The following is a 72,089-nucleotide window of genomic DNA, read 5'->3' on the forward strand; positions in this document are numbered from 1 at the left end:
AGGCTCAACAGAAGGTTACTTATAAAAAATATTTAAGAGTAGATTTCTTTTGTACCAGAAAAAAATGTAGAGGGAAGTGATACCATTTGTAAGAGCAAGAAAAACTTTAAAAGACTAAGAATAATATTAACAAGAATAATTGTGCAGGCCTTATATCTGAATAAAAGTTTTAAATAAACATTTATTTAAGTAAATAAAACTTTACCGAGGAGCATAAAAGAAGCCTTGAATAAATGGAAATAAAACAATATACAGGTTTCTGGAAGGCAGCTATGCTCACCACTATACGACCAAAGCAATATACAGGTTTCTGGATGGAAATATTTCGTAGGGAATGGTGCCAACTGTTTCTAATTTAATATGCAAATTTAAATCGTTCAAATAAATATGTAAAGAAAGTTTTCCCTTTGAAACATTATTAGGCTATTTTACAATTCATCTGGAAGAATATATACTAGGAAACTTTTGAAAAATATGAACAACAGTGGTGAACTTTCCTTCCAGCCTGCTACAGACTGAATGTATCTCCCCCAAATTCATATGTTGAAATCCTAATCCCCAAAGTGATGTATTTTAGGAGGTGGGACATCTGGGAGGTGATTAGATCAGGAGGGCAGAACCCTCATGAATGAGACTAGTGCCCTTATGAAAGAGATCCCAGAGGGCTCCCTTGCCCCTTCTGCCACGCGAAGACAGCAAAAAGATGGCTGCCTATAAACCCGGAAGCAGCTCTCATCCATTGGCACCTTGCTTTTGGACTTTCCAGCTTCCAGAACAGTGAGAAATAACTTTTACCCAGTCTATGGTATTCTGTTTTAGCAGTCTGAATGGACAAAGACACAGGCATTAATAAGCAGAATAATGTCATAATAATTTCAACTGTTTGATTCTTATGCAGTAATAAATGGATCGATCAAGCAGAATCCCAGAAACATACCTGAATATACAGAATAACTTGATATGATAAAGATAACTTTTCAGACCACAGGGTGACAATTGTATTTCTCAATAAATAATGTAGGGTTAAATGTCGGGACAACTGGCAGTTATTTTTGAGACAAAAGACAGTGCCCCATTGGATATAATTTTTTTCCCAGCTTATACCATATCTTGATCTGCATGTCTAACAAGATCTGAAGCTGCTTATTTGCTTTGATGAGGACCAAAATATCTAAGGAAAATGTTTTTATATAGCCTCTGGTGGTCATAGCAGAGGGGAGCCACTGTGAAAACCAGTTATCCTTTCTGGATGAGCTACCATTTTTATCCTAGCTTCATGAGTGACACCATTGAATGGCCATAGTGTCCTGACCGATGTTGTCTGTAGCATTGGTTTTCAAATGCTGGTGTTGGCTCCAAAAGAATTTTTACACCTTTGTGGCAAAATTTAAAAGGTAGGGAAAATACAGTGGACTTCATAATGCAAAGCTTATTCATGAATTTGCGTGTTATCCTTGGCCATGGTAATGGCCATCGTAATCTTCTCTGTGTTGACCTAATTTTAGTATATGTGCTGTCGAAGTGCGGATGCAAAGCCTAATCGATGTAAAAAATTATTATTTTTCTGAGAGTTTCTTTATCTTAGATTTTGGTGTTTCAAATGATTTTCTATAAAATGATGGATGTGGTATTTGGATGTTTATTTTATTTTTTTTCTGTTTAATGTTTATTTAGTTTTTGAGAAAGAGAAAAGAGTGCAAGTGGGGAAAGTGCAGAGAGAGAGGGAGACACAGAGTCGGAAGCACACTCCAGGCTCTGAGTTCTCAGCACAGAGCCCAATGCGGGGCTTGAACCCACAAGCCGTGAGATCATGGCGTGAGCCGAAGTTGGACGCTTAACCGACTGAGCCACCCAGGTGCACCTTTATTTTTATTATTAAATATTAATCTACAAAGTTGAAAAAATTAAAATTGATAACTTGCCTCCAAGTTAATTATTTATTTTAATGATACAGAAACATACAACTTCCAAGTGTATATGGCACTAGTCTCTCTTGAGCATCTTGAAATGGTCAGAGAATCAAGTAATCTCAGAATTTTAGGAATATTGGCAACGAAGTACAACCTCTCTGCTAGGTCGTCTTCTCAATAACTCTAGCAAAGGACATCAGGCTCCAAACAAGGGAGAGGCTCATGACGCCTCGCAAAGCATCCTATTCCATTTCTCAACATTTCCACTGGGAACATTTCTCCTATGGGACAGCAAAAAATATGGTTTTTTTCTTTTTCAAAAGACAACCCGAAAAACAAATAACCCAGTGAAGAAATGGGCAGAAAACATGAATAGACACTTCTCTAAAGAAGACATCCAGATGGCCAACAGGCACATGAAAAGATGTTCAGCGTCGCTCCTTATCAGGGAAATACAAATCAAAACCACACTCAGGTATCACCTCACGCCAGTCAGAGTGGCCAAAATGAACAAATCAGGAGACTATAGATGCTGGAGAGGATGTGGAGAAACGGGAACCCTCTTGCATTGTTGGTGGGAATGCAAATTGGTGCAGCCGCTCTGGAAAGCAGTGTGGAGGTTCCTCAGAAAATTAAAAATAGACCTACCCTATGACCCAGCAATAGCACTGCTAGGAATTTATCCAAGGGATACAGGAGTACTGATGCATAGGGGCACTTGTACCCCAATGTTCATAGCAGCACTCTCAACAATAGCCAAATTATGGAAAGAGCCTAAATGTCCATCAACTGATGAATGGATAAAGAAATTGTGGTTTATATATACAATGGAATACTACGTGGCAATGAGAAAAAATGAAATATGGCCTTTTGTAGCAACGTGGATGGAACTGGAGAGTGTGATGCTAAGTGAAATAAGCCATACAGAGAAAGACAGATACCATATGGTTTCACTCTTATGTGGACCCTGAGAAACTTGGCAGGAACCCATGGGGGAGGGGGAGGAAAAAAGAAAAAAAAGAGGTTAGAGTGGGAGAGAGCCAAAGCATAAGAGACTGTTAAAAACTGAGAACAAACTGAGGGTTGATGGGGGTGGGAGGGAGGAGAGGGTGGGTGATGGGTATTGAGGAGGGCACCTTTTGGGATGAGCACTGGGTGTTGTATGGAAACCAATTTGACAATAAATTTCATAAAAAAAAAAAAAAAGACAACCCTTCAGATACTTAAAAACAGCAGCCATATCCTGCCAAAGGCTTGTCTTCTCCATGCTCTATCACATCCCTTCTCTTTGTCTTCAAACTGTGGTTTGACTACAGTGGTAGTCTCTGTTGATACAAACACCAACAACCTTGGATTATTTGGCAATCACATCATAGAGCTTATGCATATCAAGCTTGTAACTAGTTAAAACAGCTTAAGCTTATGTTTGTTCCCACAATGGCTGCTCTTTAGCTAGATGGTCTCTATCTATGAGAAGTTGACTTTTTGAACCTGTTGAAAACATACTTATCCTTGTCAAGTTGATACTTGCATATATTTCATTCAGTTATCAAACTACTCTACCCACTTTTTATCATCTGCAGGTTTGGGTGGATATTCTGTCTCCATCTGATATAAGATTCTGGGTGAAATATTAAACAGATTAGGGCCAAGGGCAGACCCCTATTACTAAGGATGGCCATAAATGCCAGAATTTCTTACAGTGGTCCCAGTCACAAATACTCTTTCCTAGTATCTTCAGTGATTGGCACAACGAATAGCCAATGGACCTACAGCATTCCACTAGAGATTTTTATCTAGGTATTATTGATCACTTTCAATACATCTGTTCAACCAGTTATTCGGCAAATTCCCACCTTCCCCTGATTGCAGGCATATCATGTACACTTTGTCAAACACTTAACTGAAAATGAGGTACAACTGGCCTGACAACTCAGTGAAATACATTCTCATCAGACTTATTTGGGAAGATTTGTCCTTATGGGACCTGGTCATTATTGCTTATTTTCTAAGCTTTCAAAACCACTGATTTAGCAATTATTGTTTTGCTAGTGGTTGAAGTACCTAGCCTTTAGCGTTTAGATCTACCTCTATCTTTTCTGAAAACCAACACAAACTCATTCGTTCATTCATTTATTCAACAAATATTTGTTGAGTTTCCATTGTGAGACACTATTCTTCATGCTGGCAATACAAGAATTATCTTTATATGCATTCATCTTGTCTTTAAGCACCTTTCCTTTGGTTACCTTTTTTTTTTCATGGCTTCTTAAAAACAAATTGGTAAAAAGTGCTATTTCAGTTGATTTTTCTGTAGTTGGCAAGTGAACTCTGGGGATTGCACACTTGTTGGAAGTTGAGGGAATATGGCTGGGAAGGAATATTGGAAATCCTAGGTGCTACTTATTTATTTATTCTTCAGTTGGTCAGTACAGAAAGAAAGGAATAAGAGAGAGGGAACAGAAACAGTCTTATGAAGGGATAGGGCCAAAGCTGAGGAAGCCAGAAATCCTCTCCACATTAATTCTTAGTGTGGTCTGTCATCTCCCCTGGTTCTCTACACCCCCAGATTTTTCACTATCACTTAACAGGATAAATAACCACTTTCCTCCCTGCACTAGTGTGTGCCAAGGAATAATGGTAATTTACAGCACTTGAATCCAAGCAGTGAACTCTATGGCATTTTACGAAAACGTCATTATTCTGTAATAGGAACTCCCAAGCCACTGGTAGAAGTGATGGGCTTTGCATATTCACACATGCTTCTGTCAGCTGGGATGGAGGGCTTTTTCTGTTTGTTCCATACCCTTAGCACACTGAATGGGTTGGGTTAGAGATGATTCTGGTTTTAGCTTTAACTGCTTTGTGATGAGATGGATGGTTCATCACGGGCGGATTTCAACAACATTTGCAACTTTTTGAAAAGGAAAAACAAGCTGCTTGTCTAGTGCCATTTTTGTTTTGTTTTACTCCCAAATCTTCAACCTTCTTGCTGGATAAAATCATGTGTGTGTGTGTGTGTGTGTGTGTGGACAAACACACACACACACACACACACACACACACACACACCAGAGCTATTGGGCTTGGAGAACACCATCAATAATGTAACCAAGTCTGGTGCTTTTTAAAAGTCTATTTCTTGCTTATAAATAAATGGTAATTTGTTTAAAAGCATCATTACACACAGTGTTCAGCCAGATCCCATGCATTCGATTATTTTAAATAAATGGACCATAAATGGAACAAGTTCTTTCTAATTTACAAATGATAGGAAACATTTTTCAAGAAAAAAAAAAGGAAAAAGTGTAAAATTTGTTCTTAACTACATCTCATTAATGTGGAACTGTTCAATGACCTGTAAAGATTAAAGAATTAGTGAATTGGTGGAATTATCAGAATGAAAAATCTGTATAATTTTGGTTTCAATTTAAAAATCTACTAAACAGTCTAGCGACTTTAGTCTCGGATATTACTTTTTAATATCAGTTTCTACAAATGCAGTGGCAGCGGAGTTACAAATGAACTGAACGGAAAGCAACAAATATTATGTTTAAATTCACAGCACAACAGAAGAGCTAAGTGGGAAGGAGGGATGCCTTGGGGGAGAGGGATGGATTATTATTTTTTTCAATAAAACAACTGAAGACATCTAATTAAGTGACCACTCTGTTAAGTGGAGCAAAAATTAATATACATAAATGCATTTATGTCCAGGCAATGGTGTCTTAATTAAGAAGTCAGTTTCAAATGGAAAACCAGAGACAGCTATTTAACCAACATTGCCAGAACATCTTCTCCTTCTGAAAATCTTTCCAGCGATCACAAATAGGAAAACGATGGCAGGAAGGGGGTGGGAAGGTCTTACACACTGTGTATGACTCAAAAGATGTGGCCATCTCAGCTGATGAGAGTCTGCTCATCGGCGAGGTGTGGCTTATATACCCTTTCTCCACCCAAACCCACACCTGCCCACGTCCGTCTCTGACACCTCATTATGACTCATACCTATCCCATGTCTCTCTTCTGAACTTCCCCCCACTGGTTCCTTTCTGCTGGGAATCAATTTAAACATTTAAAAAAAAAATCTTTCCTGCTGGACTATAATCCTTTGAGGCAACACATTATTTCTGAGGTCTCTCAATGACCCACATCATACCAAGCTCAGGGCAGAAGCACAATAAATGTCTTTAATTTGGGATTCCAGGCACACCCAAAGACGTTGTAGAGGCCATTTGTGCCTTTTCCTGCCCAGGGAAAGAAGTCCTGGAGAGGGGATTCCTGAAACAGTGGTATTTGGACAAGTGGCTCATGCCCCAAGCAGCTGGCACGGTCGGTGACCAGTCTTGTTGCAGGAGTTGGGGCCAAGGGAAGCTTGTCATTCTCGGGAAGTTGGATGTCCTGGTGCCACAGAGGTGGACATGCATCTAAAGAACAAGGTGCTGCTATTTTAGAGAAGTACAGCTCTGTCTACCCTCCTACCAGCTGGAGTCAGCCAAGATTATAATGTCCACTTTTGGAAGGGCGGCTGGGTGGCCTTCCCTAACTATGGGCTTTGAACTCTTCTTATACATGGCGGACTGTATGGGGAAAATGATGGAGTCCCAGAGCCTCTAGCTTCAGGTTCGCATTCAAAACCTCAACAGACAATTGTGTTGTTGTTGTTGTTGTTGTTGTTGTTTGCCAGGCACTGTCAGGCACTGGAGAATACACACAGACAAATTGAACAAGATTTCTACCCTCCAGAGGTGTATAATCTAAAGAAAATCCCATTTTGGCCACATCGTTACAAAATATGACCAAGAAACTCTGAGCCAACAGCCCAAGAGTTTGGGTTGGAAACATCCTCTTCCACTCTAGCCTCCTTCCAACAAACCTGCCCCTGCAGAAGTGAGCTTTGCAGCTAGCACAGAGCCACCCCTGCTGTTACCAGGCATTCTGAATTCGACCTGGTCACTTTTCACCACTCACTTTTGGCTGGTTCTTTAGCCCTTTGTGTGTCCAGCTTCTGCCTCTAATTGTTCTCCAAATTTCCCTGACTATGCCCTGGCCATAGCAGCAGCCCAGAAATCATCTGTGGGACACCTTTTACCTCTTCTTTTCACCTGTACTCGATGTTTTCTGTTGCCCTGGATCCCTCACTCTCCCCCCCTCGCCCCTGCACTCTGCCCTACTCTACTCTGTTCCCTGGGTGTCTGATCCATTCAGAATCGCTTCTGTGGCTCCCTTGCTTCTGGAAGAATGAAAGAGGTTGGGAGGCTAGGGGGTCAGGAATTGCTTCTCTGCTCCTCCCCTTCTGGATCACTGTGGGTTGGCTGTTTCCCACAGCTCCTCACAGAAGAGCTTTCTCATACAGCCTTTTGCTTAATCACTTTCTTCCCATCCCCTTCCGGCTTAGGTGACAGTGACTCCCAACTGTTCGTAACCCTAGACTGCTGTACTATTTCCTTCCCTTAAACTCTGCTCACACCTTTATATATAGTTCTTTTGTGAAACTCTCCTTAAATTACCAGCATTATCTCTTTGCTTCCAGGTCCCTGACTGATGCCACTCTTTCTAGTTCATGCCTTTTGGTAATTTTTCTCAGGCCTTCCAGATGATGATTATGGTTAAGAGGGATATTGCCTGGAGCCTGGATCTTCACATTGGGTCTCGTGGGAAGAGCCAAATAGGCCTGCAATTCACTCAGTGTTAGGGACGCTGCTGAACATCCTACAGTGCACAGGACAGCTCTTTCCCCCAAGAATAAAGACTTATTTGGCCCAAAATGGCAATAGAAGAAAGGTTGAGAAACCCCGCTCTGCCATATTGTTTCTGTTTGAGGGGCCAGAAGAAACCCACAGAGGTTCTTTTTGGGATTGATTGGTAAGGTTCAGGGACACAGAGTATCCTGGATGAAAATTTTTCTAAAAGAGACCAAAATCAGAAGTCCAGGGAATCGAGTATTAGACCTGAGAGATGAAACCCGCGGGCGCTGAATGTCAGTGCTACTCAAAGCCCCATTGGCATGGGTGCCAAAGTTTAGAGCTCAGCCTGGAATTTGCTAGCCTGCTCCTCCCACACTCCTCGGCTTTGTGCTCTACCTCCCTCAGATTTCCATTTGAGGTTGAGACGTGGGTCCACCTCACTGCCAAGTCCACACTCCTTCTGCTAAGGTAGCATGTCTATTCCAAAAGGCAAAGAGGAGAGAATTTTGATGTGTGTGAAGACTTTGGGTTGTTGTTAACAAGGGAGTAGAAGTTCCAGAAGGAAGAAAAAAGGGTGCACGTGACATTGAAAGATCTAAAAAGAAAAGAGGAAGAAAAGACACCTTGGACTGACCATGGCAGAAGGCTCAGTAATGGAAGGGGCTGGGCAGGAGGAGCGTAATTTAGACCCACAGAGATGTAAAGAATGGATGGAATTGGTTTGCCTCAGTATCCCAAATTTGCAAAAGTTGCCTTGATGTTACAGAAACGCTGCTCTTTTGGTAACTTCCTCAGTGGATCCCTAGCTTCTGCCTGTCCCTGTGGGGAGAATTGTCAGTAATCATGACCAGGTGGTCAAGGAAGAGGAGCAATCATGTGCTTGGGACCGGTTGACCTAGAAGTGGGCATGGAGGATGGCTGCAGTGGAGATGTCCACAGATGCATGGCTTCCCTCGAGCACGCAAAGGTGTCCAGCATCCTTTGAAATCAGTCAGTGGTCTCTGTAATAATTGATGTGCGTGGTCCCCTCATGAGGGACCAGAGTCCAATGCCAATTGTTTCTTTTACTTTTTAATGGATTCGAACTCCATACCCAAGCTTAGAAAATCAAAGCACTTCTGGAAGATATTTATTAGCGGCCAAATTATAAAAACACATAGCAAACCTTTAGTTTGCATTACAAGTGTTAATATATGCAGAGCCCCGTGAATAGCTCATCTTTCTGCCTCTCTTGTATCTTAAATTTTTCATTACAAATTTCCAGGGCTTCAAAGTAGACTCTCACAGCCAGTGCCTTTTTTCTCCCTTGCATGACAAAGAGCTGTCAAAAACGGTTCCTGGGCTGGCTAGTTTCTTCTCCTTTTTTCTCTCATCTAAATGTCAAACAACTTAGCTTAAATAAAGCCCAGCATTCTTCGTCTGGTGCTTCTCAAAAGAAAAACACCACCACAGAAGGCATCTACAAAGGCCCTAATTAATGTTTCTCATTGATTTGGTTTTAGTGTGATGTATTTTATGAAAAAAATATGAATCCAGAAGGCACTCTCATTAAAATCATTAGCGGCTCAACATTGGCTGCAAACAGCCTGGTGCGTGGTAGGGCTTAGGAATCCAGACACACAAACACACAGAACTTACATGTGCACTCATACACGCACATGACATGCCTTCCAGGTCACACACACACCACACCTGGGTGTGCACACACAAAAAATTGTGTGCAAAGTATGCACAGAATACCTGCACGGATGCACACATGAATCACTGATGCACATGTAGGTTACAGAGGCCTGACTATTCCTGGGATATTCACGTAAGCACACAATTGGCATGTGATTATGTATGCATGCTCGGAACACAGAACGCAGTAGGTATATGCTCACGTGCTGCGTGTGCACATACCTGCCCAACAGATACTGATGAATTAGAAGGAGAAAGGAAGAGAACTACCTCTTATGTTCCTTGGGATTACATTCTTGGGAGAGGTTGAGAAATACCAGTGCCAGACGTTTCTCACATTCTGTATCGTCTCTCTGAAGATGTTTTTTGCGTTTCTTTTTCCGTTGGTCTGATACCAAGGGCCAAAGCTATCAGGACCTATCAGGGACATGGAGGTGTTTACCTCTTTTGCGGAGACTGAGTTTTCTTTGGATGGCTGGAATGTCTTCTGAAGCTCTCTCTTCTGACTGGTCTCAGACCCCTCGTGATGGGGACAGGAAGGAGAAGCAGAGGGATTCTCGATCTCGACAGGGCAGGAAGGAGAACTCCATGCTCCCAAACTACTGAAGCTGACGTTCTGACTCCTTTGATGGCAGCTATTGCCAGTGGCGGACGTTGGCAAAATCTCACAGCTTGTTTCCTTTCTAGAAGGCAGTTCTTGGCTAAACAAACTCTGTCTCGGTCTCACGTGCTGTTTTTAAAATGCCCTTTGTCGTTCCAGGAGCGGAAATTTTCAAAGAGGCCTCCACAACTTAGAGAGAGACCTGGAGGGAGCCCTCCCCTCAACCTCACCTCTATAGGACGCATGCACTCTCTACTCACCTTGTGCCACGCTTGGGTCTATGCATTTCTCTTGAGGCCAGCGGGGTCGGAGGTGGACCCAAGTAGTCCTCCTTCCTGGACAACCTCGTTGGCTAGCGTTCGCACTAGAATTTGGGGCCGTGGCTATTGCTCTTATCAGAGAGCAGGTCTACTCTCGAGTTAAGATGCTTTGCCACTGTTTCACACACATAGATTTCTTTCGAGGATTTTGTAGGGAGGAAGTTTCTTGAGCCAAGCCATGGTTTATATATATTTTAGAGCCCACATGTTAAGATGTTATCTCGCCCTAAATGATACATGAAACTTGGACTACATGGTGGTAAGTTGACTGCAAATCCTTGGAAATGAGACTCCATGGTTTTCCAAGGTTTTCTTCCCCAAGCTCCCCGGGGGGCACAGGCTCGCTTTCAAGGACCCTTTTCTCCCCTCCCCCAGGATGCCGGCAGGACCACGGTTAGCCCTGTGTACCTTGCACACCCACATTTCCCCCAGAGAATTTGCTAAGCCCAGGGTAGAGAGCCTTACATTTGAGGGCCATGCTACCCCAGGGCAAGAGCCTCTGTGTTCAAGGTCAGCGTTCACTCAAATGCCCTCCTAACATCTGGTCCTCTCTTGAGCTTCCTGCCCCCTCCTCGCCCACGTGGCACAATCAGTAGGCTGGCAGATGGGTGATTTTTGTCTTTTACTTTAAGGCATGAATGGCCGAGAAGTCCCCAAGCTTTACATTTGGAAGGAAGGAGGAAGACTGTTCAGCCTCAGTCCTAAACCCTGTTCAACAATCCATTTTTACCAAACTTTGGGTTCTTGGGTGCTTGCTGGCCATTCACAATGTGATTGATACTTTGCTTCCTATTTGACTGGTGACCAATGTGTACCATCATTCAGAAGCCCAGAAAGGTGAAGGGATAAAGGCAACTTCAATCCATAGCACATATGAAAACAAACACCATTCAATAGCGAGACATGGAGATAAAATAAATAATGGCTACTTTAAACATGAGAGAGTGGGGGTGGGGAGGGGGAGTAATGTGCCAAAGCCTCTCCGAGTAATTAAAGTACAGCTTTGGTGTTTTGCCATTTGTCAGAACAAAGTAAATACTGCAATCTTAATACTTGCATCCTCTTGGCTAAATATCCTTCTGTGGCTATTGCTCAAATATTGAAAATACTTGTGTAAGTTCTAGTGCAAAACTACCATCGGAGTGATTTATGGAGAGACATAACCTGCTGCCTCCCTGAATTCATGCATCCACCATTACAGTTCATATCAATTTTGCTCTGGTCCCCATTAGCAATATTGTCAAAAAAAAAATCACAGAAAAATAATGACCCTGCAAGCCAAGAAATTTAGATCCGGATATGAGCCATAAATCTGTATTAATTTAATAGTTAAAGTGCGTTAATGCTTTGTAATATTTTTTCTTTATAGAGAACACAATAGTGAGGTCATCTGTAATAAAGATGTTAATCCTGAGCCACCTGCTAGTTTGTTTTGCCTCGTGGGGCAAGAGGACGTTAATGGATGAAATATGGTTTCAAGCTCCTTAAAATAGTGTTTTATGGCAACCTCTATGCAGGGCTATAAAACACTCACTCTGAGTGATAAAGAGTCTCAAGAAGGGATATACACTCTCCATCATGCCTGATATGACATTAGCTTTGCTTAACTTATCACTGAGCCACAGACACCCACCGGGCCGGACAGCAAAGGGAGACCAAGAACAGCCCTAGGGCTCAGAGAGGGATGGAGTGAGTTGTCTGGCCTTTGAACCAGTGTTTCCAGGGCTCAGCCATGGAACGTTTCCATTCTGGAATCTATTGGCTATTGTTCTCCCTGGCTCGTTGGCTCAGGAAAAGGATCTATTGTTCCATCATTGGATTTCTGGGCAAGTTTTCTCACATGTACAAGGAAAAAAAAAGTCATACTTACCCACCTATCTCTGCAAGTATTTCCCTTTTCTCATTGTGAAGAACACCCTTTGTTTCAGTTTCAGTTGTTTCTTTCCAGAATAAACAAATAAGTCCATGCAGGGCCTTCTCATTCCCTTTTTGAATACTTACATTTCTTTTTTCCTTTGGCTTGGAACCAGCGAAGTTCCCCTTCACCGACACACCCAACGTCCTATTCGGATAGTGCCAGTCCCGAGGTGGTCAACCTTTATCATCTCCCTGAGAATCACAGAATTAGGGATAAACGCTTCACCTTGACATTCAAGTTTCTTGGACCAGTGAGGCTACGGGACACTGGCAGCTTGTCGAAGAGTGGGCATCTAAGGGAGTGGCTTACGTACTGCCCTAGACACACACACGGAGTCTATTCTTGGTGTCTGCTCTAAGAGAAGACAGACTCCGGGTGGTACAGGGGACAGACAGGCAAAGTTACCTAGAAGGTCAGTGTCACTGACCTCTGGGAGGGTTTGTTACACAGACTCGCTCATCAGTAATTGGAGGTAGCAGGGCAGGGGGTACAGCCCTTAGGTGGAAGGCTGAAGGACACAAATGAAGTACCAGGAGCAGGGACAAGGAATTCATAGGCAAGTGACAGGTGGATCCAGGAGGAGGTTCTGCCCCCTCCCTCACAACTCCCTCCCTGCTGAGAGCAGAGCTCAAGAAACCCAAACCAGCCGATAGGTTGTCAGATGGCTTTCAATGTCCGTGGTCTAGGAAAATGAGAACAAAACTAAGATTTGCAGAGGGTACCAGTGGCTTCAGAGCCACAGAGGGACACAAGGCACTAGAACTGCTTCTTACTATGCCTGTTTTCTGATTGGGACCAAGACCTTCTAGCCACCTGTTAAGGTGATTGTGGGAGAGGAAAGGTGCAACCCACAACTCCCGTGTGCACCTTTGGAACACCGAGGCTGGACTAGAGCGGATGCAGCGGTACATCTGTGGTCATAGCACCTCTGAATGGCTGAGAAATCCTATCGTAGTCACAGAAGCAACTCACCGGCTGTGTACAGGTGAGAAACTATAACGGTGGAGATTTCTCCTTACCTCAGATTTTAAAGTCCTGTCTCTGGCTTTGTTGGTAAATACTCCTAAATGTGGGTAAACACAGACCAGTGTGGAACACATTTTCCCTCTCCACCTTCATTTATGTTAGCTATCATTCATTGCTCTTCTACTTCCCAAGCCCATCGAAAATATTATCTCACGAATCCTGCAAACACTTTAAGTAAGTTGCTATTAATCTCTTTTCCCAGGAGGGATGTTGAGGCTGAGGAGGTGACTGAACTCACCCAAGATCACAGAGCTGATATAGGACAGAATTAGAGTTCCATCCCTTGTCTGCCTGCTTACCACCTCCCCCAGCGTCCCGATGCTTTGGTCCTCTAGTGCATGATCAGTGCATTTGTTGAATGAAGTGGCACGCATGACTATTTACAATAAGCACTGCCAGAATTGACAGGTTAACGCATCGAATGGACTTCCATCCTCTTGTGTATTTCTCCTCCCCAAGTCTGAACCCCTTGTGTTTTGGCTCTGGGGACTTGGAGGGCTTCGAGGAGGAATGTGGGTCCCCCTTACGCCTCTTTCTTTTCTTGCTTTCCAAGGATGGAAGCCGCTGGTAGCATCTGATTGTGTCTTCCCTTTGAAATTTCAACTCAGCTCTGGGCTGAGGAGCACGCTTATTGTGTTATGATGGTTCTGTGTCATTTTGCAAAGGGTCAGAGAGAGATGGGGACCCTGGGGTGTCTAGTGTCCACTTTATTAACTCAGCCATCAAGTGGAGATTGATTTCTGGGGTCTCTGGGCTGCTGGGGAAAGGACAAAGGCTATGGGAAGGAACACTCTGGACACTACTTTGTGTCTGATACTACGTTAAGCTGTTGGTTATTAACTTGATCCTCATATGAAGCCTATAATGTGGTCATTTTACCTCTGTTTTATGATGAGGAAACTGAGGTTCAGGGAGCTTTAATCAGTCAAAGGTCACCTGTAGAAATTGAGCAGTAGAGTTAATTTCAACCTAGATTTGACCCTAAAACACCTGTTTTCCATTGTATAGTGAGGGAATTTGAAACAAGCAAGAAAGATACTGGATGTAACCAACAGAAAGTTATGCATTGTTTCCAGGATACTTGCTGTGGGTTTATCTGATTTTAGCCTCCCACTGTCCTTGAGCTATTTTACAATGTAACTTGCGGATCAGTGGTAGCAATGCGAAATCATTCTTGTCAATAGATATGCAAATGAATTCTGTCCAGCGGAGGTTTAATTAACTCTCCCCCTTCACACCCTCAAAAAGAAAACAAAACAAAACAAACCAATTTAACAGCAATTTGTAAATTTATTTCAACATTCCTTCACTCTGTCAATTTATGGTTCTTTGATTTCTCCTTTGAAAAGATTGTGGCATCTTTTCCAATTCTTTCTTTCACACATGTTCATCACACATTTTATATTCACGTATATATGAAAGTCATGACTTTGCCTTTTTAGAAAATTATCTTTTAACAGCCATGTGGCCAAAAGGCAGAGTTCAAGATAACATGGCTACCCAATAAGCCCAGTCTCTGCCCAGTTGGATTTTGCATGTTTAGAGCAGACAAGGAGAATTAAGACATACGAAGGCCCAACGTCTGCATCGTCCAAACCAGGCTAGATAGCCTAGTTATTGATTAAAGGAATCACATACCACTGCTATTTATAAATCCAGGGCTCCAAAGAGAATGTTTGTTTTTCCTGCTTTTAATTATTGAACATGAGATGCCAGTGTTGTTTTGCCAACAGCGGTACAATAGGTCTCTAATGAAACTCACTGAGCAACTAATAATGAAACCATCAGGCAGAAAGAAGTAACCAGTGCCATGTGAGATATAAATTAACATTCTTCAATAATCACTCTTTTGTTTTGATTGTTTTAAGGAAAGCTGTTTTTGATGTTATTTCTTTAAATTTATCACACAGAACCTCAACCTCTGATGAAACTATGACGGAGCCTGAGCTCCTGAAGTCAGATGTTCCCCCAGGTCAAGCTGTCTTTCTTCCACTAACTGTAGGACGACTCAGTTCACTTTCCTGAGTCCAAGTCCTTTAATATGGAAAGAGGAACTGACGATAGTTACCTGGACGAGTTACCATGAGGCTAAAATAGGAGCCTGACTTGTGCTTAGTACATAATGGAGGTTCAACACATTTTAGTCTTATTTTCTTCCTTCCTCCCCTCCCCCTTCCTTTCCTCCTTCCTTCCTCCACTCTCCCCTTTCTCCTCTCTCCACTTCCTCCCCTCTCCCTTTTCCTTCCCCTCCCCCTTCCTCTCCTTCCCCTTCTCCCTTCCCTCTTCTCTTCTCCCCCTTCTCCCAAACCCCTTCCTCCCCTCCCTCCTCCCTCCCCCTTTCCTCCTCTTCCCCCTTCCTCCCCTTCCTCTTTCCATGCCTCCTCCCCTCACTTCTTCATCCTCTTCCTCCTTTCTCCCTTCTTCCCTTTTTCCCTTTCTTCTTTCACCTTCAAGTCTGTTTTTCAGAAGCCTAGTAGTCTCATCAGAGATCCCTACAAGTATCTCAGACTGTGTACCCATACCCTCATCTCTAAAACTATAGTTCAGACAGAGCTCCCACCAAAGGGATGAGTCTAGACATCCCCGCTTGGACCACAGGACCTTGAGGACAGATGACTGGCCCAGCGGTAATCGATTCAGGAGTTGGGTCAAGCCAATGGGATTCTCTATTTTGAGACTTTGTACTATGAGAAAGACACAAATCAGAGGTGGGGTCTGAAGCTAAAAGGTCATGTAGGGTCAGGTCAGGTGGCAAGGCACCAAGGCATCATTCTCTATCACTGGGATGGGAGGGTGGGAATTGGCATATGAGAGGAAGCTATGTTATATGAGAAGCAGCCTCAAGCCAGGATGAGAAGCCATGTGGAGAGAAAAAGAAATTGAGACACAAAAATCTGCCAAATGAATTTCTGGCTTTCATGAAGCCTAGTTGTGCTTTCTTTAAGTGTCCTCTTGCTAAAGCAAATACAAAAAGTCCCTGACTAAGCAAACTAGTCCCTCTGCGAATGGGGCTAAGAGAGAGTGAAGGTAATAGGAAGGGGGCATTTTCTTCAAGGATATGAAGATTATAAAACGACAGCAGGAAGAGTCATACTTTATGACTTTACGAGTCATAAAGTATGACCCATACTTTATAAGTGGGTCAGCAAACTTGAGGGTGGAAGGAGCATGACTGACCCCTGACTTGGGATGCCTGAGGCCAGCACCCAGGACCGCTATCCTCACTTACAAGAGTGAGGGTGCCCACCATTGGGAGGAGACATGATAGGTGTCATTAGCTCAGCTCTCTACATGTAAGGGTGAGGAATCAGCGTCTCTTTGTTAGGGGCTGGGAGCCTCCAATGGCACCTCCCTTGGGAGGCTGGAGGAAGGCTCTTCCCGGTTTCAAGCTTTTAGTTATCCCCAAACTTCTGTTTTATTTTCAGGAATCGGTCAATGGCCAACTAAGGGGACAAAGGGTCTCTAAGAGAGAGAAGCATTGGGGAGGGAAAGAACACATGATGGGATGGAGGGATGTCAAACTTTGCCTAGTTTACAATTTAGGAGAGAGCGCTTTCCTGACCTGCCACTAAATTAAACTAAATACTGTCAACTCTGTTCAGTTCAACAAATCCTTACTGAATTCCTTAAATATGCAAGGCATGCCAGGTGCAGTGGGAAACACAGGCCTGATTCTCAGCTCTCAAGCAAGAATATGAAATGCCACAAATAACTGTAATAGGAGTCAGAATATCATGAAAAGTAAGCTAAGACCTGAAACATAGGAGAACACCCAGCTGGGGTGCTTCATGGAGAAAGTGAATCACAACGACTCTTGAAGGATGGATGGTGGCCTGACAGGTGCCCATGGGAGTGTGCAGAAAAGTGTTCCAGGAGGAGGACCCATCATATGGAAGAATATTAGGTCAGAAAATATGGGAATGTATGGAATGCAGTAGTTCTTCTTCCAGCGGAGCACAAACGTGTACACCATGATAAGACTAGCCTGTTCTGGGCCATCGATGCCAGTAAGAGGAATTTGTTTTCAATCTGGAGGCAAAGGGAAGCCTTCTTTGAGCAGGGAGCAATGCGATTAGAGGTGACACTCAGGGACGTTAACTGGGCAGCTGAGTAGAGCATGGGCCGAGAGATTCGCTATGAGGAAGCCGGATAGGTGTCAGTTTAGTGGACAGAAGCAAGTGGCTCCAAAGTGGTTATAGAAACCATTGCGGCGGTGCTGGTGGGGAGATGAGACGGTAAAGTTTAAAGGGTCCATCCTTGATCCAACCAGAGCTATCCGAACAGCTGAGCTTTTATTCATTTTATAAAATGGGGTCAGAGTAAGATTGTCCTTGCATAGCAGTTTGGACTTCCAGTTACTACAACAATAGAAAACAAAGAAAAGCGAGAACACCTTCAGAATTCTGGGGTAGGAAGGAGAAACGATACCGGCTTGCTTGGGAGTTCAAGGTCTAAATCGTTCTCAGGCAACACAGCGTTTGCCAGGCTCCTTGATCTTTCTTGGCCTCAGTTTTCCCATTCTTTTTTCTTTAATTTTTAACGTTTATTTATTATTGAGATATGGAGAGACACAGAGCGTGAGCCGGGGAGGGGTAGAGAGAGGGGGAGACACAGAATCCGAAGCAGGCTCCAGGCTCTGAGTTGTCAGAGCCCGACGTGGGGCTCGAAGTCACAAACTGCGAGATCATGACCTGAGCCGCAGTTGGTCGCTTAACCAACTGAGCCACAAGGCGCCCCTTTTCTCATTCTTAAATATAGTAAAATTTGGGTTTGCGAGCATAATTTGTTCCGGAAACGTGGTTATAATCCAAAGCACTTGTATATCAAAGTGAATTTCAAGAACCATTGGCTCAGTTGTGATCATGTGATGTTTGGCCTTATGTACCACTCATATGGCAAGACATTGCTAGTTTATCAAGTTGAAATTTATTGGAAATGTTTGCTTGTTTTGCGGAACACTCGCAGAACAAGTTACTTGCAGTCCAAGGTTTTACTGTATTTGGATTCTATAGCCTAACTCTTTTTTTATTTTTTATTTTTGAGACAGAGAGAGACAGAGCATGAGCAGGGGAGGGGCAGAGAGAGAGGGAGACACAGAATCCAAAGCAGGCTCCAGGCTCTGAGCTGTCAGCACAGCGCCCGACGCGGGGCTCGAACTCACGGACCGCGAGATCATGACCTGAGCTGAAGTCGGACGCTTAACCGACTGAGCCACCCAGGCACCCCAAACTCTTTTTTTTAAGTTTATTTATTTATTTATTTATTTATTTGTTGAGAGCATGAGCAGGGGAGGGACAGAGAGAGGGAGAGAGAGCATGTTGATATCTCTATAAGAACTAAACACAATAATATGATGAAAGCAGAAATTGCTACAGTGTCTGGCATAAAACAGATACTAAATGTCCATTCCGTGTCTCCCTTTCATTAGGGAGGTGGGCTGGGCAGTTATAATCTTTGATGGATGTCATAGGTGCCTGTATATACTTAAATGAAGATAAATACAAATATTATATTGTGGATAATCCATATCCCAGGCAACATGTATATCAGTCATGGCCTAATCAGGAAAAAAAGAAAGAATTTCAAGTGTCTAAGGTAGATTTTTTTTTTTAAGTTTTAACATTTATTCATTTTTGAAAGACAGAAAGAGACGGAGCGTGAGCAGGGTAGGGGCAGAGAGAGAGAGGGAGACACAGAATCTGAAGCAGGCTCCAGGCTCTGAGCTGTCAGCACAGAGCCCAACACAGGTCTTGAACTCATAGACTGCGAGATCATGACCTGAGCTGATGTCAGATGCTTAACCTACTGAAGCCACCCAGGTACCCCATGGTAGATGGGTTTTAATGCAGGAAGTTTTGGAGGAGCTGAGGAACCAAACAGAAGACAGTGTAGTGTCCAGAGATTAGGAAATTAGGAAGGCACTACTGTTCTAGGCCTAGAGGGACAGAGGGAAGAGGCAGCATTTTGGGTCTCCTAGTGAAATGTGGAACCAAGACAGGCCTATCCAGTATGATCTGGAGCCAAAGAGGAAATGCAGCTACTCCAAGAGAAGACACCTGAGGCAGAGAAACACTGGACCCCTCCTTCCTTCTGCCCTCTAGTCTCCCTGTGGTGCCTCCCACTGGCTGAATTCATCTGGAAACTAGATGATAAGGGAGCCTGGAGAGATAGCTTGCAGGGTCGGGACCCATGTGATACAAGACCGGAGCACCCCCCTAGCCCCCCACTCCCCCCACACAAAAGGCAAGGAATAGATCTGAGGGTACGCCGCCCCAGGACAATAGGGTGTTGACAGTGGGAAAGGAGTAAGCCGCAGGCCGCTAGCCCCTGGGTTAGAGCAAGAAGCAAATGGAGCCTGAGTTATATTAGTCCTTCTTTAGAGAGCCCTACAGATCCCTTAGCAGCATTTGGGCCAAAGCTGGTAATTTATCTGTAGAGTTCAATACATGCCCCCATCAGGCCTGGGCTTTCGCAGATACAACCATAAATTTATGCAAGAATGAAACTGGACCGGCGGTCTTGGGACAGTGTGAGGCCTCTCTCGGCTATGGAGCTGGGTTTTGTGGGAAAAGACTTACATGGTTGGGGGTTCCATGGACTGGTTCACCAGCAGCACTGTCTGTCCCAGCAGAGTCTGTCCCTTAGAAATGACCATTTGGGAATTCTTCTCCAGATGCATTCTCCATTTTGTCCTTGGTCTTTGCTATTGGGTCCATGGGAGCTCTATAGAGACAGAGCTTCAGACTTGGGGGTGTCCTTAGAGAGTATGGACTCCAGCCCCAGTTGAAGCAGATCACAATCCAGCATCCAAGTTGGTGCTGCCTCAGTTTCCCTCATCAGTTGACTTCCACAGCTCCCAGTCTGGAGAAGTGAACATTCCAGACTGGCTGTCCCAGTGAACATTCCAGACTGGCTGAAGCAATGTAGATTTGTGCCTTGTCTTTGTCTCACTCTCACTATGCAACCTCAAGCCAGCAGATAGGCTCTGGACCTCCATCTCCTCAGTATGATGAAGTTGCCTTAGGTCCCAGCTATGGATTCTTCCAGCTCTGTGTCAATCCAATGCAGAAATGGTAGGAAGATCTTGGTCAACACCAATGGTGTCAGTAGCTATCAAGCATCGATGGGCTAAGAATTTGTCCTGCATTGTTGAATTGAGTCTTGATCCAGGAGACTCTCCTAAGTTGTGGGATCTTATCTGCAGCTGCCTGTCATAGACAGTCCCTCTCCTGCAGGCCACTCTCAGCTTCTGGATCCATCAAAGTACCTCGGGATTTCAGTTTCAATTACTTTCTCATTCTAAATCCCATGCTTGCTTTATTCAAACATTATAAAGTCAACACCATGAGATGCAAACAAATTACTGTCCGGCATCCAGCTTTTGTTCTCCTAATTCAAGCACCGACAATACACAGAGTCCTTTACCTCACCTGCTGCGTGATTCCAGGTGGGTGATTCCTTCCTTAGTTTCTACAGAAAGGGCACAGGCCTGGCAGAAAGTATGTCATTGGAGTATTTGCCTGTGGTTCACTTTCTTTGGATAGCTTGTCAATGAGGACTTGGTAGGAATAAGATGAGAAGTATCTAAAGTTTGGCAAGCGTGAGCTTATCAATTTTCAGGCTCCTGAGATTCAGTACCTACTCAAGGGGGTGTGCTGTCCCCTCTGTCTACCAGGTCCAGTTCAGCACCTCCTAAAAGCCCTAAGTATGTACTGTTATCCCACTTTTAGAGATTAAGCAACTGAGGCTTAGTAAGCTCCTTAACTTGCTGAAGGTCCTCTGGCCCTTACTATCATGGCAGATTAATTCCCTGGGTGTGTTGGAAACTCTATAGAGGCAAATGGCGGTCAGAGAGCTCCACGTACAGGTTTGCTTCCTCCCTGACCCATCCCACCACCCAATCACGGCCGTGCGAGTCCAAAGGCGGAAGTGTCTGGATCCCCACTAATGAGGAAAAACAATTCCCTAAATGAAATATGGTCTACAGAGACACTGGCCCCAAAGGAGTAGAATGTATATATGTATGCCAAGCAGCGTCAGACCTTCTTTTCTTTTGGCTTTGGTTCACAGATTGTATTCTGAGGTTCCTCCGCATCCCACAAGTGTAAACTTTGCTACTTGCTCTGTGTCTTCACTTTCCATGGATCCACTCATTTAGTCTACCTATGCATATCCCCATTTTGTAGGTGAAACAAGTGAGGTGTGGAGAGGTTGAATGACTTGGCCAAGCCACCCGGCTAGCGCGCGGTGTGGAGAGATGCGTACTCAGCTGCTCTGCACCCTGGACAACACTACACTGACTCCCTTTACAGAGACGCTACCTGTTTAAGGCCACCCAAACTCCGTGCAGAAGGCTTGAAATGAGCGCTCAATAACATCTTGGAAGAAACTGCATTTCCGGGCAACATCCCATACCCTACACTCCACAAATGGCAGGGAGGCACTATGAAGACTTTGGATTGTCCTCTCCGAGTGATTCTCACAGAGGAGGGTAAAGTGTTGCAATGGTGGGGGGCAAGAGAGTATAATGCTTCTATTTTCTGTCCACAGGAGGAACACGTCAGTATTTCGGAGCTCAGTATGGACCATGGTCAATGTGAGGGGCCCAGGGCTCACCCGAATGGAGGTACCTGTGGGCGCTGGTGTCCACCGCTCAGGAGAGGTGTCCTGAGGAGTAGAGCCAGAGGCCCAGACGGAATGGCCCAGTGAAAGCTTGCCCGGGTCAGTACGGGCAGCCTGGGCTGTCCGAGGAGTCAGGCTGGATCTGTCTGGTGTGTTTAGATGGGGAGCTCTGAAGGTGGCTACCTGAAAAGGAGTTTGGGGCTCTGAGGTCTGGCGCCAGGCAGCCCACGACGAACACTCAGCCCCCTGTCCTGGTTCAAGCACATCTCACTCCAGGGCAGCTGCCATCAGTTCAACAGGTCCGGAGAAGACCTGGTCTGAGTTTTGTGGCTGAGCTCCGAAGGGAGTGCAGAGCCCACGCTGGGTCACCCACAGGCCATTCTCTGCACACAGCTCTGGCTTTCTCGGGAAATCAGCTAACAGCTTTTTCTTGGCTTTGCTCGGCCTGCTAATGTAATAGTGCTTATTTTCAGAATCTTCGTGAGGCCGGGGGGAAGCCTCAGCGTTTCATTGTAAATCCATTATGTCTTCTTTGGTTAGAAATTATCCCTGACAAGCAGTCCCACAGCAAAGACAAGTCAGTATTATTTTGCGGAATCAAAAGGGGGATTGGCCACTTCTTTTATTATTTTTTTATTATGACTGTCCTCCTTTTGGTTATGACATTCGATGTATTATTTAGCTTAAGTGCTTGATTAAGGAAGAGCTGGTGGGGGGTGGAGAAGGAACTGGAAGGGGCAATTGCTCAGACTCTGGGCTTCCTGCTCTCCGTCTTGGTAGCTCGGACGGAAATAAACCGCCATGACCCTTTGGGGACCCAGACTTGTACCCTCAGCAAGGAGATCGCGTTCTGGCTAAGGGACCTTCTGGACGTTTCTGGGTCAGCAGAACCTTGGTGCCTTTCTTTCATACACCGGAACCCTTGTGTCTTTATTAAATATTAATTTGCTGTCAATAATTAAATGCTGATTATTTGATCTCTAATGGGGTCAGGATTCCCACAGTCCCATATTAGTGTAATAATGCAAAAGTAAAAATTGCCTGTCAGATGGAAAAAAAATGTACTTATTATTCTTTCTTTGTTCGGAGTAAAATGGTTTGTCTTAAATTAAAAATTAAAGGCAGAATTTTCTTTAATCTTCGAATTAAATTAGTGCTAATTAGTTCTATTTTCTGTACAACATTCACATGCTAAAATCTCGGCCATTCCTTCAGCGTATTAATGGTGCCCTTTGGCTGTAATCAAGATTGTCTTACATTAAAAATGATACAGTTAACTCAATTATATTAAGATTCATTGTTCTCAAATCACAGGGTTATGACTAGAAGCTGTTGAAACTGTCGGAAGGGCTGAGATTGCCAGGGCGCAGAATAAAGTCATCCAACATTTTCATTTCAAAGTCCTAAATGCTGGTGCGAGGCTCGCAAAACATCCGAGGTACCCCGGGGTACCCCGGGGCTGGGTGGTGGGCGCGGGGACTGGATGCAGATCTCATGCGCATCCGGTGGAGATCGCGAAAAACATTCACTATTCTCCTTTGAAAGAGGAGGAGTAGGAAAGGGAGAAAGTCCAAGCGAGCCCTCATTCTGGGATGACAGCATATTTAGAGCTCCCTTGCTTCGTCCTCACCCGTCACTACCTCGGCAAGGGCTGCCTGCATCCGGAGTCAGGAAGTGACCACAGCAACACCACCAGTAAGAATTGCTTCTACTACTACTTATTGCTACTACGACTATTACCACTTATCGAGTATTACTATGTGTATCGCGTACTGGAATCCAAGTGCTATGATATCACTTCCTTTAAACAGTAGCCTTACAGAGCACTGTTATTAGCCTCATCTGATGCTCAGCTGAAGCTCAGAGAGGTTGACTAATTTTGCTGACCTCATACAGCTGGTTAAGTGGTACCATCTGGATTCAAACCCAGGTGTGTCTGAGTCTAGCGTCCACACCCATAACTATGCTCTACGATCACAGAAATTTATTTGAACAATTTATTAATTTTATTTTTGGGGGTGGGGGGGAGAAAGAGAAAGTCACATGCATGCGTGCACACAAGCGGGGGAAGGACAGAGGAAGAGGGAGAGAGAGAATCTTAAGCAGGCTCCACGCCCAGGGTGGGGCTAGATATGGCTCGACAGGGGGCTCCATCTCACGACCGTGAGATCTTGACCTAAGCCAAAATCAAGAGTCAGATACTTAACTTACTGAACCACTCAGGCACCCCACAGGACTATTTTTAAGAGGCATTTTTGTTTCTACGACTGACAAAATACCGTGTGTGTGTGTGTGTGTGTGTGTGTGTGTGTGTGTTGAAAGAAGGAAGAAAGAGAAAAAGAGTCTAGAATTTTCCATCAAGGCAGCACACTCACGTGCCCATGACAGAAGAATGATCCGTCTTCTTCCTCTGGGACATCATGTTTGTGTAGAGTTGTGCAGAGAAGAAGGGGGAAGTTTCCATCACAAATCCTTGCCATTGCATAAAAAAATGTGTCCATTGTATTATCCGTATTTCTGAAAGCATCTGAAGGGCAAACTCTTACTTTCACATCGTCAGCCCAGATACCACCACCTCACACAGGATCAAACCATAACCTGAACTCAGTTGCTAGGCCTTCCTATACACATTACCGAACGTTGTGATCTCTGTATGCAATGAACCTCAGCGTTTGGAGTTCTGTGATCATTTGTTTAGAATCTACACTGGTCATAATCTTGAAGAAAGGAAAATTCTCTGGGGATTTATGGCAGAGGTACTTAGTGCAGAATCTATCACTTGGGTGTCCAAACCAATTGATTGAGCATCTTGTACATCATAACCTCACTCGATCCCCACAACCACCCAGTGAGGTCAATTATGTCCGTTTCATAGATGTGAAGTGGCAAGTTAGAGAAGTAAAACACGTCCCGAGGTCTCATAGCTAAAATTCTGTTTTATTCCGTATTCTACACTCACTCTTTCCACAGCCCCGGTCACCTGGATGTAGAAACTGTGTTTGGATTCTGACTTAGTACAAAACCACACGGAGCTACAGGTATAGACCAAAGCCTAGTCTGTCATGCAGAGGATTCCGTGTCCAACTAGGGCCACGAGGGGGAAGGGCCCCCTTGAGTGTCTCCTCAAGGACCTCATTCACGAAGTTTAATCACACATCAAAATTGACTGTTTGATGGGGCACCTGGTGTTTCAGTTGGTTAAGCGTCCAACTTCGGCTCAGGTCATGATCTCATGGTTCGTGAATTCGAGCCCCGCGTCAGGCTCTGTGCTGACAGCTGAGTCTGAAGCCTGCTTCAGAATCTGTCTCCCTCAATCTCTGCTCCAGCCCTGTTCCCTCTCTCTCCCCTCTCTCTCTCTCTCACACAAAAATAAATAAAACATAAAAAAGAAGACTGTTTGAAGTACATCTGTATTTTGTTATGATTCCACACTTTTTCCTAGACTTTTTGAACAACTAATGCAGATTCTAATAACAGTGTTTCTAGTACGTGTCCCCTCTATATCTGTTCTTCAAAACTTCCAGCCTGAATTCCAGGTATTGACCCCAAGGTGCAAGTCTAATTCTGAAGAAGAGAGCTGGGATATTGGATACAGAGTGGGTGGAGCCTGGCTTAACAGTGGTTCACCAGAAAATGCCTATGGGCTTTGACAGAGTTTGTGGTTCCTCGAAGGCTACATTGTTAATGATGTGCTGCTCGTGCATCATTAGTCATTGTATGGTATCTGAAACAAGGGACACATATCCGGTCTCTGAGTGAGGAAGTGGAAGAAAGGAAAACACACAAGTCACATACAGAGAAATACAGAGTAAATGTAACGGAATCAGTGACAGAAAGGGAGTGTGGAAGACAGACGAAGATGAGGGAGAGAGAGAGAGAGAGAGAGGAGAGAGAGAATATGAACCAGGAGTAAAGGAAAGAGGTTGGTGCAGAGACAATTACCTTTGGACTCCCTTACACTGCAATAATGATAACTGGCAAAATAAATATGCATTGGTTCCAGAGGATAAATGTTTGTGTCTCCTGCCCACCCCAACCCCCAACCCCCTACCCCTCTAACCCCCTGCGCAGAATTCGTATGGTGAAATCAGTCCTCAAAGGTGACGGTATTAGGAGGTGGGGCCTTTGGAAGGTGCTTACGTCATGAGGGTGGAGCCCCATGAATTAGATCAGTGCCTTATAAAAGAGGCTCCAGGGAGATCCCTAATCCCTTCCACCATGATCCAGGAAATAAGCCCTCACCAGCCACCACGTTGAACATGCTGACACCTTGATCTTGAAGTTCCCAGCTTCCAGAACTATGAGGAATAAATTTCCATTGTGTCTAAGCCACCCATGGTATAGTGGTATTTTGCTATAACACCCTGAACAGACGACAATTAGTTTCATAATTTCAATGAAAAAATCTTTCTTTTGTACACACTTATTTAACTGGATTTCTGAATCATCTTTCTTGCACAAATTATTCCCGTAACCAGTCCTGATTTTCAGTGTTCATTCTATTGCAGTGGATCTACAACTTCATGCTACATTCAAAGCAAACTGAAAAGGGAATCTTTCTAGATTTTTTCCTGTCTAACTTTCCAGATCTGTTAGAGTTGTCTTGCTTTTAATTCACAGCAATATATATGTTTAGCGACTCTCTTTTCCAACTTTTCCAAAGTGTTTGTGTTTGTAGAAACAAAATTCTTTTCTTATGTTTGTATTTAATCGATTGTGTGATACTTTATTAAGTATGCGATTAAAAACACGTAGAATTGGCACAAGGGAATTTGCCCACATGCATAGCCAAGCAACGAGAGCCACGGTGTGCAAGCAGACTATTGGCACAGGAGTTCAGGGTGTGGAGGAATCAGTCAGTGCTTTTCAGAGGGACTGGAGGGTGTCTTAATCCAGTGAGTCAGTTAAATGGAGGTCGGATAAAAGCACTTTCTTTACACATGGGGCATGGCTGGGATGGGCGCTGGTTGGGGGTCTGAACATCTCTTTTCACCATGGCAAATCACATTTTTGTCACGGTTATCAAAGCAGTGCCCCTAGGCTCTCCTCCGGTCACCATTTTCTCTTCTGATTTTTCACCTAAACTTTCAATTGCGCATGCTTAAAAGCAGAAGCAGATTTCTGAGTTAGAGGGCGTTTTGAAATTAGACACCGAATGTCCAATTTTCAAATCCTGAATTAAATGTTTAAGCCCTATTTTCAATGGTTAAAAATAATAATGAAATAAAGATGTATGCTTAGAGACCAGAGGGAGTGTCGTCTTCAGAAGTTTTAAGAAATTTCTGCTGCATGTAATGTACCTGGGGCCAGATCGAGGGAAGGTTAGAGCCAGATCCCCACATATCCTTCTGAGGAGGTGACCCAGTAGCCTGGCAAGAAAACACTGGAGAGACTTCTGCTGTCCCGTCTCCTAATTTAGAATGGCAGCAGTTGACTGCGAGGAAGATGTTTGCTAGTCAGGAGCGTGGAGCTGCAATCAAATTTGATGCAATATGTCACTGATGTATGAATAAGCTGCATAAAGCTCTGGCACAGAAAGCTGGTGGGGGCCAGAACTTCTCTGGTTCCAAGCCAAAGGTCATGGGGCAGGGGTGGCTGAAACATACATGAATCCAAACAAGCCTGATATGGACTAGTGGCCTTGCAGCACCTTCCAGCAAACACCAGAATGTGCAAAGGTACTTCCTTCCATTGGGAGTGCTCTCAGGTCAGGCCCTCCTTCCAAGGCTCCCAGGCTGCTTCATCTCTGAACGAATCATACAAAATTACATCTGCCAGACCCACATCTTACACTCTGAAAGGAAAATTCTAAGCACATCAGGTGGACAGTGAGACAATCCAAAGGGAATGTCTTCAACCACCCTCTCTTTTGATAAACATCTGGTCTTGAAAGAGCTTTCATCATTCAAGAATAAGAATATGAAAAACAACAATAACAGAAAAACATCTATTCAAAGCGATCTACGACATCAAAAAGAAAAACGTAGCTCTGGATGGGTGCAGAAACAGAAAGTGAACCGTTTACTTTTTTTGCTTCGGATTTTGATAAATTCAATGTGGGAAGACCCAAGACTGAGAAACGAATGAAGCTGACAGGAAAGCAAACCTGCAAAAGGGAGCTGGAGACGACAGAGAAAGAAGGCAGTCATTGTCATGGCAAAAGTTAAATTGTATGAGAAATCCTAAGGAAAAAAATAAGCATTGCAGAAAACTTTGGTCAGTGATGGAGAGGACACACGTGAGACTGTGTCCTAAAATGTGAAGCAACAGGATAAAGAGATGAAGTGACCAAGCTGTAAGTTGGTAGATGTGAAAGGCAGAGAACAGAAGTCTAAAATACAGATATTTTGGCGTTTCCAAAATAGGAACCAGAAAAAAATGGTGACACGAGACACAAATCTAAAAAAACAAACAAAAAAAAACCCCCTCAACTTTCAAACTGAAAATAACTAGACGCAAAATTCATTTTAAAAGCAACTGATGGATTTATCCTATTGTAACCTTGAATTGTGAAGGCAAAGAAAATGCCCTACATGAATCCAAGTAGAAAACAAACAAAATCAAATTTCCTAAAATAGATTAGTCTGACCACATTCTTCTCCACCACAAAACTAAAATTCAGATGGCAATGGGGCAGTGACTGTTGTGTCGTAAAGAAGAACATGTTAGGGGTGCCTGGGTGGCGCAGTCGGTTAAACGTCCGACTTCAGCCAGGTCACGATCTCGCGGTCCGTGAGTTCGAGCCCCGCGTCAGGCTCTGGGCTGATGGCTCAGAGCCTGGAGCCTGTTTCCGATTCTGTGTCTCCCTCTCTCTCTGCCCCTCTCCCGTTCATGCTCTGTCTCTCTCTGTCCCAAAAATAAATAAACGTTGAAAAAAAAATTAAAAAAAAAAAAAAAGAAGAAGAACATGTTATGAGCCAGAAATTCCAGAAATTCTATATCCAGCTAAGTTATCATTCGCTATAGGTACAACAGAAATACATTCTCAGACACCCAGTTTTCAGGAAGCCCAGTGGTTTTCAGGGGTTTTTTTTGTTTTTGTTTTTGTTTTGATGGTTTAAGAAGAATACCGTCTACAATGTCTTTGCATATTTTAACGTATTGGAATTTTGCATCATAAGTGATAATAGTTACAAATGTTATAAAAAGTGAACATTGACTTTCTTCTTAAAGTCAGATCTATTAAAGTATAACATACATTGAGGCAAATTCCCTTTCTTAGATGTATGGTCTGATGGGTTTTGAGAAATGCATGTAGTCAGGTAGTCACCATTTCAGCCAAGATACAGAATATTTTTGTCATCCCTGAAAGTTCCACTTGGTAGTCAACTTCTTCTTCCACCCCAGCCTTTGTCAACTACTGATCTAATTTCTGTCTCTATAGTTTTGCATTTTCCAGAGTGACATGTAAGCGAAATCACCTAGTACATGGCCTGTAGCCTCTCATTTCTTCTATTCAGCATGATACATTGGTGAGCCATCCGTGCTGTTACACGTATCAGGAATTTGTTCATTTTAATTTCTGAGTACTATGCCATTGTATGGCTATGCTGCCATTTGTTTATTTGCTTACCAGTTGAGTGTATTTGGGTTGTTTCTGTTTGTTTGTTTGTTTGTTTGTTTGAAGACTTTGAACACAATTTCTATGAACTTTGTATACAGGTCTTTGTATGGACATATGTTCTCATTTCTCTTGGATAAATACTGAGGAGAGGGATGGCAGGGTCATACAAATATTTTCAAAATAAACTCTTTACTTCACTCTTTTAAAATACAACCAATGGAGGGGCGCCTGGGTGGCGCAGTCGGTTAAGCGTCCGACTTCAGCCAGGTCACAATCTCGCGGTCCGGGAGTTCGAGCCCCGCGTCAGGCTCTGGGCTGATGGCTCAGAGCCTGGAGCCTGTTTCCGATTCTGTGTCTCCCTCTCTCTCTGCCCCTCCCCCGTTCATGCTCTGTCTCTCTCTGTCCCAAAAATAAATAAAATAAACGTTGAAAAAAAAATTAAAAAAAAATACAACCAATGGAATATAAAAAAAAATAATAGGGATTTGCTACCTGCTGTGGCCTATAATAAAACAAGCTTTTGAAAACAATTAGAACTTTTGCATTACTGCCTTTCTGCTTTCCCTTCCACATTTATTCTATGTCCTTCCAGAGTTATATCTTAATGTAATATATTTTTAGGCTTGAGAGTCTTTTATTGACTTTTATGACTCCTTACTGGCTTTTAGAACTATATAGAACACTTGCCTGTTATACTTCAACACAGCCAAAAAAATGTACATAAATATAAATCTACTTATTTTTATTTCCTAGCAATATGTGGCTTTAAGGGTTAAAGGATTTATTCTGGATTGACTTGTCATTATAATAATTATGAGTGTGCACCTGATCCAAAAACATGAATATATTAAAACATTTGAAAGAAATAAACACAAAAAGTAGTTTTATTGGGAAAGTATCTTAATAAGATGGACAGAAAGTGCTGACTTTATGGTTTCTTGTCTAAAAGAGCTTCCCTAATATCACATATTTCAAAATAACCTGTTTCATGCCTAGGAGGTTTATATCATGGAGGAATACACCATAGGAAAATACTAGATATGTGACATGTATGGCTAAAGATGAATGTAAAAGAGTGGTGGGAAAAACTTGTCTGAAGCCTCATTCAGAGGTGAATTCTCAAGCAGATAAATTATTTTAAAAAGTGTATATGGAGGGGCGCCTGGGTGGCGCAGTCGGTTAAGCGTCCGACTTCAGCCAGGTCACGATCTCGCGGTCCGTGAGTTCGAGCCCCGCGTCGGGCGCTGGGCTGATGGCTCAGAGCCTGGAGCCTGTTTCCGATTCTGTGTCTCCCTCTCTCTCTGCCCCTCCCCCGTTCATGCTCTGTCTCTCTCTGTCCCAAAAATAAATAAACGTTGAAAAAAAAAAAGTGTATATGGAATTTGAAGATCTGGAAAATGATTGTATTCACACTGCCTAGACCCATAGAGCCCTTGAAAAGTCTTGGAGTTCCCCAAAGTAAACATAACCAACTCTGAAGGCCTGTGCCATGGCCAGGCAAACAAAACAAAGCACTTACAAATGGAAAATATGTTCTGTGAAAATATTAGTGGTTAAATTTAAGCCCAGGATCAAGTTTAAGATTTGGTTATAAAAAGAAACTCCTACATCATTAGCCTTGATAAAGGCTATTCTAGTATTGACATAACCACAATTTATCTGTTTTAAATCAGCAAAGAACTCAGCTCAAATAGTAAAATATAAAATTGAACGGAGCACAAGAAAACCTCAGGAAACATTAGAAAAACATAGAAGTACATCAGTTATAAGAAACACAAATTGGCTACATGATTATATTGAGTAAAAATCTCAAATTGTGAAAAACAACCTCACTTGTATATGAAAAAAGTGACTCAGAGAGAGGCACAGCAAATGTTTGAATAGTATAAAAGCTAAACAAATACAAATAAAAGCAAATTAAGGACTGCATTATTTTTAAAAATCAAAATAATCAAGAAAAAATAGGATGAGAAGTATATTTATATTTATATAGGCTCTACAGTGCAACAAAATTATAATTGTCAACCACACTTAAAATTATACAAAGAAAAAAACCTGATGAAAACAAAGAAAGTATGAAACATTTACCAAAATTAATTAAAAATGAATAATAATGTACAGCATGGTGACTATATTAACAATTAAAAAAAAACAGTGGACTTGGGTCAGGTTGGGAATTTCATCCTGATTATGTAACATCTGAAAAACGGTGAATAATATATTAAAATATAAACTATCATTTTGATAGTCACAATAAAACTTTTGCTATTTTGGGAAAAATATAAATAACTAGAATTTATTCAAAAAGAAGTAAAAATCATGAACAGAAAATAAATGAGGATAGAATTTTTAAATTTTTTTTAATGTTTATTTATTTTTGAGACAGAGAGAGACAGAGTGCAAGTGGGGGAGGGGCAGAGAGAGAGGGAGACACAGAATCGGAAACAGGCTCCAGGCTCTGAGCTGTCAGCACAGAGCCCGATGCGGGCTCGAACCCACGAACCGTGAGATCATGACCTGAGCTGAAGTCGGATGCTTAACCGACTGAGCCACCCAGGTGCCTCAGGATAAAATTTTTAAATTATTGCCAAAGTTTTAATTTAAATAAAAACACTGGGCCATTATGATTTTTATGAGTATCTTTCCAATTGTCAAACAAATAATTCCAGCAAATTATTCTAGAAGATACAAAAAAGTGACAAATTTCCAAATTGATATAATTAAGTAATCATAGTTTCAAAGTCAAAGCGTGGATAAAAAGAAAGACAAAAAAGTAAGGAAATAGAATGAATACTGTTGAACTCACGCAGGTCAGGCACTGTTTGAAACTCTTTAAGACAGAGAAAGAAAGAAAGAAAGAAAGAAAGAAAGAAAGAAAGAAAGAAAGAAAGAAAGAAAAAAAGAAAGAAAGAAAGAAAGAAAGAAAGAAAGAAAGAAAGAAAGAAAAGCAAGCAAGCTAATAGGCCAGCAGACCAGAAAAGAAGGAAAGGGAGGAGGAAGAAAGGAAATATCTGATTAAAATCACTTATATTATAAAAGAAAAATATCAAAATAAAATACCTACTAATCAAAACCAGTAACATATTTTAAGGCACATGTATCATGGCTAAGAAAAATCTATTATAAGCATGCAAGGATGGCTCAATAGACATTCCTGACTTGCAAACTCCCTATAGTGGGAAAAGGAGAATTTATCCTTAAAATGACAAAGACACTCTCTTAAAGGGTAACATGGAAAACTTTAAAATAGCAGAAGAATTTATACCAAAATGAACACAAGTTTCCCCACCATTTATGTTTGCTATTTTTAAAATGCATTTATTCAACCTCCGTCACTCAATACAACAATGAATACACAGTTGACTGAAAAAAGGACATAAATTTTTCATTTTTAGATTAAAGATATCTATCTCCCTGGTAATCATCTCAATCTACTTAAGGAAATTATTATATCTAGTAATATTAATGCTTTAAAAATGTATAAAAATCAGTACTTACCCTACATATCAGCCATAAACGGTAAAAACAGAAAATATTCCATTTCTGAAAGCAACAAAATACCCACAAAAGTAAGCAAATAAACAGAAATATATTTAGCAAGAAATGTATGAGGCTTTTATTAAGAAAATAATATGGAGTTCTACTTCTGGCAAGATGATAAACCAAGATACTTGAAATCCCCTTCTGCTGCAAGCACTTAGAAATGCCGGATTCACTGTAAAGGGGGAAATGTAAATTCTTAGCTAAGGTCTGAAGAAAGAAAGGAAAATCCTTGGAGGCAGACAAGACAAAGAGAGTGAAAATCAGAGTGATGAGTGGATGAACTGATGCTATGGTTGTCTGGGGTAAGTGAATGAATTCAGGGTTGTGGATTCCATACACCCTGGATTTTAACATGCTAGCAGAGTCAGGAGGTGAGGATTCATAACTAGGCACTTGGGGCATACAGAGTGGGAATCCTGCAGGAAGCAGGGACCCTTTAAGGATATCTCCCTACGTGTAAATAGCAGAGCAGAAAAAATTAACCTAGCAAAGGGGCACATTGAGAGGAAAGGATAGCTGTCTTTGACTGAGTCCTTACAGAAGAAAAATAAGCTCCCCTGAGAAATCTAAATATTAACTTTGCTTCTTGTGTGAACTTGGATTTGAAATTTACACTACCCATGAAGCCTATAACTAGGGGTTTGAGAAACTGTTCCCCAGTTATCTGTGTGATGCCTTGCAAAAGTAAATTCAAAACCTCTCTGAAGAAAACATTCCCACATCTCAGACTACATGGTATTATCACCAAGGCCCCTGAGGTTGAGCTCACAATTCAAAATACACACACACACACACACACACACACACACACACACACACACACAGATGGTTCACTGTGAGTTGTAGTCAGAAAACAGGAAGATTAGAACCCTAATAAACTCAAAACGATCTGAAAAAAGTCCGTAAAAAGTATGCTCAAAATGGGTAGAGATGTAAGTACTATGCTTAAAAAAAGAATAAGAAAATATTAAGAAGATCTACTAGGCAGGTTTTTTTTAAATATCCACTATAACTTAAAAACATGAAAAATATAATCCTTGACATCAAAAACTCTGTTGGCAAAAACAGAAGTTTAGACACTAACGAAAAGAGAATGAGTGTGTTGGATGACCAATCTGGGTAAAATAGCCAAAGAGAAAGAGATGGAAAAGACAAACACATGTTTAAGAGAGATAAATAATTTAAAAACACAGCAGTCAACTAATAGGTGTTATAGATGGAGAGAATAAAGAGAATGTGGGAGTGGCAAAGGCCAAAGAGATAGTTAATAACAACCATTTTTCAGAACTGAGAATTAAATGAAACCTTGGATTTAAGAAGTTCTGATCAGAACGAGTAGAACTAAACCAGCTTTTCGCCATAGTAGTAAAAGTGTGGACCACCCAAATCAAGACGAATATCTTAAAAGTAATCATAAAGAAAAGACTTTGAAAACAAATAAGTGATAACTTGAACGCCAAACCTTTCAACTACAAAAATAGAGACCAGAAGATAGTGCAATACTGCTTCCAAAATACCGATAAAAGTTATCCATCAACATAGAATTCTATGCACATCTACACTACTATTCAAAAGTAAGCATTGTAAAAATATCTTAACAAGAATAAAAGCAGAGATTTTGATGTATGCTCACAGGCATTGGATCTAATGAAAGATCTAATGAAGAATGAACTTCAGGAAGAAGGCAATTAAATGTAGAAGAAAGAAGGGGGTGCAGAAAGCAATAATTTCCTTTGCTTAAAGGAAATGAGAATTTATCAGTGGTGGTGAAAAAACCCCCAAATAAATGGAGAATTGTCTCAAGGTGTTACATGGGAAGAATCACTGTAAAACTATCAGTTCCTTGAAATCAATGCTTAATTATATTCTAATTTACATAGCTTTAGCTTTATTTAAGATGTGATTTTTTTCTTTCTTTTATATTTCTTTGTATATGATTGTTTTCCTCTAGTATACCCAAGGCATTCACCTAGTTTTCAGGAAGGAGATGAAGTGTGCAGTTAGTATTCTCACAACAGTGGATATTCAAAGAGTTAATATTTGGCTTTCAACCCAGAACAGCAAAATAGAACAGAAGTACAGAAATTATGAAGACAGAAAAAGATTGCTAACTTTCTTTACCAGTTCCTTCAATATGTGAAAAGGTGGGGCTGTCAGACTAGATGATAGAAGTTTATCTAGGGGACGTCTAGCTCTGATAGGTAGAAAAAGAGGAAAGATTTCCCCTTCCATCCTGAGGGCTTTGTGGGGATAAAGAAGAAGAAAGTGTTTAAGTTTCTCATTTCCCTGCTCACCTCCTGCAATGCCCAACCTCAAAGTGGGGAAAGGGGACGTAAGAACACCCAAATGTGTTTCTGTGGACATCAGTCCAAGAGGCACTTTTCTCTAGGAATCCTTGGAAGGTGCACCTTCTAAAAGGCTTTCGGAAACGCCCTCTATGAGACACCATCCTACAAGGTATGGAATTGACAGAGTAGCAGATCAGTGGGAGACAGAAGACAGAAAGCGCAGGCAGTGTGCTCTGCTTGTGGAATGTGTGTGGGAGGCTCTGGAGTTCTCCTGTGCCCTGAGAACTTCCATGGACTGTGAAAGACCATAGCCAGTCCAAAGACGCCTCTGCACACAGGATCGAAAAAGGCTGTTTTGAGCTCTTCCCCCGCCCCTTGTTAGTTTTCCTATTTCATTTGGCATTTATTTATTTGCATGTTCTATTTTAATTTTTTGATTGGTCTTACTGGAGAAATTTATCTTTTCTCGTAGATGATTTTGTCATTCTGACAGGCCCTCCTTCTTGATTGATTACATCCACAGGTACCCTCAGGAAGTTTCCAAGCCCAAACTTCCTGACAATCTGAACCTCCTTCTTCTGCTGAGAGGAATAGGAAGTAGGAGTTTGGAACTGATATTCCAGACCCCCTAGCCCATCCAACTTGTTCAGTTCATGATGTCCCGTCTTCATTCTCTTTCCTGATCCAGGTCCCCTGCCTGGAAGTCCTTCAGGGACAGAACGGTTCCTTGGCTCTTTTCTCCCCACTTTCCTCCTTTGGCTACTGTCACCTCTGTCTGGTGAAGTCGTCCAGGTCAACTGCTCTCATTAATTAATTTAGTAAGTATATTGCTGCTGGGAGAGTCATAACCAGGTCTGAAGAGCGTGGAAGGGTGGCAGGAACTTGTATGAAAGTTCACCATATTCCCTTGGAAACAGCCACTCCTGCTCTAGCATGTGACCTGTTAGGTTCGCTAAAAGTTTCTATTACTCAGGGTTAACTGCCTCTGGCATGGCACTTTCCACTTTCTTCAGGGCACCACTGAGAGCTGGGTCCAGCCTTTCAAAGTCAAATTAGATTTTCTTCTCTGTGACTTATGCTGCTGATATTTTTAATATTGCCTAAAAGCAGGGCTGAAGGCATAGGTGCCTTAGCTAATTGTGAGCTTCAAGTGGACATGACTTCAGAAGATTTGGATCTAAATCTCAGCCTGCCTTTGTCTAAATATGTGGCCTCAAACAACTGGCTTAATTTCTCTGAAACTTCATTTCTTTATCTGAAAAGAGAGATCCACATAATTTCCTCACAGTGTTGCCACCGTCTAAGATAGCACAATTCTTAACACACAGTGCTCAATAGATGTTTATCGAGTCTAGTCTAGTTGAAGTGCCAGGATTTTTTTAGGATCTGTCTTGAAGGTCTGTTTCCTTGTGACTCAGGTCTGTGCAATTCGATTATCATTTAGTGAATACCTAATACTGAATCCTAGGTACTGCGCACAGCATGGAGGTAAGGACGTCCTCCATGTTGTCCCTGGTCAGACCTGGTCCCTGGTTCTGACTTCCTAGTCCAGTAAGAGAGGGACAGAGAGTTTGAAGGCACTGATAGAGGGAGGCCTTAATTGGATATGGCAGCTTTGTAATGTGCCTAATTGGCTAGGCTGAACTACGTTTCCCAGAATTCCTTTGTCTTTACGTTTCCAGTTAGGATGGCCAACCAGAGAAATTCTGGTGGGGAAGCAGCCATTTTATTGCCCACACCCGTTGTCATTCATCTGCTGGCTCACCTCCCGGGTGTGAGGCAACAGCCAGGCCTGCCACTGCTCTTCGCTTCCGGGATCTTTCAGTTTTTCAGACTCCTGGGCCAGGTGTGTGTGTGTGTGTGTGTGTGTGTGTGTGTGTGTGTGTGTGTGTTAGCTTCTTGACAAAGCGCCCTTGGTTTTGTGGGACATGCATATCAGCCAGGTCAGAAACCTGAGGTCATAACAATTGTACTGGTTTTGGCCTGTCCTTGTGGGCTTCAGCTTATGTGTTTAGGTTCTGGTTTGTTCTTTCTCTTTCCCACTGTACATCCATCTTCCCTTCCTAACTGTCTGCCCTGTAGCATTTGAGCTCAGGACAGAAGCTCAAGCTCCGGTGAGGAGGACAGCCATATAGAGAGACTGCTTAGTGAGCTCCTAAAAGGTTCTGCTTCTCTGATTGAGCATTGACTTTTACATCAAGCCAGAGTTAGGGACAGGGACAATGAGAAGAGTTGTCAGAGGGGCCACTGTCTGCCCATAGTGCCCTAGTGAAGCTGGCATCCAGGCTCAGTGGAGATTCTGGAGCACGAAGATTTCAATCATTTCAATCAATTTCCATTTAAATCCCTCCCATACTGTACAACCTTGACTTCTAACTTTATTTTAGTTGTAGAGTGCCTTTTTTTTAAGTAGGCTTCACACCCAGTGTGGAGCCCAGCGTGGGGCTTGAACTCACAACCCTGAGATCAAGACCTGAGCCGAGATCAAGAGTCACACGCTTAGCCAGCCGAGCCAGCCCGGCACCCCTGTGGAATGCTTTTTTAAAATGAAATCTTATGCAGGTACTCAATACAAAGGTCAGGTTTTGAATTGTATCTCCCCAAAACAAATGTTCATGTCTCAACCCCTGGCACCTGTGACTGTAGCCTTATTTTTGAAATAGGATCTTTGTAGATATAGTCAATTTAAGAGAAGGTCATAGTGGATTAGGGTGGACCCTAAGTGCAATGATTGATGTTTTATAAAAGGAGAGAGAGATTTGGAGATGCAGACACAGACACACAAGAAAGAAGGCCAGACAAAGACGGAGGCAGAGGCTGCAGTGATGTGTCTGCAAGCCAAGGAATGCCAAGAGTTGCTGGCAACCTCCAGAAGCAAAGAGAGGCATGGAGCAGCTTCTCTCTCACAGCCTCCAGCAGCAACCAACACACCCAACACCTTGATTTCAGACGTCTAGCCTCCAGAGATGCAAGATAATACAATTCTGTTCTTTTACACCATGCAAATGGGGGCGTTTTGTTACCGCAGTCTTAAGAAACTGATGCATAGGTCAAAGCCAAGCTAAGTTGCAATACAGTCCCTCCACTTGCTCTCATCTATTCCGCTAAACCCAGGGAGCTCTTGAGATACACATGTAGAATGCTGGGGCTCCTCAGGAAAAGCTTCAAAGTTTCTGCTTTAACGTTTTCTGGTTCAACAGTGCCCAAGCTCTGCTGTTGGGCTCATCACAGTGGGGGACCTTGTGGCCCTGACCCTCCAGCCCCTGCAACACCCTGCAAGGTGAGCCTTTGACTGCTTCTGTAAAGTAGGATGGCATCTTAGACAGCCACGTGTTCAGGGCAGGCCTGAGATTCCCAGAGTTAATCAGCCCTCTGAGGACCCCAGCCCGGCCGCTCCCCAAGCCTGGCGAGCACCCCAAAGGCGTGATTATCTGATGGTTCTTGCACAACCAGCACCGGGGCCTTTTGCCTAATTAATCACAGAAATGTTCCTGCCTCTTCAGACAACAAAATAATGAGCAGGCCTGTGAGAGGTTCAAAGACTGCGGGAAAAACACGCATTCCCCGAGGAAACGGCCCGCTGGAACAGGGAGGTCAGAACAATCCCTGGGATCTATTAGAACTCCTGCCTGCATTTTGTTGCGCGCCCCCTTTAATATAAACATAATGACAGTGTAAATGTGTGTATAGAGAAGATTAACACATACACCATTTGGAATTTAGAGCCAGAAAATGCTGAGTGTTGAGAAGAACTGTAGAGATCACCGGGTTAACGTGCTCTTTTTATAGATAAAGACATGGAGGCCCCCGCAGGTTAAGTGACTTGCCTGGAGCCATGTGGCTAGAAGGTGACAGAGCCAGCCCAGGCCCCAGATGCCCTAACTCTAGTCTGTACAGGCGCGGATGGGGCGCCTTGAGATAGAGGATCAAAATCAAGGACAGAGGTTAGACAAGAACTTGCCAGAGTTAGAGGGCTGATGTCAGATCAGAGCACTAAGCACGTCAGAGGGTGGAGGGAATGATAAGGCACCAACAAAGTCAGAGCGTGGAGGTCAGGTGAGAGATTGCAGAACAGTCAGAGGGTGAGGCCAGATTGGTTACAGTCCATGGTGTGTGCCTGAGACTTTGGGTGTTCTAAGTTTAGATGAGGCATGAAATCTATTTTCAAGGAGTGCAAGACAGTTCAAGAGTGAGGAGAATACATCTTGAATACCGGAAAAGAGCTGCGTCAGCTCTAAAGGAGTAAATGCGGAAGAGGTTTCCAGGGACGAGGGGACCCTTCCAGATGCAGTGGCATTGATGTAGGAGGTGTTCAGTTTCGAGAAGCCTGGGGAATGGGTGCGTCACGCAGAGGGAACTGGAGCAGGGTGTGATGGAAGAAAACTCTGGAGAGGTAGGGAGATTGGGAATTCAGATCGATGGGAGCAGAAGGTATGTAAAGGGAGGCCCAAGTAAGCAGGGCCGATTGAGAAGGGCTTTCCCAGGAATGTGGACGCTATTTAGAAGGCAGTGAGAAGCCACTGACAAGGCTACCGTGTATGTCGTGTTCAGATTGTGTCTCACACCAGGGTGCCATGTCTATGGGGCCGCCATTCACATCTACACATAACAGGCGAGGGCCTGAGGGAAGGGGCAGAGGTTCACTCTAGGCCTGTCTGCTGAATCCTAGAGCAGCAAGGGAAGCCCCTTCCTCCATAAACCCACACTGGCTCCATGGCCGTGAAAATATTCACTAGCAGTCACATGTGTCCAAGGCTGTGCTCTAGGCTGGCCTTCCCAGCTTGGAGGCCCGATGCGTGTCCCCACTCTGTCACACAAGGCCGTGCAGAGGGTTAGGGTTGCACAATGAGCTAGTAACGTGTTTTGTGTTTTTTTTTTTTTACTCGAAGGCTGACTTTGCCACTAATAGTGTTTAGCAGTGTTCTGCTTTGGGAACTATATTCTGGCAGCTGTGTGCAGGATGAATCGGAGGTGGTAAGACTCAAGTTTGTGAGCTGAGCAAAGAAACGATGGTGACAATTCAGGAGGCTGGTATGAGAATCAGCATATGAGGAAGGGAGGCGGAAAGGGCACAGGAAGCTTCAAGGTAGAATCGCAGACTTCCTACCTGACACGATCTTCTTGTCTGACTCCCTAGATGATCTCAGCTTACACATCTCACTTCCGTGCCTCATTTGCATTTAGAGCCAACAGAACAACTCTGGGAACACACATCTCCTATATGTGCAATTTTGAGTTTTGGGGTAAAAATACTTGTAAGAAAGATTAGGCGTAGGGTCAAAACCATGTAGTGTTTCTTTTTCCCTAAGTTTGTTTATTTATTTTGAGAGAGAGCAAGAGAGAGCAAGGTAGGGGCAGAGACAAAGGGAGAGAGAGAATCCCAAGCAGGTTCCGTGCTATCAGCACCGAACCGTGAGATCATGACCTGAGCTGAAATCAAGAGCTGGACGCTTAACCGACTGAGCCACCCAGGGGCCCCACACCATGTATCGTTTTAACTGTAAATCATAAAATGTTGAGAAGAAGGATGACTTGACTCCTTTAGAAATGTGTGGTACGCCCAGAACGAAGCAAAAGAAGATCTGTCTCTTTCTCCCCGAGGAGGGAGCTGGAGGCTGTGGGTTGCAAGGCTGTGGGCAGAGTCTGTATCTAAGGAGACAGACATTCCCAGCAGCTGGGCAATTGGTAGGCCAGGAGTGACCCAACTGGGAACATATAAGGAGAAGTTGTCAATGAACACAAGTGTTTATAAGGCCCAAAACACCGTCACCGAGAAGCCTGCAATGGCCCAACCACATAACCCAAAGGAGGCTACTGTGCCGCGGGATGCATCATGGGGGAGGAAGGAAAGCACACAGGTAGGTAGGTGGTCAGTGAGCGCTGGCCCCTCCAAGTTTTGCCACTGGCGTGAGAGACTGGAGGACCTGACTTTGTTCTCAGTCAGCCATTAGTTAGTGATATAAATTCCAGTCTCTTTGAATCTCGGCTTCTACCATTTAAAAATTAGGGTTTGAAATGGCTCCAGGTAGTATCTAAAGGTTCTTTCAACTTTGAAAGAGTATGATTTTTTGTCATCAAATATGAAGGAACTCTTAACTGCCATGAAGACGGTGCTCTTTCTTAAAATACTTCCTAAAAAGTCTTTGCAAGTGGATTTTAGGCTGTATCTCTATCATTCTTCCTAACTCCAATGGCTGGGCCAACGCTATTGCGACCTAGAAGCAGGTTAGTCGTGGAATTGGAACTAGGGCCTTTGGGACACTGTGTTGCCTCGTTTAAATAGTGTTGGTGATGAACATAACATTTGGATGTGTTCAGCCCCGGGCGCACATCAGACTCAATTGGGAAGATTTGAGAAAACGGTCCTGCCTGGGTCCCATCTCCAAAGAGTCTGCCTTCCTTGGGCAAAGTGTACCAGGTCTTTCTTCCCCCTCCTCCTCCTCCTCCTCTTCCTCCAATTCCTTCTATCTTCTTGGGTGATTAGAAGGTACAACAAAAGGTGAGAGTTAATGTGACGGCTCACTGGATGTCCACGAGTTGCATCTAATAACCCCAGTGCACTTTGTTAGTGCTAGTGCTGGTCATTGCCCTGTTTGAGCCACCTATGGGGTTTGGTAGGTGAGACAGTGGTGATTACCTGGCAATGTTTGCCATGCCACTGGACAGGGGAGTGAGGGCTCACTGGACAGGTGATCACCATGTCTGAGTGGAACAGGGCCTTGGGAAGAGCTCTTGCACTCTGGATCTGCTAAATGGCAGAATGTAGTAGCTTCTGATTGATCTCGGTCACATGTCAATTGCAGGCCTTTTCACAAATTTCATGCAGAAGGGGGTGTTCTATGGCCTCAATACCAGGCTCGCTTTATCTTTTCGCACGACACTGAGCCCAGCGACGATCTTAGGAAATTTCTTCGTATGATTCTTTGGTTCGTGTTGACTACAAGGTCTGTCAGGAGGAGGACGTGTGCCCACCGTTGCATGTGCAGAGCTCAAGGGCTCAATAAAAAGAGGCCAAATGAAGACATCCTGTCACACAGGGACTGGCATTCGAAGCTTCCTTGGAGGATCGGGTCGTGGGTCAGGGACAAGCTTTGTACTTCCTGCTGGCTGAGGTACTGGGTGACGCAGCCAGAGGCAAGCTGGGCTTACCGACTGTTCTGGCTCTTTCAGGCACAGCTGCGTCCCTGTTGTAGTGGCAACTGTCCCAAAGAAGTCAAAGACGTGACAGAAGACAGGAAGAGGATGCCACTGAGTGCGTATCTGTGATTGCCGCGGTCTCAGGACACCTTGGTATTTGCCAAAGTAGCCTTTTCTGAAGGCAAAATTGAGCTGGAGAAAAACCTTCAAGAAATGCCTTGCTTCTGCAGCTTTGACCTCATACACTTCATCAGGAACCTTCTGTGCCTGGGAAGAACAATAGATGCCACTGTATTCCCTCCTCCCAGGCCCCAGGGGCCTTCAGAGGAAAGCCCCAGGCCAGGGTATTGCAGCTCCGTGAAGGTGGGGACAAAGAAAATGGTTCCCAGAGCAGGTATCGGTTACCTGAGAGATTTTAGCAGCTTCTCTCTCATTTCTGTCCAGGAATGTGGGAAGGAGGGGGGCTGGGTTTGTTTGGTCAAAGTACAACATTCAGGCAGTGGTTTTTTTTTTTTTTTTTTTTTTCAACGTTTATTTATTTTTGGGACAGACAGAGACAGAGCATGAACGGGGGAGGGGCAGAGAGAGAGGGAGACACAGAATCAGAAACAGGCTCCAGGCTCTGAGCCATCAGCCCAGAGCCCGACACGGGGCTCGAACTCACGGACCGCGAGATCGTGACCTGGCTGAAGTCGGACGCTTAACCGACTGCGCCACCCAGGCGCCCCAAGGCAGTGGTTTTGAGGGAGGCACAGAGAAGGCTTATGAAGTGATAATGGCTTTCTCATCACAGGGTCAAGAAGCCTGGCTCTGGGCCTGAGCCCCCATCAAGGTATGGGAGGTGGTGTTTATCAAGCTGTCCCTTCAGTACCTGGAAGGCATCCCACACCTGTCTGGGAGAATCCTGGGCACCTCATCTCTCTGTAAACATCTGCAAAGCAACTCCTGCTGAAGATTCTTTCCTGAAGATTCTTTAAGCAGGACACTAGTCCTGGCTCTTCAAAGGCATTTAAAGAGCGGGCAGGAGGAGAAAAATATAAGGGGAAACCATAGCCTCCTGACCCTGAGGAGACACCTTCCATACCGCAACAGCTATCGATGCAAATTAAGTGTGGCTCCGGGAGCTGACCCCTCCTCTTGCTCAGGGTTGCTGGGGCAGCTATTACCAAAGACTTGTGGAACATCATTTAAAAAGGTATTTAAACACCCTCTTCCTGGGGCGCCTGGGTGGCGCAGTCGGTTAAGCGTCCGACTTCAGCCAGGTCACGATCTCGCGGTCCGTGAGTTCGAGCCCCGCGTCGGGCTCTGGGCTGATGGCTCAGAGCCTGGAGCCTGTTTCCGATTCTGTGTCTCCCTCTCACTCTGCCCCTCCCCCGTTCATGCTCTGTCTCTCTCTGTCCCAAAAATAAATAAACGTTGAAAAAAAAAAAAAATTTAAACACCCTCTTCCTGAGGGAGCAAGCTAGCCCAACTGGACGCTTGTCAGTGAGCCAAGTTGGAAGTATGAGTCCCAGAGACAGAGTCTAAGCAAGAAACTGCTACAGAGCACTGAGGGAGGAGCCAAAGCAAGGAATAATATTCAAGTTCAAAGGACGCAGTAAGTCACAAAGGGGAGAGGGATCCATGCCTTACTTAGTGGATGGACTTGGACTGGAATGAGGGGCTGTCTGAACCAGCAGAGATTTCTTTTTTTTTTTTTTTTAATTTTTTTTAACGTTTATTTATTTTTGAGACAGAGAGAGACAGAGCATGAACGGGGGAGGGTCAGAGAGAGAGGGAGACACAGAATCGGAAACAGGCTCCAGGCTCTGAGCGGTCAGCACAGAGCCCGACGCGGGGCTCGAACTCACGGACCGCGAGATCATGACCTGAGCCGAAGTCGGACGCTTAACCGACTGAGCCTCCCAGGCGCCCCCCAGCAGAGATTTGTAATGAGCCCCATGCACACAGCGAGGGGAGCCTGGTTGGCTATTAGAGGCCAATGGATGGATGTGTCCATTTGACTGAAACCCACCAGGTATAAATGGATACATGTGATGGGATATGTAGTGGGCCGGGAGATAGGGGCTCACAGTTTTAATCCTAGCTGTACCCCACTGTACTTGGGGGGCTTGGTCAAATGACCACCACCTTTTCTATCCAATGAGGAGAAGGGAAGATGGATCCAGAGGGCACTGCCAGCCAAGACATTTTGGATGTGTCCTTTTGGGCTCGCTCTAAATTTAATTCTTTTGAGTTTCCACAATCATCTTTCCCTGTTAAAACGATGTCTCTGGGCTGTTCTCGCCCAGTAAACCAAACCACACCAAACCAAAACAGAAACAAAACTAAACACAATAAACATACAAAAAATCCTAGACCTCAAAGAACATCTTTGTTGCTCTGGGGAATAGAAGAAAAACATCTCCCTTCATCCAGAGGCATTTTGGAGTTTGGGATGTATCTGATACACAGGGAGAGCTCACTTTCTGCTGGACTGTGCACTTTCTGCTCACTTATACTGAGAATAAGATACAAAACCCTGGAAGAAACAAGAGGAGTTCCTAGCAAAGACAACTTGGTAATGGAGAAAGGGGCCCTTGCACTTATCTAGGTTGGAAAAGCCAGAATGTAGCCCCTGAACCAGGGCAAAGCCCGATCTGGGAGATAAGCCAAGGCTGAAATGGAAGCAGGTAACCAGGCCAGAAGCTGGGAAAGTGGGAAGAAGGACAGACTGGGAGGGAGGAAGGGGGTCTAGGTCCCAGCAAGTATTTCAGACCGGAGATGAGCAGTGCCAGGGCTAGAACCTAGGGACTGGTGCAGAGTAATTCACAGGACGAGGCAGGAGTAAGAGAAGAGGTTGCTGCCTCGGGCACTTGCGCATTTCCTGCCTTAGTCTTTTAGTGAGCTAAGAGTGGCTGGGGTAGCAGGCGCCCTGCCAGCATCCACTTTGGATTGGTGCGATTTAGGTACAACTGAATAATAATCTCTCCATTTTCTGTGATATTCAGTCTTCGGGTTGGGCATGCGTCCTTGGTCTCACCTGGATCTCTCATCCTGCTGTTGGCCAGTCTGTTCCATTGCATTTCTATTACAATCCCTGCCTTCCATTTCGGCCATCTTTGCCAAAGCGAAAACACTGATGGCCAAGGTCAGGTACCCCTTCTCTCCATCAGAGCTGCCCCACAAACAGAACTCAGAGGGAGTATCTCAAATCCATGATGAGACACTAATCCACCTAGAAAAAGAGGAAGAAATTGGCATGTACCTTAAGCGAGGCAGCTTCAAATACATCCTTGTCAATTTACACTCATTAAGGTACTAAAGAAAGAAAATTATTATTGTATCATTAGTAGCAGACCATATGGTATGAGATTTACATGCCTTACATTTATTCTCTGCAACATCCCTACGAGGTAGAAACAATATGTCAATTTTACAGCTGAAGAAATCGAAGCTTAGAACTGTCGAGCGACTGGCTTCAAGTTAAACAGGATTAAATTAAGACACAGCCCTTGGGCTCCATAGTTAATCTTCTGTAGCTCAGAGAGCTTGGGTGATTGTCTGTGATCACACAGCTTAATAAGGGCTGAGACGCAAACCTGGACCTGAATCAGAAGCCCTTGCTCTCTTGCAGGAGTCGAGAGGACGCATCTCCTCCTGCGGGGGCATCTTCTGGTGGGAGGAGGAGGAGAAGGGTGTCATTGCTGTAAGCAGCCCTTCCCTGTCTCAGGCACGGGCCACCGAGGAGTCTCACACTGGAGGGTCTGGAATCTGTAAGGCTGCAGAGACCAGAGCAGGACTGAGCAGAACCCCCTTGTTGTCCCTGCTGGAGTCGCCCTTATTTCTGCACCTGACCAAGCCTGGTGTCCTGCAGAGTCCTGCTGGTCCTTGTCCTCTTTCCGTGACCCTTGTGCTTGCCTGTGGGGTTTCTACCACCTCTGCTTCTCACGTCCCCCTACTCTGCCCTCGCTCACTTTCTGTAGGGGCTCACTCTTTTGTTTTGGTCTCACCGTGTGTGTCTCCCGCTGTGAGTTCCTTAAAAAAATTAATTGATATTAAAAAATTAAAACTTGGGGAGGAGGGTGGAGCTAGATAATTTACCTAGGGCTGCATATTCAAAAATGAGCACATAATTACTGTTTTTAAGTAAGGTGTCAGGAAGCAAGATTGATTTAAATCTGACATCTGTTTACACACAGTGAGCTGTCATTAGATGCCTGTGTAGGGTCAGAAGAGCTATGCTCCGTCGCTATGACAGCTTCCTTTGGTTATGGAAATTTGACTCCGTGTGTTTCTGCAAGGGGGCAGCAAGATACTTTCCAAATGGCTGCTCTCTCTCCATCCGTCTCTCTCTCTCAAACAACCACTATTTTCCACACGCCTACGATGTGCTTGATACTATCCGAAGCACACGCAAAAAAAATAGGCAGTTCGAGGTGGTGGGAAAGAATGTGGCAGAGAGGCTTAAAGCATGGACTTTCGAGTCTGAAAGATCTGAACCCTGTCTATGCCACTTCCTGGCCAGTAAGTCCCGTTAACTCTAGAAGCCTCAATTTCCTTTCTCCACCAAGTGGGCATAATTACAGTACTGCGCTCACAGGGCAACTGTTAGACTGAAGTGATATGAATTCAGAGCACTTAGCCCGGAACCAGACTAGAGTAGATACTCAGTATATGGTGACCATGGATATTATTCATATACTCAGACAGGATCCTGACCCCAGAGCACTTGGGATCTAGTCAAGGAAAGGAGATCCACTTCCTAAACAATCCAAAGGATGTTGGGTACGCTTCACATGCTGTAGGAGTTGGGAAGAAGGAAGCATCAGCTTTCCAGAGGGTTACAGAAAGATGTCAAAGGCGAGAGGAGACTTGAACCCAGCCCTTAGTAAGTTTCTGTGAAGGAGCAAAACGGAACTCATGGGACATGGGCCCTACAGGTAGGACCGCCTAAGATGTCTTTTCCAAGTGGGTTCTCCTTGCAAATACTTACAGGGCAGCTTAAATGAGCCCTTCTGGAAGGAAAGCTCCCTCTTAAATTGATCCTCGATGGACCTGTCATTATTCTTATAATATAAGCCTTGCTCTGTGCCAGGACCCCTAGTTGGTTTCTATTGTTTTGTAATTGTCTTGTATTACTTTTTTCTTGTGGATGCTTGTCTGTGGATGTATTTTCCTTTTTTAAAAAAGTTTATTTACTTTGAGAGAGAGAGAGAGAGTGGAGGAGGGTCAGAGAGAGGAAGAGAGAGAATCGAAAGCAGGCCCCACACTGTTAGCACAGAGCCTGATGTGGGGCCTGAACTCAGGAACCGCGAGATCATGACCTGAGCTGAAACCAAGAGTTAGACACCTAACCGACTGAGCCCAGGTGACCCTTCTTTTTCCTTCCTTTCTTTTAAGTTTTTATTTATTTACTTTTGAGAGAGAGAGAGAGAGAGAGAGCAGGTGCGAGTAGGGGAGGGGCAGACAGAGAGGAAAACAGAGGATCCCAAGTGGGCTCTTCATGGACAGCAGACAGCCTGATTCAGGACTCAAACTCACAAACCGTGAGAGCATGACCTGAGCCAAAGGCAGACACTTAACCAACCGAGCCACCCAGGTGCCCCTTCTTTTTCCTTTAAGTATTTGTATTTTTCTTTTCTTTCTTTCTTTTTTTAATGCTTATTTATTTTTGAGAGAGAGAAAGAGAGGGGAGAGGAACAGAGAAAGAGGGAGAGAGAGAGAATCCCAAGCAGGCTCCGCACTGTCAGCGTGGAACCCGATGTGGGGCCGGAACTCAGGAACTGTGAGATCACGACCTGAGCCAAAATCAAGAGCCAGAGGCTTAACTGACTGAGCCTCTCAGGCGCCCCAAAGTGTTGGCATTTTTTTCAATCAAAGCTATACCTACTTTAAAAAGCCAAACGTAACTACCTGACGTGTTATGTAAAAGAGCATTTTCCCCGATCCTCCAATCCTCCCCTCCCTGTTCCGAGGCGACCCTCTCACATCTTGCAGCTGCTCATGTGGGCATCCACTTCCTTTTCTCTGCAAAACGTGTCTGTGTCGTCTCACCTTCATTCCCCTGCTTTGTCACTACTCCTCGACTTCTCGCTGGGCTACGTGGAAGATGAGGTTTAGCTTTCTCCTCTGACACCCTCACTAGGCACACCTGCTCATCTCCCAACCGTCCAACGTAATCTGTCACAACTTTGGTTAGATCAGCATTGAGTGTTCAAGTTATTATAACCATGTGCGGTAGTGACTTTTGGCCAAGCTATGATACCCAGATATTTGGTCCAACACAGATCCAAGCGTCACCGTGAAGGTATTTGTTAAGTGAGATTAACATTTAAATTACCAGACTCTGTGCCCGCTTCGGCAGCACATACACTGAATTACCAGACTTTGAGTACAGCAGAGATCATCCTCCATGATGTAGGTGGGCCTCACCCCATCAGTTGAAAGCTTCAGTAGACAAGAACAAAAACAAACAAAGAAAAAAAATGGCCAATGTCCCTTCAAAGAAGAGGAAATTCTGCCCCTGACAGTCTTTAAACTCAAGGTGCAGAGTCACCCTTTCCCTGGATCGCCAGCCTGCTGGCCTGCTTTTCATATTTTCGACACGCCAAGTCCCACAATTGTGTGAGCCAATTCCTTAAAGTAAATCTAACCTCACGTCTTCCCTCCAGGAGAACCCTGGCTATGCAAACAGTATTCATGGCTGAGCCGTGAAATAAACCATTACTTCTCCTTTTCTGCCCCAACTTCGTCTTTTTTCCCGGAAGGAATCATTGTCTTATCTTGTTGTAGACGTTGGCTTAGTTTTCTATTTACTCATCACTAACTCGACCTGGACTGTGGAAATTTCCTGAGACAGGCAGCTGCACGAGATACCCTCTCAATTCCATCTTCCTGAAGTAGCCTTTACTGGCGGGACAACTTCCTGGGTAACCTGCACAGTTGCACAGGACCCTTGCTGGGTTTAATGCTCTGCTGTTGTCATCTTTCGATCAATCGTTTTTTTATATGAGGAGACCCACACTTTCATTTTTCCCTGCACCCTCCAAATTATGTAGCTGGTCCTGGCAACCAGAGCTTTCTGATGAACTCCAATCTAGACAGGTGCACAGCTATCATCCTGGTATTACCCAGCTGTCTCCCTTCACCAGTCATAGGGATTACCTTTATGTCTCTTCTGTTCCCCTACCAAAATAAAACCATCTTGAAAGTAGGTCTATATTTTACTCTTTTTTATCCCAAACACCTAGCAGAGTGCCTTCAGTATAGAGAGAATAGATAACATCAAGGTAAATTTCAAATAGATAGAATAGTAGGAAGAACGTAGGAAGACTTTCCAGGAAGGGGAAATAGTATGAAGAAATCCGGGAGGTGGGGCTGTGTCGTCCGTGGATGGGAAGCAGGGAGAAAAGCAGCCTGACTGTGTCAGAGAAGGGTATGTTGGAACCAGTGAGAAATGATGTAGAAAGTTAGGTAGGAGCCTAATCATAGAGAGCCCTAACACCAGACTAGGAATTTTCTGTAGACTTGTAGGCCCCCCAGGACTTATTTCCCCATCTAATGACATCTGATCTGTGTAGTTAGAGAAACGCCAGCTGGGTAGAATTTCACACTTTCCTTTTCTTGGCCCTGAAACAGGTAATGGGAGTAGCATGGGTGGAGGGGAGAACCAACAACTGAGAAAAGGGAGCCCATAAGAGAGTATTTCCTGTGAATTTTAAAACCCAGCCTAGTACAGAAGCGGGAGCAGCACCATTAGAACTCTGGAAGAGAGCCAGAGAGGTCTGGATCATGTTCAGCCAGACAGAACAACCCCCAAACTGGCCGCCCCGTTATCACTAAATTCACACGATTAAAGACTAACAATCATTAGCACCTCATACGGGCCTCTGATCCTTATGGCATCCAACACCAGGAAAATTGGGCTTGCCCTCTGGAAATTTTCACACTATGATGCCTGTTTCTGGTAAATATGAAGATTAGTGGTCTAATGGGGGACCTCTTGCTGTTTGAGCCTAGACACAAATTGTATGATACAGAATTCTTGAGTTTTCTCCACGCGCACAAAGAAACAAAGGCACCTTTCAAAATCCCTGAGACTATTGTTCCAAAAGGCGCATGAGCATTCTAAAAGGAAGACATTTCAGGGTATGGAGAAGGACTTCACCAATACCTGACAGAAACGTGTAGATTGTCCGTACTGAAAGATACGTGGAAGTATGTTCATTGAGGCACTCTTCATAATAGCCCAAATCTGGAAACAACCCCAAAGTGTACCAACAGTGGAGGTGATAAATAAATTGTGGCATTACTCTTCCAATGTAGATACAGCTACAGAAAAGAATAAACCACCATATACGATAACACAAATGAATCCCACAAACGTAACACTGAGCAAAAAAGCCCAACATGTAAGAACTATGTGGTTCACTTACATAAAGAAAAAGGTCTATTTAGACCCTTTGCCCATTTTTCCATTGAGCTATTTTTTGTTCTGGTTTGTTTGTTTTTTTGTGTTTTGTTGGAGTTGTTGTTTTTTGGGTTTTGCTGTTGAGTTGTATAAGTTCTTTGTAGATCTTGAATATTAACCTATATTAGCTATGTGGTTTGTGAATATTTTCTCCCCTTCCGTAGGGTGACTTTTTATTTCATTGATTATTTTGTTTGCTGTGTTTTAGTTTAACTTGGTTATTTTTGCTTTTTTTTTTTTTCGTCTCTGCTTTTGTTGTCAAATCCAAAGAAGCATTGCCAAGACCAATGTCAAAGGGTTCACCACCTATGTTTTCTTCTAGAAGTTTCAAGTTTCCAGTCTTTATTTTTTTGAGTTTATTTATTTATTGAGAGAGAGAGAGAGAGAGAATGAACGGGGGAGGAGCAGAGAGATAGGGACAGAGAGAATTCTTAGCAGGCTCCTTACTGTCAGCACAAGCCCAATGCAGGGCTCAAGCTCACGAAGTGTGAGATCATGACCTGAGCTGAAACCAAGACTTGGTCGCGTAACTGACTGAAGCACCCAGGTGCCCGCATCAAGTTACCAGTCTTATATTCAAGTCCATATCTATTTTGAGTTGATATTTGTGGATGGCATAAGAAAAAGGTGCAGGGGAATTTCTTTTGCATGTGTGGGTATCCAATTCTCCCTAACATCGTTTATTGAAGAGACTAATTTCCCCACTGTAAGTTCTTGGCTCCTTTGTAAAAACTAATTGACCATATATGAATTTATTTTCTGGGCTCTCTGTTCTGCGACATTGATCTATGTGTCTGTTTTTGTGCCAATACTAAATGTTTTGATTCCTATAGTTTCGTAATACTGTTTGAAATCAAGACGTGTGATGTCCTCAGCTTTGTTCTTTTTTCTCAAGATTACTTTGGCTATTGGAGGTCTTTTATGGTTCCACACAAACTTTAGGATTGTTTTTCCTAATTCTTTAAAAAATGCCTTGAGAATTTTGATAGGGATTGCATTGAATCTGTAGACTGCTTTGGACACTTCAACAATATTAATTCTTCTAATCCACAGACATGTAATATCTTTCCATTTATTTGTGTCTTTTTCAGTTTCTTTCATTAATGTTTCACAGTTTTCAGCATGCAGATCTCATACCTCTTTGATGAAATCTATCCCTAAGTATTTTATTCCTTTCGATGCTAATACAAATGGGGTTGTTCTCTTAATTTCTCTTTTCTATAGTTCTTTTTTTAGTGTTCAGAAGTGAAACTAAATTTTGCATATTGATCTTGTATCCTGCAATTGTACTGAATACTTATTAGTTCTATCAGTTTTTAGTGGAGTCTTTAGGGTGTTTTTTATTTTTTTTAAGATTTTATTTTTAAGTAATCCCTATACTCTATGTGGGGCTTGAACTCACAGTCCTGAGATCAAGAGTTACATGCTCTATTGACTGAGCCAGCCAGGCACCCCCTGTCTTTAGGATTTTCTGTCTATAACATCATGTTGCCTACAAACAGAGACAATTTTACTTCTTCCCTTCCAACCTGAATGGCTTTTATTTGTTTTGGTTATTTGTTTGGTTCAACCAACCTGGGAAATAATTAGAGATTGGGATGAAGGTCTTTGAACATGAAGTGTTTACTCAATTTCTTGGTGTTAACCTATTAGGGCTTTTCCTTGAGGACAATTTAGATGCTGTATGCATTTGTAGGTAGCTTCAAAAATTTCATTTAAGCAGGTGGAATTGGAATAAATCACTGAATATTCTCAACTTCCATTTTCTCACCTGATGTTACCCACTTCACTGGGTCATTGTGAGGATTTAAATATATAAAACATATGAAGCACTAAATTCGGTGAGTAGCACATTACTAAGTGCTCAATCAATGCCATTTATCCAACTACTGCAGGATGCCTTTAGTCGTAACTTTATTTATTATTATTATTATTATTATTGAGAAAGAGAATTCACATGAGCTGGGGACAGGGGCAGAGGGAGACAGAGAGAGAGAATCTTAAGCTGGGTGTGCGAGTTAGAATTTTAGTTTTGTTTTCAGAAAAAACTTCAGGAGCTCAACTGCCTGAGTTCGAATTCTGACTTTGCCATGTGACATTAGATAACTCACTCCATTTCTCTGTTACTCACTTTCCTCATTTGCAAAATGGAGATAAAATAATACCTAGTTTATGTGTTTTTCTTAAGGCTCACTCTCTAAACTTCTAGAATAATTCCTGGCATATTTGGCAACAAGTAAGGGTCAGAAATTATTTTTGTCGTTATTTTACTGTCAGGGTTTTCCAGAGGCTGTCAAGTATAGTCTCAAAAGCAAAGAGTGGAATCACAGAGCGGAAGCCAAGAGTTAATTACCGGGCTGTCCAGTGTGCACAAGTGCTACGTGAGGCCCAGACCGAAATGAAGTAGGAGCTAAGGCGGGTGAGTTACCGGGACTCAAAACTTGACAGGAAAGCAGCAACGATCTGAGCTCCTGGGGGTACGGTTGGTGCAAGTCTAGGAATGTGCATAGGAAACTCTCGTTTGCTCTGCATCTGTTATAGGTCACCCACTGTAGTATGCATGTTCCAACCATTGTCAAATTCAATCTCCACAGTAACTCTGAAAGTTATAATAAAGAAAACAAGCTTCAAAGACATAAAGTCAATTGCTTAGGTCAAGTGGTTGGTGTGGAGGATGGAGTTGGAGATACAGACGCAACTCTGAAGCGGATAACTATCCCTCCCCACCAGCCTGTCTCCCACAGTGCCAAGAGCTGAGCATCATGGGTAGTATCTCTCGCTTATCAGGGGAATTGCCAGATCTTATCTTGAAGTATGGAAGCATGGGATACAGTCATGGCCACAGACATGCACGTGATTTGGACTCTTATGACAGGATAATGTATTTACTAGCAATCATTCACTATGTTTCATGGAGATGGAAAAGCCCAATTCCTTCAGAAAGCTTGCTATGTTTACCTCAAAGATACGAGATTGCACCCAGCCAAGTCCCAGCAGCATCTAGAGGGCATTCTGACCTGACTCCATCCCTCAGCTCTCCCCTTTTCCCAACACCCACCTGTCTTACCCTAGGAAGTCACTTCCAAATTCTTGGTGTATTAGACTTAAGTTCCTTCATCACTCGCAAGACTACACTGCGAAACTAACTCTTCTTGCTTCCCATAAGCTGTAACTCCCCTCTCTTTCAACCCCCATTCTCCTTCCATATAAATAACTAGAGAAGAACCAGAGAACCAGGGAACCAGAGAAATTGTATGATTACTGCTAAAGTTGTGGACACCAGGGACTGGTCGAATGTCCTTCTTGGTAAATAGTTTCCATTTTAGACGGTGGTTTCCCTGGGTTTCACTGTGGTTTTTAATTGTATGCATGTTTATGGGAGAAGAGTAGGTAAAACAAAGCACATTAGGGCCAGGCCCTTTGGTCTGGTTCTTTTGAGAGAAGACACTCGATTGGCCAAGAGTTGAAAATCTTCTGGTCCTCGGTGTCCTAGTGAGAGTGACAGCAGCAGACTTGTCACTCAGTCCTCATAGAGGTTTTCATATGAAGTCCCCATCATCATGCCAGCGGATTCATTCTTTCACTCTAATTCTCTCCCTCCTTCTCTCCTTCTGGCTCTCTTCTCTACCTGGGGCACAGTCAACTTCCCCCAAAAAAGCCACAGTGTAATTCATAAGCCTAAATTGATGTTAAGATTCACCGCACAGTGTCTAGTTGCCAATTTAGGTTTTCTAAGAGAAAGAAGAGAAATTATTAAAGAATTATCCAGCTTCGTTGAGACCTGGGCAATTAGTTTCTCGAGTGTTGCAGAGCCATTAAAAGCATCCACTGCTTATTTGCAGAATTAAAAAGCCTTGGCTATTATTTCTTGTTTAACAAACTTTGACCACACTCAGACTGGGGAGCTCCATACAAAAGATGTACAAGCCTGAAAAAAAATTAAAAAAAAGAAATCTGATTAAATTTTAACCAGCTGCTGGGCAGATAGTTTGCCTGAGGCACATTTGTCAGTTTCAAAGGGTCTTTTTATTAATTTTGCATTTTGTATTTTGTTAGTGGAAAGAGCTCCCTCTTTGGGGACTGCCAAAAGCTATAGGCTGCGAATCTTCAAGCAGCCCAAGGACGCTTCTGAGAATGCCAAGTGGATTTGGATTCCTGAGCATTCCCCATTACATGAGCTTTATCGGTCCTAAAAATATATTAACTTTAGGGGTGAGCTATTTGAATTAACTTTCTAGGATCCCCACTGGCTCTGCTTTGGTTAATGTAAATCCCGCTATTTGTATGTAAGACTATGAATGACCTTGCTGTGTGAACTTGAACAATTTGCTTGACCTCTGTGAGACTCAGGTTTCTGGTCTATAAAATAACAGGGTGATTAAAGATAATCTTTATGGTCCCGGCCATGGTGGTTTAGCTACTTGATGACTGGCTGGGGAGTTCTGATGCAGTAAAACTCTCACGTATTTTTCTTTTTTGTGATAACCACATTTGTATCAATAACTAGAATTTATTAACAATTTCGTACGGCTGGATCCATGTTAAGGACTTTACACTCATTTTAATAATTTATTTTTTCAGAGAAAACTTCTAAGATTGGCACTAACTTCATTCCCATATCACAGATGAGGCAACCGAGTATACCAGAGATAAAGAAGTTTACCCAAAGTTAACTACTGCAGTCAGCAGGTGGCTGAGCCAGGATTTGAAAATAAGCCTGCGGAATGCCAGAAGCTGTACTATTAAACTGTCAGTTTCCTTGTTCTGGAAGTAAAGACCAACTTCTGTTTCTGGGCTAGAAATGTGCCCTGAGTTCATACAAATATTTCCAAAATTCACATCCACTGGGGATTGGATGTGGTGCAAATATTTATGCCAAACTGGAAGCTGTCCTGAAAGATTCAGACAGGCCTCTTTCGGCTTCAGCAGCTCCTGGCTGGAGGGGGCCGCCTGAAGCATAGAGACAATTTGTGAAAAGGAGGCAGAACTCAGGGGTTAAATGGAAAATACAAACCTCTTCTGTGATGCTGGGAATTTCATAAGTTCCACTCAGGCATCTTCAAACAGCATTAAATACAAAGTAAAAAAGTCTACCCTCAGGCTAGAATTTGTAGACAACTTACCTGCAGGAGAATATGGCTAAATTTCTGCCTGAAGACAAAGAATCAGGGCTTGCATTTAAAAAGCAGAAGGAAGAAAGCACTTTATGTATATATGGCAATAGATATGTTTATATATGTGTGTATATATATATATTTATATGCTTTTTTCTGAATATATACTTTTTGTATTGCAGCTTTTAATATATATTTTATACATAAATATGTAGTTTCACCAGTGAGACTTTTTATGCCAAATCAATACCTGGCGGACTGACTTTTGCATTATTTAGTGTCCTTACCTATTGGGAGGGACAAGGTACTATCAGCCTCAATGTGATCATATTTCCCTGGTCTTTAAGTTCCTGCAGAGGATTCGTTTACTTCACTGCTGAAAGCAAATTCTCTGGGATGTGTAGCCTTATGATGAATGTGGTTTTTCTATTTACTGCTTGTCTGGCTTGGGTTCTTCAATCATGATGACCTAACCTATTGATTAAAAGAAGGGGTGGGGGGGGGGTAAGCAAATTGCACAAAGCTCTTCCATGATACTTGAGGTGGAAGAATGGGACATGTCCCAAAGGGGCTTGTTTGAATCATTTTGAGCTCAATTCTCCTGGCTTTTTGCAATCATACTTGGCCTGCTACTCAGTGTACCATTGCTAGCAAGGAGTGTTTGCTTCCCCTGGTCCAAGAACCCCTAAGAACTGCCACACCAGTGTTAGTTAATGAAATAAAACATAGGCTTTTCTAAAAACTCTCAAATGTTATTTTATTTGTAAATACTTATAGACTTAAAAAAAAAACTGATAGACTTAGAAAACAACTTTAAAAAGTTAAAGGAAACGTAGAGTATATTGGACTCACAGTTACAGAAATGTAGGGATTGATTCAGGCTCAGGGAAACAACATAGTTTGTATTAAGATTATACAGAATGTTAGGAACAGAGTCAGGCTTAGGGTCTGGTTTGTCATACTTGACCCAGTTCTCCTTGCACTCCACATGCATTTGCCCAGAGTTTTAATTTTATTATGTAGCATGAGTCTGCTACATTGGATTTATGTAAGTTTAGAATTTCTGTACCTTCCTGGTGACTTGAACCTTTATCTTAAGTAGTGATCAATAATAATGCTTCCATATCTAATCATGCTCCTAGTGCATAAGTTACCTTCAATGAGTAGCAATTAACCTCAAGCTTAAAACAACACCCGTCTATTATCTCATTGTCTATGGGCCAGGATCCGGGCACGGCTTTGCTGGTCTATGCTTCACAGTCTCCTGCAAGGCTGCTATCACGAGGTCAGTCCAGGGTCTGTGGGCTCATCTGAAGGGGAAGGAAGGTCAGCCATGGTTGTCTGCAGCATTCAATTGATTCGTCACAGAAGTTGGCTCTAGGGTCTTGGTTACTCATTGGTGGTTGGCTGGAAATTGCTCTCAGTTCCTTGCCATGTGGACCTCTCTAAGTGGAAGCTTGCTTCCTCAAGGTGCGTGAGCTAGGGAAGCAGTAGAGAGAGTCTACCAAGCAAGGCAGAAGTTATAATCTTTTGTAACAAAGTCATGGAAGCGCCATCGCCTCAATGTATTTATTCTATTGTTTAGAAGCAAGTTATGCAAGGAGAGATGACACAAGGTTGGACATACCAGGAGATGGGAGCCATCTTCAAGGGTGCCTAATATATCTACTTTATCTGATAATACAGCCACCCTTGCTTTTTTTTTTTAAAGTTTTTAAAATGTTTGTTTATATTTGAGAGAGAGAGAGACAAAGCATGAGTGGGAGAGGGGCAGAGAGAGAGAGGGAGACACAGAATCTGAAGCAGGTTTCAGGCTCCGAGCTGTCAGCACAGAGCCCGACGCAGGGCTGGAACTCACGAGCCATGAGATCTTGACCTGAGCCAAAGTCGGACGCTTAACCGACTGAGCCACCCAGGTGCGCCCCGTCCTTGCTTTCTTCTGGTTGATATGCACTTGATCTCTCTTTTTCTATTCTTTTACTTTAAACTTTTCAGTTCTCATGTTTTAGGTTTGTGTCTTGCAAAGAGTATTTAACTAGATTTTGCTTTGTTATCCAAACTGAGAACTGCTGTCTTCCACTGGTGACTTAAATCTCTTTACGCTTATCAGGGTTATTGATATGTTTGGGCTTGTATTTTCTACTTTATTGTTTTATTTGACTTGTATTTCTATATTCCATTTTTTTTCATTTTTTTCTTTATTTTTTTTGTTTTAGGTGACAAATATTCCATTCGTTTCATATGTACAGCACAATGATTCAACACTGTGCTATTTGCTCACCGCAAGCATAGCCATCTCTCACCATTCAATGCTAGTACAATATCATTGCCTATATTCCCTGTGCTGTGCTCTTTATTCTCATGACTTATTCGTTCCATAACTGGAAGTCTGTATCTCCCCTCAATTCATTCTGTGCATCCCCCTTGCCCTCCCTTCCCCTCCGGCAACTATCGGTTTATTCTATGTATTTATAGGTTTGGCTCTGCTTTTTGTTTGTTTGCTTATTCATTTTTCTTTTAATTTTTTAATTTGTATTTTTTATGTTTATTTATTTATTTTGAGAGAGAGAGCGAGAGAGCGCGCGCGCACACACGTGGGTGGGGGGGAGAGAGAGACAGAGAGAGAGAGAGAGAGAAAATTCCAAGTAGGTTCAGTGCTGTCAGTGAACAGCCCGACATGGGGCTCGGCCCCATGAACCCAGGATATCATGACCTGAGCCAAAACCAAGAGCTGGACACTCAACTGACTGAGCCACCCAGGCACCCCTCATTTGTTTTTTCATATTCTATATATGAGTAAAATCATATGGTATTTGTCTCTCTCAGTCTGACTTACTTCATTTAGCATAATACTCTCTAGGTCCATCCATGTTGTCACAAATGGCAACATTACAATGTCTCATCTTTTTTATGGCTGTGTAATATTCTTTCATATATAATATATGATGTATATAGCAAATATATATATATATATATATATACACACACACACACACTACCATATTATATACACATATATATCACATCTGCTTTACCCATTCATAGATGATTGAGAAATATTTTGATTTTCTATTTCGATTTTTTTCCTTCTAATAATAAAGAAATTATAAATTTCCTGTTTTTGATGATTATCTGAGATATTTTCCATTCACAAATAGTGAAATCAGAAATTAGTATCCTAATTCTCTTTCTGAACAATATAAGAGCCTGATGACACTTTCCTACTTACATGACATTATCAAATATTTTAGTTCTCCTTTTTAGACAGAAACTAGATATCATTATTATCATTTTAAACAGAAAAGATTTGCTTATATAGACCTAATGTTCAGCATTTCTTTTCTCATTGTGCCTTCGTCCTTTTCAGAACATCCTTCTGGGATGGTTTTCCTTCTTTTCGTTTAGGATACATGAATATTTTTAAAAAATTTTTTTTACACTTATCAGGGTTATTGATATATTTTGGCTTGTATTTTCTACTTTATTGTTTTATTTGACTTGTATTTCTATATTCCATTTTAATATAAGAACCTTTATTTACATTTTCAAAAGAAAATATTGCTGCTCACACAAACCTAAGTTTACAGTTATTTTCATATAACATTGAAGATAATCCTTTGTCTTTGAAAATCTATCATTTCAGTCAAGCTGTTATAGTCAGAGTGATGGTTGATTTTATGTGTCAACTTGACTAGGCGTGTGGCGTTCAGATATTTGGTCAAACGTTATTCTGGGTGCTTCTGTGAGGGTCCCTGGATGAGACTGACATTTAAATCAGTAGACTCAGTAAAGAAGATCGAACTTTCTTATGTAGGTGGGCTCATAGAATCGGCTGACGGTCTGACTGGAACAAAAAAGACTGACCTCCCCTGAACAGGAGGGGGTTCTTCGTGCCTGACTGCTTTTGAGCTGGCACATTGGTGCCGCTCCTGCTCTTGGACTTGAACTGAAACATCAGCTCTTTCTGCATCTGAAGCCTGCCAACCTATGGACTAAAACTTACACCATTGGCTCTTCTGGGCCTCCAGCTTGCTGACTCACCCTGCAGATTTCGTACTCCCTGGATTTCCAGCTTAGCACCAGTGTCTAAAGGTCAATGGCTCCACTGTTCGGCTGGCCCAAGGTATACTGACCAGAATACAGAGCTAACATCGGATTTTACTCCAGAAAAACCTTACCTTCCATATTCACTTACAGGTCACACTCATGTTTTTGATCTATTTTTTTTTTTTTTTCTTCCTTTTGAGTAGGAGGGGTCGATGCTTGGAGATTTCTCTTATAACCACGTGAGCCAATTCCTTAGAATAAATTTCTCTCTCTCTGTTGGCTCTGTTTCTCTGGAGAACCCTCGGGTTAACTGTCATTTTTTCTGTGGGTGTCCTGTTATTGATTTTGATAACCCTTGTTTTTTGTCCTTGACACTCTGTTCTACGTCTTGCAAATTTAATTTTCGCTGTGCTAGTTGGCAAATGTAGAGCTTCCTGCATGGATAGGTTTCTTTCTTTCTTTGGTTATGCCTAATTCTCACCCAGTTTTAAAATATTTTCCACCATTTCCTCTATTCTTTCTTTGTGGGGCTCTGATTAAGCATGTTAGCTCTTCCTATCTGTCCCCTATTTTTAATTTTCTTGCTCTTGGTGCGGCCCTCTGGGTAATTATTTCAGACATATCTCCACTAATTCTCCATTAATTCTCACTTCACCAATTCTCTCTTTAGCTTCATCATATCTGCCGTTTACTCAATTAATTTTCAACAGTTACCTTTTTCATTCCTATTTTGTAACTTCTCTATTCTTCCTGGCTACTCTACAGTGTTCAGTTTCTTGCAATTTTTTTGTATTAAAAATATTTCAAATGTAGTTCTTATAGATTTTATCTGGTAATCATAATATCTAAAGCTCCTCACTGACTTAGCCAAGGTTGCCCAGGAATCAGAGGTTATATGTAACTGTTTCTTAGGAGTACAATCCTGGAGGTCATGCCCTGGAGGGCAAAGGGGAGTGAGGCAGGGAGGGAGAAACAGCATAAAAGAGGATGTGTTACTAACTAACTAATGCCACTGGTTATTCCAGTGGAATATTCATATTCCATAGGACTAGCCTCATAGCAATAGCCTCTCAGGAAGCCACATATATATCTACTTCCCAGGGTTATCTATCCAGAAGGATGTACGAGAAAGAATTTTTGCAACGGCTCCTTCTCCCATTGGTCAAAGTTTTGACCCATGAAGCATTGACTGCCCCACATTTCTGGATGCTACACGTGTGGGCACTGAACATGGTCTTCTCCCTTTGCAGTGAGAAGGAAGCCCTGGGTCAGGAGGAGAGAAGCACACGGTGCAGGCATGAGGTGGGTCACTTTCAGGCTGCACCTGCATGAAGTTGCTCAGAGCTCACACAGGGCTGGTCATGAGAGCCGTGACTGGGGTGTAAGAGAGGTGAGGTCAAGTGCATCAGAGCCGCTACCTAAGAGATAGATGTCTGGTAGAGGGTCTAAATCTGGCATTTGCTGTTTCTGCTGGTCCTTATTCATGATGGTCTATTACCTTGTCTAGCCTAAATCAAGGATGCCTTCTTTCAGAAACACACACACACACACACACACACACACACCCCAAAACAAAACAAAAACATATTTTCTTCTTCTCCGAACTTCATCCTGGATTTCCAGGTTAGCATGAGTGTCTAAAGGTAAATGACTCCACTATGAAGTTGGCCCAAGGCATACTGACCAGAATACAGTGCTAATATCGGCATTTACTTCAGAAAAACCTTGCCTACTATATTTGTTTACAGGTCACACTCATGTTTTTGATCTTTTTTTCCTTTTGAAGGGGAGGGTGGGTGCTTGGAGATTTCTCTTACTTTCTGAGAGTCCAGCAGTGCACTCAAAGGTATTTTTTTATATAGCATATAGTATGCAGTGGGAGAGCTCCTCTGGGTATCTGATTGTCCCACCCTCAGAAGCTATTTCTGTTCTTTTTCAACATTGGAAAAGATGAGAATTATAGTGGCCAAAGAGGAACTTCAAGAGATGGTATAGACTATAGCTTTGATCCCATTCGAGATACGGATTTAAAAGCTGTATTTGTGTTCTTGTATTTGCTACTAGGAATGTGCTAGACCATTTTCCTCTTTTTCTTGGGGAGCTGAGTTCAGGCTGGCTTTGGGGAGGAAAGGACCAAATCCAATTCTCCAAGGATCCTGCAAACTGTGGCCTAGAGCCTGCTGGGACATTAGCCATGCTTGACAATCCTTCTCTGCAGGCTTGGCTCTGAAGCAGGTGTGTTTTCAAGATAGCATTGACCACAGGTGTGAGTGACACAGGCAGACAAGTGTGAGATGCGAAAAATACAGGCTGCAGCAGCATGACCAGGTGTGGCAGGAGTTCATCTGGCCTCTGAACTCCAGGGGGCTGGCCTCTTCCTGCTGGAAAGAGTGGAGTGGGCACAGGGGGAGAGCGCAGATCCCGCAGTGATGAAATGAGGGAGCTATTAGACGGAGGAGGTAGAAGGGGGACCTCCCTAGTGCTCCAAATACTCAAGGGGACACTAAAACCAGAGGAAATTAAGGCATGGCAGCTTGACTGAGAACAAAAGTGAAACACAAAGATCCGGGTAAGAAATTGAGTCTGCGCGAATAATCGAAGAATGCAGACAAAACAGAGGATTAGGCCGAAGTGTGGGAGCTGTAAGAAGACTGGACTATCATCCACCCCAGTGCTTTCAGCCCAGGATTCCGACCTTCACTGGCAAGAGAAGCTTTTGTCTAGCAGGAGGGCATCCCTTTAAGTAACACCGAATGAGTAACCGGAAAGAGACTTCATTTTCAGATCTATTTCAGATCTGTTATTTACAAAGAAGAAAGCTCGAGGGTGTTGTTATTGTCTCTTTCAACACCTCTCTGACAGGTGCTATTTTTCACTTTTTAACAAAAAGAACATTTGGCAGGCAAAAGTACCCACCCAGAATTGAATGACATTGTTTCATTTTTTAAAGAATTTTTGGTTACTTTTTAGGCTTGTTAAGTGATGCACCAGCCTTAACCTTAAAAATAAAACAGTCAGGGGGTACCTGGGTGGCTCAGTCCGTTAAGCGTCCGACTTCGGCTCAGGTCATGACCTTCACTGTTTGTGAGTTTGAGCCCCGCGTCGGGCTCTGTGTGGACAGTTTGGAGCCTGGAGCCTGCTTCGGATTCTGTGTCTCCTTCTCTCTCTGCCCCTTCCCCACTTGCTCTGTCTCTATCAAAAATAAATAAATGTAAAAAAAATGTTTAATAAAAAAATAAAAGTCAGTTACTTTATCAGCAAATATGGGTTTATTTGGGAACCGCAGATCATTACAATGCAGGGCATGTGAGCTATGGCAAAACCATAGGCAGGTTCAACAAAGGAGAGGCACATTATTCTATGGAGACGGAAAAGGAAATTGGGAGGGGTTGTTTTGAACGAAAGTACATTGGAGAAAAGCAAGAGTTCAGAAACAGTAAATTTCTTGAAGATGATACAAGCCTTGTTGGGGCTTATAACTGATCATTGCTTCCTGTTGACTCTTTTGTTAGGGTCTGTAATTGACAGTGAGTAGCCTGGGATTTCCCTTCAGTGGAGCCTCTGGACTCCGCCTTATTGAGGTTTCCCCTTATGAATTTTCATGTCAGAGATATAGAATTTGCTTTTACAATAAGCTTAAGTAAAAAAAAAATGAGTTGATTTGAGGAAAATTATAAGTAAAAATAATATGGATGATAATTCCGTACAGCACAATTATGAAGATCACCAAGGATTAAGAACACAAATCTGGTATCATTCTCGGATTTTATGGTTCACGCACAGCAGGAGAAATAAAGAAAGAGGAAATTACCCCCTCAGAGTCATACCTCCCATTAGTATCAGAACAGAGATAACAACCCACCTCTCCCAACACCCAATCTGGAGCCTTGTCTAGCAATCAATCCAGGCTGTGTCATTCTACTTCAACAACAGTGAATAAGACAGTGCTTGCCCCTCATGTGGGAGGCAGAGCCCAAGGTACGTGTTCCCTGAGCTAAGTGCCAATAAAAGAGGGTAGCATGATATTAATTGAGATATTAAGCAATGCTTTTGGTTTTTGCTGCCAGTTCACTTTCTCTCCTAGTTTTCCCACCCTATGCAGTCACACCGGCCATTCCTTCTGTGTTCGTTTCTTTAAGAAAGAAATGGGACTGTTCTGGGTTTCTAAATGCTGGTGCTCTTAGAAAAAAAGATAAGACAAAGAGGTATAGCCAAAATGTTAGATGGTCTGGGGAGCGGAGCGGGGCGGGGCGGGGCGCGGCGGGGCGGTGGGGGGGGAGAATCTATCTCCCTCTTCCTGACTCCCAACTTAGAAAGAATTCTCTTGGTTTTGGAAGTGTTGAAAAACAGAGGTAAAAAACTATGTGAATTCAGAATGATAGGTTCTGGGGAAGGAGTTTCTGGACTGTGACTCCCAGACAGAAGAAACCCTCAAGGCCTTAGACTCCAGATGGGTTTCAGGGATCTGAGAGGAGGGGGTCCCCACTTCTCTGGCAGAGCTACGGGGAAGCTGAAAGTCCCCAGAGGTGAAATGGCTGCTTGACTTACCTAGAGAAGGAGGATGAGGAAGGTGTCCAAGAGACTCCAGAGCCCCAACATGACTCGGAAGTGAAGGAGGGACTTGCCAATGAAGGAGACTGTGCAGATGGGAATGAGGGCAGCTTGGCAGTGACCCATGGGGAGAGATCACTGAGGACCAGGGGAGAGGAGGATTTCAATGGATAGTTGAATTACAGGGGAAAAAAGGTTACATTGTACTGAGTTGATGAGTTGAAATTCACATTGGATTTAAACAGCAGGAGCCTGTGCATGTGTGCTTACAAGTAATTAATTGTTAAATCCACGATCTGGAAAGATTCTTAGAGGATAAATAGGATTCCAAAAAGCAGAAAGGTTGGGGTAAGAATAGACATGTAATCAACCAGGGATTTTTTTTTTAATAAAGCAAAAGAATAACTTTCCTTAGAGAAGTTCAAACAGAATGCAGTGAGAGCTCAAAGCAAGGAGTGATTGATTCTCACTGGAGAGATGAGAACACTTTCTCAGGGAATGGGTCAGGTTGCTGACTTGGACAGGTGAGTAGAGAAACTCCTCAACTCTCTGTTCAGCCTTTGTGGACACAGATGCCTGGGTGTCTGGGAGGTACAAATGACTGTGATGTCATGGGCTGGTGCTCCCTATCTTCTGTCCCGTTCTGTGGTCTCTGCAGAGAAAGGATGAGTTTTTGGACACTGATGTGGGGAGAGATTATGAAGTCATGAGGTATAGGGACTTCAAAGTTGCACAAGCCATGGCTCAAATCAGTAGCGTCTGGGAGCCTTCACTGCCTCACCCAGAGAATGGGAACAATAACTCTGCCTCATATGATTGTTGGCAGAAAAAAATTATATAATAATAAACCTAAATTCTGGCAAATAGTGCCTGACAGACATCCAGGCCCCAGTAGCAATCAGGTTTTCTTCCCTTTCTTCCTTGTGAGGAGAGACTTTCTCTTATCTCTGTATCCTTCACTGTGTCAATACCGTGCCTCGCACGCACAAGGGGCAAAGAAGAATCTCTTGCTTTGACTTGCTCCAATTTGAAAAATGTGTCGTTGAAACGCAGGCAAGGAAAATCAGCACTGGGGTATCCGTTGGCTGTTAGAACAGATCAGAGAAAAGTTTTCTGTGAAGCAGTACGGTTTTTCTTTCTTTGGCTGTCAGTCAGCACAAAGGTAATCCCAGGAATCAAGGCACTGAAAAGTGAATTTCTGGCTGAAGTGATCACAGCAGCCCTGACATCATACAGCCGCTGCTTTCCATAATCAATGCCAGAGCTTAGTTTATTCACCTTATGTTCCCTCGTGGAATTCCGAACGCCGTACCTGATTCTAACATTTCCCCTAATTGATGCATGTTTGCTCTGGGATTTACATCCTGTTTGATTAATTTGGGGTTTGATTCCCCCCTCCCGGCGCTATGATTTTCATGGACAGAACTGTTCTTTTGATGCTTTGCATGTGGTGGAAGGAGGTGGATCTATGTGCTTGGAGCCGGGTCCTAACGCTTGCCTCCTGACTTTGGGGAAACTTTTCTGCAGGAAGAGACCAGGAAATGACTGACCTGGTGCCTGCTGGTGGGACATTTGCACTTAGTGTTAGGGACGGAAAGAGAGTTAACACTGAGCATCAGACAGGTGATACGATTTATGTCCAGGAATTAATCGCCACGTGTGTGTGTTCTATTTGTAAAATGAGGAAGCCGAGTTTCCGGGAAACAAAAAGAAACCCAGCAAAGAGTGCAGCTTTTGCTGGACTCTCATGTTCCTTTCTCTCCACCACACTTTCAAAAACAATTAAACTAGAATAATTTTCTAAAACTTCGAGGTTTTTTTTAGAAGGAAATTAATTGTTGCCACGCAGCTCTTTGATGTATTTTCTCGCTGTCTTTTTTCCATTTGCATATTTTGGGGTACGGTTTTGTGATTGTACACTTTGAAACATTATACTGCAAGTCCTTAAATATTTTCTTAGAAATAGCTTTGCTAGAGTTCTCAGAATTAAACGTTTTGCTTTCGTGTATTTAATGCAAGACCATTAGTTAAGGAAACTCTGTTCTTGGAGACTCAGACTCCAGAGTCCTAGCAGACCCAGGAGAGTATTGCCAAATTAGGACTCAAGGATAGAGAATAATGCCCCAACAATGGGACAGTCTTGTCCCGTGTCTTTCTGTCAAGGCTTCCCAAACACTGGCTCCTTTTCAGACTCTCCTTTCCTGGATTTCTTCAGTAATTACCTAGTGCTGCTATTTTATTTTATACGTTTGTGTCTCAGCAAGAACGTTCTGTCTCTTTCAGCAAGTACTTCCCTTTATCCGCAGGGTAGCAGAAATCCTGTGCCTGGACAAACTCCTTAAACTGGTTTTGCCTCGGTTTCCCCATGTGTAAAACAAAGGGGATAATAACACTTATGGGACTGGCAGGAGGTTTCCGTAAGCTTATGTGGGGGTTGTGCCTACCACGACGTCCACGTGTGCTGCTGAGAGACCAATCAGCGGCCCCTCCTGGTTCCCTAGCAGTTCAGGGGATCCCAGGTACAAAGATCCCCATAGATTCAGGGGATGAAGAGATAATGGCTATCTTCTCCCAACCAACAGCAGTTTTCGTGTTGGAGATGGGGCGACAGAGGGATGGAGTAGAGCCTGAGAAGATGGGGAGACCACCGCCCGGAGATCTGGCACTGACAGCACCCGTGGAGGCTCAGAGCTAGGCGAGGCCAAGCGATGGCCAGGAAACCAGGGTGAGACCGGGAGATGATCCTTTAACCTCCTGCTGCTGCGTGAGGGCCCTAGAAACCGGTGCAGAAGATTGGGCTGTGAGCAGGGAGCAGGGAAGGGCTGTGGTGTGACAGCACACACAAAGGGCTGGTCCTGAGAATTGGCAGGGATTGCACGATGCCCGCCTCACTCCGGGGACCACCCGGACAAGTGCTGGCAGCGGAGGGACACTTGGGCATTTACCTGGCAGGGCCCGGGCCTTGTCTAACTTTGGCATTTGCTGCTGAAGGCTGATCCTTCAGAAAGGGCCAGCCTGGTGCTTCGGCTTCCCAGCTGCCCCCCTCCCCCCGTGTCCCAGTTCTCGTACCTCCTGTGACACTCACGGGGCTGTCGGGCCTTCCTGGTCACCGTCAGACTGCTTATGGGGTAAGAAAGAAACTCATCCATCTTGGTCACGAGCTTAGAAAAAAGAGAGACAACTGTGCTTCAGATTCTTTGGGACATTCATGCTCATGCTTTGGTCAGGAATAAATGGTCATGAACTTGAAGATAATATCCCTGTACACCTAAATCTGCAGGTTAGTAGGGGCCCCTAGAAAAAGTATGGAGAGCTCTGTAACTCTGCTCTGAACAAGGACTGGAGCTTAAGGTAGGAGAGAAGAGCAGAGAAGGAAGCACCAGTGACCGTGCCCACAGGGCCTCACATTGGGATTCGTGAAGCCAATAGTAGGGTTACCATACATCCTGGTTTGCCCAGGACAGTCCCAATTTATGCCTCTTATTCCTGTATACTTATTTTTTTTTAATGTTTATTTATTTTTGAGAGAGAAAGACAGAGTGTGAGTGGGGAAGGGTCAGAGAGAGAGAGAGACAGAATCTGAATCAGGCTCCAGCCTCCGAGCTGTCAGCACGGAGCCCTACACGGGGCTCAAACTCACAAACCGTGAGATCATGACCTGAGCCAGAGTTGGATACTTAACTGGCCGAGCCACCCAGGCACCCCTTCTGTATACTTATTCATAGTGACCTCTTTCATTCTAAAAACTCTCGTCTCGAAAAATAAATTAATGTTCACCCTGCTAATATTAGTAAGAAGGTATTACAAATAGATATTCTGAAAGAGGAGAAGAACACAAAATTCTCCAAAAGCTTGGACGTAGAAGTCATGCTTCCATTTAGAGACTTCAGGATGCCTGAAAGGATGCTTGCGGCATCCTAGTGAGGGATCAAGGTGAGTGGTCAGGGTTTGTGTGGCATTTAACCAAAATGGACTTGACCTTGTCTGATATAAATTCATGCCATTGATGCCCAGTACCACTGGTGACAGACCCTTATGATGAAGGTCTGCCCTGTTAGACCTCTGGCATCCTGGACCCCAGTGCCTGAACGATTCTGTCGGCTGGAAAAGGAGACTGACATGTGTGACATGTGTCATCCTCCAGGCACTCAGCTTAATGCACCATCCTCCGTGTCTTAAACACCTTAGCCACAGCATCGTAGTATGGGTGGGGGTGGAGGGTGGTGATGAGAGACGGGGACAGGATATGTGTACAGCCATTGCTTCTGCTGAGCTGGACCATCAGATCTGCTCACAGCTCATGGGATTCGGGCCATTTGTCTGTCTGGACCTCTAAGATAGTCAGGGCTCTCATTTATTAAGGTAAGAGGAGAAAGCAAAGTAAGCATTGTTTCACTTAATGTAAATCGAAAGTGCCCAAGGGGAAAGTAAATATATTCTATGGAACTAGAAAGGTCATGTCATGTTCTTGGAGAGGGAGGGGAAAGAGAGGAAGCGATAAGTCACATCTCTGCAAGGCAGGTCTGAGGAAGCATACAGGGATAAAGGATAATGGGAGAACTCAACCCATTGTTGGTTTCCCTAATGCCTTTTTATTCACGCAGTTGGTCTATCAGTCTATCAGCAAGCACATACTGAGGACCTACTGTGGGCCAGCTCTTGGAACGGGTATTAAAGATATCCAAGCCACAGCCCCTCTCATCAATTGGCTCGATCTCCAGCTGGGAACACGAGTAGAGGATGCCAGCCCTGTCCTCCCCAGCAACTATAGACTCAGCCGTGCCCAGTTTCTGATCCAGTGCCCGCTGGACAGATGATGTGAACGAAGGCTTAGCCCCTCCAGCCTGCAGGAAAAAGAATTAGTTGTGCTGCCAACAGCCTGAGATCCAGTGTGCCTGGGGCTTACCCCAGACCACAGTTGTCCCTTAAATTAAGACTACTCTGAACTCCTTCTCAGACCCCAGCGTAGCATCAGCTTCCATTTCAGCGTGACAGCACCTGCAGAGGCAGTGTGACCCACAGGACAATATGCGGGCCTTCTCTTGAATTGCTTCACTATTTTTTAATCCATTCCCTGGTGAGAATGATCTCCCTTCATGTGCACGGGTATCTATTTCACTTGTGTCCTCTTCTCCATCCTGAACTTTTACAGATAGATTTTTTCCCACTCTCTCTCTCTGAACCAGAGGAGGCAGACAGTGTTGATTAAAATTTGATACTATCCTTGCTTTTCTGTAGAGTAATATGATTGCCTGCCATACCCAATTTGTTAAGTTCTGCAACTTTTCTTGATTAACTTTTCAGATTTATATCACGGCCACATCATGTTCTCAATGATTAAAGAAAAATTCATTTTGGCTACTTTAGGGAAGATTTCACTTAACTCTACAAATATATTGCATTTTTCAATATGTTAGGAATTGGGGGACTGGATAGGCTGCAATACGATTGAAATTATTTTGGCCCCGCTACGATATTTAGGCTGCAAATCCTGGATCCTGGTCCCTCATTCTCTCTGCAGACTACAAGTAGAAGTTTGAACACTGTACCTATTGTAACCGTAACTTCTGAATTCCAAATCAGGACAGGGAGCCGAAAAGAAAAGACATTGTTTTTTTCTGATTTTTATAGTTATTTTTATTTACAATAAAATTAGATTTAATTAAGCAGAGATATTCCTTTATCAAACGCAATTGTGTTATGCAGTTGAAGCATTCCTGGAAAATTCTTTTTTGGGGTTACTCTTGGCAGGTGCATGTATCACTACTCTATCTCCGCACGCTTGTTTTTCTCTCCCTGGCCATGCAATGTTGCAGTTCCTGAAGGCTTTTTCTATGGTTCTCTTCTATCTCCGTGTTTTACTCTTGGACTAAGCAATCTTATTTATACACATGGCTTCAATTATCATCTGTTTACTGATGTCAGAGTTATTTACCTTAAAAAAAATTTAATGTTTACCCTGCATCCTAACACCTTCCTATTGGAAGGAAAATTCTAGAGTCTAAGTCTTGATAAGGTGGGATGTAAGGCCTCCACAATAGAAGCTGGGTAGGAACAGTGTAGGGTTCTCCACCGTGCACCTTCAAGAGGTTCTCATTCCCTTCGTAAAGTCAATGAATAGTGATGCACTGCACAGTTCGAGAGAGCACTAGTTAGTTACACTGTGGTCTATGAACAACTGAGTTCTGTAAAACTCCAGGACATGTCATTTGCTGAAGACTGAATGCTTCCCTCCAAAATTCAGATGTTGGAATCTGACCCCCCATTCTTTTGATATTTGGATGTTGGGCCTTTGGGAGGTGATTAGATCATGAGAACGGAGCCCTCATGAATGGGATAGTGCCCTTGTAAAAGAGACCCCAGACCGCTCTCTTCCACCATATGAAAATACAACCAGAATACAGCCATCCAGGGGTACCTGGGTGGTTTAGTCAGCAGAGCATCCAACTCTTGATTCCGGCTCAGGTCATGATACCGTGGTTGTGTGCTTGAATATTGCATCGGGTTCTGTGCGGAGCATGGAGCCTACTTGAGATTCTCTGTCTCCCTCCATCTGCCCCTCTTCGCAATTCATGCTCTCTCTCTCTCTCAAAATAAATAAAGAGAAAGAAAAAGAATACAGCCACCTATGAACCAGGAAACGGGCCCTCAGTAGACCCCAAATCTGCCGGTACCTTGATTTTGGACTTCCCAGGTTCCGGAATTGTGAGAAAAAAAAATTTCTGTTGTTTATAAACCTGTAAGTTCCTGTCTATAGTGTTTTTGTTACAGCTGCCCAGATAAACTAAGATACCATCGACATGAAACATGAATATGTACTCCGGATCTGAGCAGTTCTCGAGCCCTAAGCAGATACTCCACCCAACTGCTTCCTGGCAACTAGGGTATGAATGTGTGACGTAAACTTGGCTGGGGGTATGCTCTCGCCTAATGTTTTGAAGCTCAACAAAGTGATGCAAAGATGCAAGGCAGTGGACAATGCAGTGGTGGTATTGCATGGTAACCACCCCCAGGGGTGGCAGCACCAGTACCCAGGATCTAGCAGCAGCAACAGCAGGGTCTAGAGGCAGTTTTGTCTGGCAGGAGTGGTGGTGATATGCCAGCCATGATATCTTGGCAACACTGATGCCGAAGTACCTTGGCTGTGGTTTCTGCAGCTGGTCTCCGTTACCTCCTGCCCATCGAACGAGACCAGTTTTATGGCCTTTCTATTGGTTCTGTGGCCTCTTTGGCTTCTCTTTCGGTGAATTGCTTTATGTCTAAATTAGATAGAACTGGTTTGCAGTTGAGAAACTTGGTACAGAACTTGGTAACAGAAAGAGGCGTATGAGGGTGTATTCGATTTCTGTTGATGTACGACAAATCCCTACAAGTTTAGCGGCTTCAAGTAACACATACTTATTATCTCACAGTTTCTATGGGTTAGAAATCTGGGCAGAGCTCATCTGAGTTCCTTGCTTCAGGGTCTCGTCGGGCTGTAATCCAGGTGTTGGCCAAGGCCAAGGTCTCAGCAGCAGCTCAGCTGGAGAAGATTCTGCTTCCAAGCTCATATTCAGGTTGTTGACAGACCGACTTCCTTGCAGCTTTGGAACTCATGGAAGATTGCTTCTTCAAGACCAGTGAGAGAGG

This window comes from Leopardus geoffroyi, chromosome D1 (assembly GCF_018350155.1).
Source record: "Leopardus geoffroyi isolate Oge1 chromosome D1, O.geoffroyi_Oge1_pat1.0, whole genome shotgun sequence".
NCBI lineage: Eukaryota > Metazoa > Chordata > Mammalia > Carnivora > Felidae > Leopardus > Leopardus geoffroyi.